General features: G+C 44.0%; 1 pseudogene; it reads right to left on the bottom strand.

Annotated features, from left to right (window-relative positions):
* Window positions 1–29,755: 29,755 nt before the first annotated feature.
* Window positions 29,756–54,251, bottom strand: LOC124646970 (annotated as a pseudogene).
* Between the last annotated feature and the right edge of the window lie 17,838 nt (window positions 54,252–72,089).

The raw sequence follows: 72,089 nt of genomic DNA, 5'->3' as shown, positions 1-72,089 counted from the left end.
CCATCGCCACCATGACGCCTGGAGATCGGGAGAGAAGAAGAGGAGCCAACGTTGAAGAAGCAGCAAGGCCATACCGAAGCCACAACAGAGAAACCGGCTAGCCATCAATCCCGAAGGGCCTGCCACGGACTCGGGGAGGCGCGCGTTGAAGATGGCGACTTCGGCGAAGCTAGAGGAGCTTATTGGGGAAGCCATCCTCAGATCCTCCCCAATCTTTGTCCATCCACCATGGATGAAGTTGGAGAAGCGGAAGATCTGGACTTCGGCTGCTGCTCCGACGACAGCCAAAGCGGATGACGAGGAGGGAAGGGAGTGGCCTTATTGCTCGGAGATGCCACGCCTCCCCTTCGCCGCCTGCCGCCGCTCCCGCCACCGAGAGAGAAGCGGCGACGAAGAAGAAGACTCGAGCGGGCCGGATCTGGCCAAGAAGATCCCGCCACCTACTCCAATACTCCACAAGGGTAGCCGACAGAAGAAGAAAACCTAGACTACTATATACATCAGGCCAGGCGCCTCTCCTTCCTCCGCTCCGCGCGGCATCGCCGGCGAAGAAGATTCGGGATCGGGCCGGCAAAGGAAAAGAGGGCCGGTGGACTCTCAACGGGTTAGGCGGAGAGAGCGAGGAAGGGGGGGGGGGGGCAAGTTGTGTGCCATATATTCTTTCTCATGTATAAACGATGTGTTCCGTGTATATATTTGTGACCATAGTAGGAAACGGGTGTACATGATTGTCTCCATCGTCCGGAATAACTGAAACCTGCTACCGAAAGCTTGATGTCCTAGCCAGAATGTGTGCCGCTTTGTTTAGATAATGTCTGACATGAGGAACTGAAACCTGCAACCGAAAGCTTGATGTCCACCACCACTGATCCAACAGGAGATCGATCTGGGCTTGCTGCCTTCAGTCGCTGGATCAGAGCTAGATAGAAAATCCGAGGCTAGCTAAGATCACCTTGTCAACCCTTTGTCACGTGTGATCGATACTGCCTTCCGAGGAGCATGCCTCTCCGCTAGTTCAGCGGGTGTAAATCCCTGAAGCGGCGGCACGCTCGCCGCATCAAATTAGTTTCCTCGTTGGTCGCAGAACACATCACCCATGGCCATGCGTCCTCGAACAGAGCCGCATCCATGTTTGCAACGACATCTTCCACCGACGGCGGAGACCACTTTTGTGGTGTACTAGTCTGACGCCTATTACCACGTTTAGGTTTGTAGGAGTGTTGCACAGTCATATACGATTCTCGAACCTGTACGGGTTGGGTCTGGGTTACCTTGATTATTTCGAGCATCATTCCTTACCTCCAAGATGTGCCAGCACCCAACTGTGAGAACCGTGGCCTCCGGCTTAGCTGAGCGAGACAAGAACTCGAATGGAGTAGGGAGCTGAATGGAATTTTTTTCCAGAAAGAGTATGATCGGCTATAGCACTTCTATTAGCTACTTGCAAAGACTGAACCTGGCCATTATTAACGTAACAAAGATCATAAGGTTCTCCAACGTGAATCAGTGGACCAGCCTGACTGAACCCACTCTCACAACAATAGCTTGAACGTAAATCCAGACTGAATAAATAAACACCAGGCAATAAGGAAATCCTTGACAACGGAAACAGAAGATCAAGCCGGTGAATGAACACTGAAGTTGTCTGCCGATATCAAAATCCGTGGGAAGCAGGCCGACATGGGTGCATAGTGCGTGTGTGATTTTACAAGGACCGAGGAGATACGTGACGAGCCAAGCGTGATTTTAGGGGCCCGCGGTAGATTTATGATGAGTCAAATGTCCCCTTCACCTCCACCCACCTTATACTTGGTTAACGTGGTGTCCTAGTGCTGGTGGAGACATTTTCATACAGCCAGCGATGATCATTTCGCAATAGTACATCACCAATAGGAGCAAAACAGATCTTAACTGCCTAGTCGATGCCACGATATGTTTCCCCATTTTTTTATACGGCATGATTCTCTTTGATTCTTTCCATTCACACATTTTGTACAGAGCTCGCCGCTCCGCTATATAAAGACCGACGTGCCAGGCAAAAATCGGTTGCTGCTATGGCCGTTTAATTAGCATCGCCCGGTCAAAAATTGGTTCAGGCTTTGGCACGTCGCTTTCAGCTCCTGCGTTAAGTCCAGGCGGCAGGTCATGTTGTTTTGGATGTTACTGCTGTCTTGCATGCTCTGCTAGCTTTGGCCAATACGTGTAGCCCCACCATGTGCTATCGATGCATGCATGTTGCTTCCCATTCTGCTGGACCCCACGGCTGTTTAGGCTCGCTGGTAGAGGTTCTCTCTTGCTCACATGATCAAATTTTTCTTGCTTTTTTTTCCTAACAAAAAATGACGCTGACGATAAAATAGTACACTTACAATTTGTCACAAATATTTTTTCCAAAAAGTTGTTATAATTGTTCAAAAAGTTCCACAACATTTTTTAAAGTAATACAACAAAAAGTTTTTTATACAACAATTTATTTTCTAAATGTTCATTTGCGATAGAATTCACAACTACTTTTGCAAAATTAATAAGCGATTACAACAAAAATATCATGTATTTACAATATTCTGAAAAGAAAGTAAACATTGAAAAATCTAAGAAACTACACAAACTTGTAATAAAAACCCATAAAACCTTACAAACATCTGACTGTGTGGCTTCACAATAAAAGTCATATGAGTTAGTTACAAATTAGAAGCACATGTGCAACATAAAAGAAGTCCTAGAAAAAAATTGCAGGGAAATTGAACATTATTTTGCTACAAATTGAATTACAACAAAATTCACATACTATTTTTATCAAAAGTCACAAACGATTACAACAAATAAAAAATCACTTAGTTATTAGCAACAACAAATCCAACAAAAATATTAAATATTTACAACAATAGTCAATAATAAATTTTACAAAATTATTAGTTGTTGACAACAATAATTGATCGGACGGGGCTTTGCGAGCTGCAGTAGCCAACTTGGCCTTGAGATGTTAACAAGGCATCACTGTTACATCGAGCTTAACTATGGGCGAGCATGCATGTGAGATTAACCTAAAATATTGTAGAACCTACCCCTTGTGAAGCCTACACTGCATGCACGCAGCATTAGCAAACAAACACAAAATGTTGCGGGTCCACCGTGCATAGAGAGCAGCTCGAATGGAAGGACATCAACACATGGTGAGCAGACTGCGCGTACGGAGAAGCGCGACCGATCTTTTGCGTGCCGATCGGTCGGCTGATTATAAGCATTTTCCTTACATGTAGGTATGTACATTGCGTCGATCAAACAGGAAGAGAGAGAGTACTTCTCCACAATCCCCGCGCTTGAAGGATGATTTCTAGCCGCTCCGTATCTCATGGACTTTCTCTTAGTTTTCTTTTCTTACCGTCCGCACGTGTACGAGGACAAGGACGTTGAGCGACGTTGTTGGCATATATAATTCTGTGCTTGGATCTATGAAATGGATGGTGATCGTGTAAAATTCTACATCTCTATGACAGTGCATCCAAGTTTACCTCTTAAACGATGGCACATCTAAATTTTCTCCTATATTTCTGGAGCAAACTGTCATTGCTCTGTACGTAGTCTTGGCATTCCATGCCTTTGTTGCTTAATCTGTAGTTCGACTAAGTATGCCATGAATGACTCTTGCTCTCCTCAGCCATATGCACATGGCTGAAACGGTATCAAAAAGCGAGTAGCAGTAGACGGTACATACGAATCGAAAGCGTGTTTTTAGCTCTCCACATCAAAGGTGCATGCTCGTCAGTTTTAGTCATCTACCGGCTGTACGTGTTCAACGGGCCATGATAGAATAACCAACTTCCGGTGCTGAGGCATGCTAAATATATAATATGCATGAGAAATAAACGACTTAAGTTAGCACATCATGGGTATTTGAAGAGATAGCTAGTTTCTAATAAAATGTTCTTCAATATACTCCCTCCATCCCAAACTATGTTGCACATAAGTTTTAGCGCCAAAGTCAAGCTTTGTAAAGTTAGATCGACTATATAGCAAAAAAAATATTATTATCTATGATATGAAATGTATATAGTATACGAATATGATAATCAAAAAGACGGTTAGGCTTGACCCGACCAGGTTCTTATTATGAAGTGGCTGTTTCATTAAAGTAATACGTGAATAAACTTGCCTGAAATACGGTACTACCCACATAAAACAGAAAACCGTAGGTTACAATACGATAACAATAGTACAATAACTTAAGGAAGCACACGCTCACACCATGGGCGCCGTCCGAACTGCCGATTCCAATCTATTAGACTACACATATATAGTTTCTCTCAGGTAGCTCGAGGGCACCCACCAGAACGGGGTAAAAGCCTCAACCACGGAAAGCGCGTTTTACACGAGGAGATCAGCACGACAAGCCTAAATGTCAAGATATAACTTGTATTCGAAGTGTTTTCCTGTTCGACGGGAGGGAAGGACCCGATGGGCGGTGTGTTGGTGAGACTGTTTATGGCTACCTAGTCAGCATCGCCGGCTGTTTCGTCAAAGTTCTCGCGCACGAAGTTAGGGCACATGCAGGTGAGCATGTGCTCGCACTAGCCTATGCCTGCGGGTGTCTCATGAATCATGTTGCGGGTTAGGCTCTCCACACTCATGCCCGGGACCATGACAAGGCCGGTGTGTTGCCGTATTAGAAGACCTCATCTAGTAATAAAAAAACAAAAACCTTGGCCTATATATCAGTTCCCTCCAATATCACACTATATTTTCTTTCCATTGGTTTCATGTCTACTTGTATTAGCATGGTGGCTAACTTTGTGCCGCTGGTAGCTTTGTGCCTTTATTGATCTTCTTAATTATGGGTATGCTAAAATGGTTAGAGAAGTCTGACTTGCCATGGCTCTAACTTATATGCCCACTCATTCATGTTTTCTCCATGCATTTGTTTCACCTCTTTCCGGTGTCAATGCACATGACGAACTAACACTCTCGGCGGTCTCATTAAATAGTGATGCACTCCATAAAAGTGTGGTGTGTTCTTCTTATCTCTATTTGGCATGGATTAAGAACGAAAGCATGACTTCACCCTTGTTGCATGCATGACTCCTCACAATATCAATCAAGCATCGCAATAGTAATGACCAAGTCTGATACAATTGTGTGATAAGCTCCAACAACATTATTAACTATAAACAAGCGGCCATGGCTACAGTACAACCCACTCCTCCGAACTTAAAACACATCAAAAGTTGAGATCACGAAGTACCCCTTTGTAATTAAGACTATGAAGGGTACTGAACCATGTTAGCCATTGATGATTTTGAAGCAAAACTCCAAAAGAGTGAAGCAAAACTAGCCTAGCTATCCCTTGCCAAAAGAAAAATAATTAGCTAAGCTATGCTAGGATACCACTGGCTTCTATGTTAGAGATGTGGGAGGAAACTGAAAACACAATATAACAAAAGAAGCTGAACCACTTAATCATGGATGTCTATAGTTTAGTGTTCGTGACTGGTTTTGAAAAGAATGCTACCCCACTTTGATACATCGCAGATTAGTATTACAAAATTTGTACATCTATGTATACGCACTCACTATTAATCCATCATATTATGTAATATTCATCTCCTTTTGCACATACCGCTGTGTCTGTTGGGATCATATAGCATCTAAGTTGACCCAAGAACTGAGCTATTTGTTTTCATAAAATTTTGTTGCAGGAGATCAGTTGGAACATCAAGAATATATTGCGTCTTGGCAGATACATGTCCCTCAAATTTTGGTTGGAGCCATTACATGTATCACAATAATGCTTCTTGCTTCATGCTTTGACTAAACTTGACCTCTATGTCATTTCCCGAATCAATCTATTCTAGCAACATGAACCTGCTACCAGTTTGCTACATAAAGGTTTTGATACACTAGGGTGCACTCGATTTTATCTCGAGCCAAGGGAGGCCAATGTAGCGACCTAGAGTACATTAGTGTTGATGTATTTCGTAATGCCTCTCAACCCTAAACCTTACGATTTTGCATATGTAGGTCACCGCTGTGTAGCAGCCATCGCCCAAGAAATTATTGGTGACCTAGAACAGATGACATCGAATGGTACATTGATATATATGCACTGGAGGAGACAGGGGGGCCAGAAGGGGCCCTGCCCCCCCCCCCCCTAAGATTTTGTATTTACGCCTAGATCCCTGCCTCTCTATGCCAAACTACAGCTAAAAGCTACAGATTTTTTCAAACCGCCCCCCTGATAGATGTTTTTTCCGCTTTGGCCCCCCTGATGTTGTTTTCCTGCCTCCGCCATTGTATATATGTGTCTATTCTTTCTGCCAAAGTGACCGAGATTTCTTCCTGTATATAACAGCGACATATGGTCTATAACTGATATGTCCAAACGCAAGAACATTCAATATGCACAGTAACGTGTGGTTGCGGCTTACCGATTTTTTTAGAAATCAGCAGGGGGCGATCGCCCACCTAAACATAGAGAGTACTTCTCCGCCATCCCCGCGCTTTCAAGGGTGATTTCTAGCCACACGATCCCTCTCTCATGGACTGTCTCTTAGTTTCTTTTCTTACCGTCCGCATGTGTACGAGACAAGGACGTTGAGCGGTGTTGTTGTCATTATTTTGTGCTTGGATGTATGGAATGGATGGTGATCGTGTAAAATTCTACTTCTGTATGACAATGCATCCAGAATTACCTCCTAAACGATGGCACATCCAAATTTGCTCCTATATTTTTTTCGATAAGGGACGCTTTATTACTCAAAATGATTTTTAAATATTACACCCAAAGATCTGCATAACTAGGATGTACACAGCCGTTTAAAAGTCTAGTATAAAGCAAAAGGAGATACAAAGAACGATATAAAAAGTTAACTAATATAAAGCTCCGTTGGCTTCAATCCGCCGACTATGCAGCCATTCATGTTGAGAAATAAACTCCGTGGCCATGTTCTCCAATCATGTAGACATCTTGGTAAAGAGATCTCGATCTTCCAAACGCTGAAGTGGCGACGATGAACGGAACAAAGCTGTACACCGGTAAATAACCTGCATGATAGAGGAACTTTTATCATCAAAAACCTTGTCATTTCTACATAGTCAAAGTAACCATGCTACCGCAATCGCTCCCACTCTGATAATAGTATTGTACCTAGAATCAATCTCATTTAGCCAATTGCCAAAGATGTTTGCAATGCTACGAAATGGATATAAGGTAGACCCTATCTGAATGTTTGACCATATAAATCTAGCAACCCGACAATTGAATAAAATGTATTTTATTGTCTCATCTTTGTGACAAAACACACATTTTGTAGATGTTTGCCATGAATGACTCCAGTACTTCCACAAAAGTTGCATTGCTCTCCTCAGCCATATGCACATGGCTGAAACGGTATCAAAAAGCAAGTGTAGCCTGTAGACAGTACATATACGTCATCTGAGACATTTCTTGAGAGGCTAGGCTAAAAATATTAGTGGAAAATATAGAAAGAAAAAAGAGCGTTTGCTATGCATTATTGATGCCCTGGATATTAAGGCTGAAACTATCCCTCTATCCTCACTTGAGAGGAATGAGCTTAAGTTGGCCACTGAAAATTTAGATAAACTTAGACGTGATGAAGAGACCAAGTGGGCTCAGAGAGCTAAGGTTAAGTATATCTAGCTAGGAAGGTGGAAATAACACAAAATATTTTCATCTTATTGCTAATGGAAAGCCTCGGAAAAAGAAAAAAATGTAGCTGGAACAGGAGGAGGGTACTATTGTAGGCGAAGAAAATCTTAGAGTATATATTACTGAATATTATAAAATTTTATTTGGTGCTCCTGTGAGGAACAATTTCTCCATGATGGAGGACCAAACCAAGGACATCCCTCAGTTATCTACGGAGGAGAATAATTTGTTGGTGGCCGATTTCTCGGTGGCGTAAGTGCATGAAGCCATTGCTCAAATGGAGCATAATAAAGCTCCAGGGCTTGATGGTTTCCCGGCTGAGTTTTATCAACATTTTTGGAAAGTCACTAAAGTTGATTTGATGACATTGTTCGCATGTTTTCAGAGTGGGACGCTCCCGTTGTATAAATTGAATTTTGGAGTTATTACTCTACTCCCTAAAAAGGAAAATGCGGTCTAAATTCAACAATATAGACCTATCTGTCTACTTGACATTAGTTTCAAGATTTTTACTAAAGTGGCAATTAATCGCATCTCTCGTGTGGCTCAGAAGGTGGTTAGACCCACTCAAACGGCTTTTATGCCGAGACGACATATTCTCAAGGGTGTATTCATACTTCATGAGAATATTCATGAGATGCATAGGAGGAAGCTTGACGGTGTGTTGTTCAAAATTGATTTTGAAAAGACATATGGTAAGGTCAAGTGGCCTTTCTTGCAGCAAGTGTTGCGTATGAAAGGTTTCAACCATTTATGGTGTGATCGTATTAAGCAATTTGTACAAGAGGGTAGTGTGGGAATTTGAGTTAATGATGACATTGGCCACAATTTCCAAACTAAAAAAGGATTAAGGCAAGGTGACCCTTTATCCCCAATCTTGTTTAATATTATAGCGGACATGTTTGCTATTATTATTAACCGTGCTAAAGAAGAAGGGGAAGTTTGCTGTCTCCTCCCTCATTTGGTTGATGGAGGCATATCAATCTTACAATACGCCGATGACACTATATTGTTTATGGAACATGATATGGCCAAGGCGGTTAATATGAAATCGATTCTCTGTATTTTTGAGCAATTATCGGAGCTAAAGATAAACTTTAACGAGAGCGAACTTTTCTGTTTTGGCAAAGCAAAAGATATGGAGCAACAATATATGCAAATCATGGGTTGCGAGTCGGATGTGTTGCCGATTAGGTACCTTGGGATACCTGTCCATTATAGGACCCTTCGAAATGCGGAATGGAATCCCATAAAGAGTAGATTTATTTCTAAACTTGGATGTTGGCGAAGTAAATTACTCTCACATGGTGATAGGCTTGTCCTTATCAATTCCTTTTTCACAAGTTTGCTGATGTTTATGCTTTCTTTTCTAGAAATTCCAAAAGGGGTTAGGAAGAAACATGATTATTTTTGCTTTAATTTTTTTGGCAATCGGATGAGAATAAAAAGAAGTATCGTTTATCAAAGTGGAATATATTATGTCGTCCAAAAGATCTGGGGGGGAGTTGGGTATTGAAGTTTTTGAGCTAAAGAATAAGTGTTTACTCAGCAAATGGTTGTTTAAACTTCTTACGGAGGATGGTGTGTGGAAACAATTATTACACAATAAGTACCTTAAGAATAAAACGCTAGCTCGGATCGAAGTTAAACACACGGATTCTCACTTTTGGAAAGGTCTTATGCGGGTAAATCAATATTTTTTTGCTAGACATTCTTTCAAAGTGGGCAACGGTTCAACGGTGCGGTTTTGGGAGGATATTTGGCTTGGCAATATGCCCCTGGCACAACAATACCCATCTCTGTACCATATTGGTCAACATAAGAATGTGTTGGTTTTGACCGTCTTTGCTCAGATTCCTCTTAATATTTGTTTTAGGAGGTGTTTGAATGATCACAAATGGAATGAATGGTTACATTTGTGCCAACGACTAATTATAGTTAATTTATCACAGGAACCAGATAGATTCATATGGAGACTAACGGATTCTGGTCTTTTTACGGTTAAATTTGTGTATCTTGATTTGATAAATGGACACACTAGATTTCTTCGTAAATATCTTTGAAAGATTAAAATTCCTTTGAAAATTAAAAAATTTATGTGGTTTCTGCATAACAAATTTTTGTTAACTAAAGATAATTTGGCAAAACGGAATTGGAATGGTTGTCAAAAATGTTGTTTTTGTGATTCCAGTGAAACCGTTGAGCATCTGTTTCTTGCTTGTCCATTTGCAAAGATTGTATGGCGCATGATTTATTTTGCATATAATATTCCGGCCCCTTCAAATATTACTAACATGTTTGGCAAATGGTTAGATGGTGTGAGCAAGCATGATAAGGCTAGGATATGCAGAGGCTGGGACGATGCTCCCATTTCAAAAAAAAGCTATCAATCAAATATGCATGTTCGTCAGTTTTAGTCATGTACCGGCTGGACGTGCTGAAAGGGACATGATACATCCAACTTCCGTTGCCGAGGCATGCTAAATAATATGCACGAGAAATTCAAGTTTTTCTTTTGTAAAGAGGCCGGGCAAACGCTTTGCCCTATTTCATTGATTAAGAAGAAGAAGAAGAATTAGTTTTACATGGAACCCGGTTACACCCTTGACACAAAGGGACCTACTCTGGCGGTATCAAATTTCTCATACATTTATCACCCGCCAAAACCCAAAGTCTAGCATCTAAACTTAATCTTATGGAAAAGCACCGAGGGTGGCACATGCTTATTTTTGAAGACCCGAGCATTTCTTTCATTCCAAATCTCCCAAGACACAAGGAAGGTTAAGGATGCCACATCCTTACGCTTCGTCATCTTGCCCCACCAAGGATGTAGAGAGGCGGCAGGCTAGAGGTTGAGGTCAAGGGATTGAATGCCAAGTCACTCCTTGAGGAGACCCCAAAGTCTAATGGTGTAGCGACAATTGACAAGAAGGTGATCAACGGACTCCAAAACTCACTTGCAAAGGGGACAATTCTAGCAATTTGGCCAACCCCTCTTCTCCAACCGGTCATTAGTCCAAAGTCTATTTTGTAGTGGGAGCCACGTGAAAAACTTGTATTTTGGCGGGACCCAAAACTTCCACACCGAGGAGACGATTGGGGATGATGTTGCTGCAAAGAATTGAGCACGGTAGGCGGAGGTAGATGAATAGAGGCCATTCTCGGTGAGGTTCCAAGTGATTTCATCTTCAATGTCATCATGAAGGGTGATTTCCGAAAGTTCAACCCAAAGAGAGATGTATTGTCGGATATGTTCTAAAGTGAACTCCGCGTCCAACTTGATTTTAGAGATCCAACCATTGTTGGTCATGGCCTTGTTGACATTCCAATTTTTCCTTGTGGAGATTTTGTCTATGAGAGGGGCAATGTTGATAGGCTTGAGGCCATGAAGTAAAGGCGCCTTCCAAAAGGGGTCTTCTCCCCATTCACTAGTGGAAAACAGGCCTAATGTCGCGGGTCATAAGACCCTTTTGTCGCGGGCGGCCAGCCGCGATAACGGAGGCGCGACAAAAGGCCCAACCTTTTGTCACGGGTCGCTTACCACCCGCGACATAAGGTCCACCACGTGATAGCCGCGGGGCGCGTAGGGGACACCCCCTTTTGTCGCGGGTGGTAACACCGCCCGCGACAAAAGGCACTCTACGTGGCACGCACAGACGCTGCTCCTTTAGGGTTTTTTCATTTTCTTTTTTTATTTTTCATTTTTCTTTTTGTTTGACTCGTTACTCTATCACATGGACCATTGTTAACACCAATTACACTTAATGATTAGTCAAATTCAAGTCTTGGTCACACTTCCCGGTCGGTCACCCATCCTCACACTACTCCACCCTCAGCACGCTTAACTTATCTGTTCTTTCCTGCTGTGTTCCCGCGAAGCTGATTGTACCTTGTTGTCAATACTGCCATATCAATCTTATTAACTCTTATACCATTGTGTCACTTTTCTGTATTTTTTGAAAACAAAACAAAAACAATTATTTAAGTAAACAACAATTTATAATATAATAATATTAAATTCTAATGAAAGTAAAATAAGTAATAAAACTATTTTATTAAATAATATATCCATTATTCATATAATATGGTATAATTAATATCTTTGAATCTGTAAATCGCAATTGGACAAATAATATGTCCATTATTATTAGAAAAACGTGAGGAATTTAAATATAAATAATTTATTTTTATTCATTTTTTATTACTATTATTAAATAATATATCTATTATTCATATAATATGGCATAATTAATATCTTTGAATCTGTAAATCGCAATTGGACAAATAATATGTCCATTATTATTAGAAAACGTGAGGAATTTAAATATAAATAATTTATTTTTTATTCATTTTTATTACTATTATTAAATAATATATCTATTATTCATACAATCTGGCATAATTAATATCTTTGAATCTGTAAATCGCAATTGGACAAATAATATGTCCATTATTATTAGAAAAACGTGAGGAATTTAAATATAAATAATTTATTTTTTATTCATTTTTATTACTATTATTAAATAATATATCTATTATTCATATAATATGGCATAATTAATATCTTTGAATCTGTAAATCGCAATTGGACAAAATAATATGTCCATTATTATTAGAAAAATGTGAGAAATTTAAATATGATTTTTTTTTTCATTTTTATTACAATTATTAAATAATATATCTATTATTTATATAATATGGCATAATTATTATCTTTAAATCTATAAATCGCATTTGGACAAATAATATGTCCATTATTATTAGAAAAATGTGAGGAATTTAAATATGAAATAATTTATTGTTTATTCATCTTTTGACGTGAATTACTAATTCGTGCATGCTCACCTCCAACTTAATAACTGAATCCTGAATTATCGGCAGTACTACTACTGTACAGTAGACACCAACTTACGTAGTAGTTGAATCCATAATTAATTAAGCGCCTCCGTATATAGTCCACTAGACTAGCTAGTACGTACTACTGCTTCCCAAATCTATAGCACCTCCATGTATACGTACGTACGTACATACGACGCGTACGTGTCGCCGGCCGGCCGGGGAAATCCAAACCTACGCGTACGTATTATAGCTACTACCTTGAAGAATTATTAATTATTACTGATGATGAATCAATCCCGATCCACTCGCTCTGATTACTCACGCGCGCGTTTCTCTTTTTCACACCACCACTAATTCTCCCTCCTACCTTTTGTCGCGGGCCCTACGGCCCGCGACAAAAGCCCCGGAGCGCTCCAAAATATTTCGGAGCGACGTGGCCAGATCATTTGTCGCGGCTCCAGACGCGCCCGCGACAAAAGGCTTGCACGAAAGCCATGTTTTCCCCTAGTGATTGCCCAACGTAATAGTTGTGGAGGCATAGAAGAGGTCCATATGCGTGTCATTTAAAGGGTTGCCAAGACCCACCCAAATCTTGGACGGCTCTTTCCATTCTTTCCAAGGCCAACGCAACCGAAGAGCTCGAGAGAAGAACTCGGCGTTGAGAACATTCATGACTTAAGTTAGGACATCATGCAAGGGTATTTGAAGAGATAACTAGTTTCTCATAAATGTTCTTAAATATACTCCCTCCGTCCCAACATATGTTTCATTTAACTTTTAGTCAAAGTTAAACTTTGTAAAGTTGGACAAACTATATGGAAAAATTTATTATTATCTATATGATATGACATATATATAATATGAAAATATATTTTACCGGGGAAATAATTTTAACCTTATACGCATGGTCCTGGGTGTTTCGGTCACCGTCTGTTTTGCTTTGAGATTCGAATAAAATGAGTCGAGAGAAAGCAATATCTTCATCTACCAAGGCGAGCTGGAAACACGAAAAATAAATTGACGGTCCAAAACACACTCACACCCACTCGTTAGAGCATGTCTATCAGACCCCTTATATTTATGCCCCTTAAAACGCGAGTAGAGGGCCATGTATTCTGTTTTACGGGGTGGGGATACGGGATCTGCTAGCTCCGACGAGTTGCCAACCCCGTAAAACAGGGTTTTAGACAACAATTTCACAACAATTTCAGATCAAACATAGCACATCCAAAATATGTGATGCATAATTCATAGTTTTTTTACATCACAACGCGATCAACGATGGTGGTAGAGATCCTCGATGCGCTGCCAATATCGCTTGCCGCCTTGGTCCACTCCGGTGCACGCATCCATCCCCACCTTACTCCAAGCATGGACCAAGATCGCGTCTTCGATCTCGCTGTAGTTCGCCGTGCGTGGCTTCGGCGTCGAGGAAGAACCGGCGGCAGCCGGATCAACCTCAACCACCTCCTCATCATCGACGGCTTCGTCACCCTCATCCTCCTCCTCATCATCAATCCCTTCGACATTGTCCTCCCCACCGTACGCATCGATGCCGACGTCCAAGTCCACCGCGGAATAATTGAGCATGTCCATGTACGATGTTGTGGACTCAACATCGAACACCTTGTCTACATCCATGGCGGGTGGCGGCGGCGCGGGCGTCGCCATGGCCGGAACGGATGGAGGAGGGGTCGTGGCCTTGGACGACGGTGGAGGCGCAAGGCCGATGTGGCTGACTGCCTTTGTCTTCACCTTGGATTGCGGGGCACCCCTCGGCCCGGCCGCCTTCATCTTCATCCTGCCCCCCTTCTTGGCAGCCGGCGGAGCTGCGGCCGCCGGAGCTGCGGCCGCCGAAGGGGCTTCGAAGAATTGCTTCGGGAACCTCTTCCTCTTCGACGGGATGGTGGCGGAGATCATGGCCGACACGTCGCCGGCGTTTGGCGGACCTTCGACGGGGACATCAACCACCGCGGCTGAAGGTACTGGACCGCCGGCGGTCGGCGGGCCTTGCAAAGGATCCATGGCAGCGAGATCCGGCCGCGTCGTTGCTGGGAAGGGCGGGGCGGAGGAGATCGGGCGGCAGCGGCGGCGGTTGGATTTCGCTGAAACCCTTCGCGCGCAGTGGAGGGGAGGATACTGGTTTGGCCCTCTATTCCCGCTCCCACCCCGCACAAGTAGGGGGCGAAGAGCCGCCCCGTAATCGAAACTGGGAAAAATCGACGCGGGGGCCATTTTTACGGGGCCTGCTAGACGGCCGGGTAGAGCCCAAACCCGTATTTCGGTGGTTATTATACGGGTTTGGCCCTTTTAAGGAATCTGTTAGACATCTCTACTACTTATAAAGGCACGAAGTGCTGTTGGAAAATCAAATCGAGGCCGTCTATTCACTTGCATCACACGGTCCACGGTCCTTCGTTCTCCCCTCCCTACGCCAGATTTCCGCGCCTCTGCTTACCGAGTACATCTCATCCCCTCGCACCCGACGCGCACAAACCGATCCGCCCATCCTTTGGCATCGCACGAGCCCCGCGCCGCCGCCGCCGCCGCCATCAGTGCTGTATCCCGCGATGCACAGCTCCGCTCTGCTCAAGATCTTGTATCTGCTCGTGTCGGTCGCCACAATCTTGAAGCTCCGCTTCGCCTGCTGCCTGCCGCCATACGACGCCGCCTCCCTCACCCCGTACGACTCCCTTGCGGCCTGAACCAGACCAACGCCTACTTCCTCTCACCGACACCCTCCTACATCGCAGCGCTCGCGGCTCGCCCTCATTCAACCCGCCGCCATCATGTATGCGATGTTCCTGGACTGGCGCGCCCTCCCGTAGCTTCGCGGGAGCCGGCGCTTTCTCTCCGGTTTAATCCACCAGTCCAGCACGTCCTACCTGACGCCACCAAGGTTAGCATACCCATGCCAAGGACTTCGATTCCGCCCGGATAATCAATCAGTAAGCGCCTTTGTGACAGTTTGTTTTGTTTTCCCCAGATGTTCGATGAATTTCCTCCAAGACAGAGGCGTGTATTTTCTCTGTATATGGATTAGACATGGGAGATGCAAAAGCAGATGGGGTTTCGTGAGTGCTCAGCACCTTATGTGGCATGCGTGATGTATGGCTGAATTGCTCAGATGGCTTTTCAGCAACAAGAAATTGGCCTTTCTGGATTGTTGGGGAAGCCTTGCAAGGTTGGTGTACTTTGTCGTCTTTGTTTCTAAAATAGGGGCGTTGTATGAATTTTGTTTCCATGGGTAATAGTAATTAATTTGTTATGGGGTTATTTCTGAAACTAGGTCATGTCTTACTAGACTTAATATCGTTTCTAGATTTAAGTATTGTGGAATCTCCTTTCGATTTGTAGGTCAGGACTCCTCATTGTTCTGGTTCGTTTGTAGTTTGCACATGAGATTTGTGCTTTGGTTATTTCCATGTTATAACTCTTTTTTTAAGAGAGTTGACGTGTTGCAATCATTCATGACCTTAACTGTTGTATATTTGCCCCCTCATAACCTTCTATCATTTTTATATTAGTGGACATTTGCAAAGTAACTGCCATCAATGAGTGTCTTCAATGGAAGCTAAACTTATTTTTGGTCATGCTTGTGATATTACAGGGCGGCCATACTGTTGACAAGGCCGGAAGGTCCTTGTTCTCGCCCTGGATCAGGTACTGAAAATCTATCATTTATTCATCTAATTACATAGTACATATTTTCGGTGAAGAAAATTACATTGACCATCTGTGTTTTGTTATTCTTATGGTAAAATCCAACTTGTCAAACTTGTCCTGCAAGCTGTACGGTGATGTTTCGACAAACGCATTTTCATTTGGATAATAGAGAAACAACGAGTCCCTCTCTGAGAAATTAAATTTTTTAATACCATCAGATTGACTTTAGCTTGCAAGTACCATTCTCTTTCCCACTCGGATTAATGGGCAATTAGGATTCATCATTTGCACATCGTTTTGGTTTAATTGTTAACAGAGTAAATAGTTCATATTGTCAGTTCAGTACTTTGATTAGTATAAAATATTTGCGCAGAAGTTTCCTCAGCCAAGCTCATACCATAGTATGGTAAATAGCATTTGCGGTTGTCGAAAAGCGTTGACGCAAATTTCTGCCGTGTTCTGTTGTGATGTCAGATTGCGATGCTAACTTTTTTGGGATCTAAGTTGCGCAATTTGTATACTCACGAAGCGGGTGGGCATTGATATCTTATTCTCTTTTGTTCTTATCAACGTGACTCGGTTTAGAATTTGGGGCTCAGAAACTCAATTCGTTTCCCGGGTGCGTATGATCCCTCTACCGTAAAAACATATTTTCAAGTGTTAAAAAATTTGGACAAAAAAATTTACATGTACATCTCCATAATATATAAGTGTTCGTCAAATTTCACGAAAAAATGATTCTTTTTGTAGACTACGTGAAAAAGAGAATATTTATCTTGTGACAAGTCTTTATTTTAGCACCGAATTTTGTCTTTTTTACACAAGCCACACGACAAGTCGATTTTTCATGAAACGACTTTGTGAGCACGTAGCACACGAACATGTACGTGCGAAATTTTCATTTCAAATTTTTTAACATTTCAAAATGTGCCTAACATACATTTCAAAATAAAGGGAGCATATGCTCCCATGTGCCAAAATATCACTCCCGGTTACCTTACATTTCCTCTTCAAACCGAGTGATTGGGGATTGACATGAATAATTGCAATATTGCAATCAGCTGATCATCTGGAGCAATTTCTTACTGCGTCATTGATAGTCTTCTCATTTATTTTCCTGTACGGATCCAGCGGAGTAGACATCACCTCTGCGTCATTGAGCATCATTTGTGTTGATTCAACAATTTTACATCTGTATCGGACGTGTTAAGATGAGGATATTATGATCCAGATAAACTTCTGTTATGTTCTAACAATAGCAACGACGAGTTGAAATATTTTAACCATGCTGTTGATATATGGATAACATGGTCTAAACAAACTTTAATTATTCTTTCTGGATTGCAAGGCACTGCTATTATGTTTAGATTATGGGATAGATTGTGCAGCACGGAGATTTCCTTTTTAATCTATTTTTCCATGCTCACTGATGGGGAAATTAATTCATGCTCACATGTCATTTGGCTTTAATATTTACTAAAATCTTGACCATCCTTGCATGTGACAGATTTTTCTTTTAGGCAGCGTGGTGGAGAAGGGAGTGGAAAGGATAATGGAGAGGATGTGCAGTTCACTTGTAGGCATGGCCTGATGGAATTAGAGGTTTTGTTTGTTTTGGGGTTGCAAAGTAATTTTAAAGCATATTTTTAATTTGTTAAGAATCTGAACAAGTAAAATACAACTTGTAGTTTGTGCCTGTGTGAATTTCACCAAACACCCTTATTTCAGCAAACATGGTTGATGAATTTATTTGGACAAGCTAACGGATGCATCACCGTCGCATAATTGCAAGTCCCAGTGACAGAGGTGTGACTTCAGCACGTACCACTGGAATATCTAAAAATGCCGGTGCGAGAGATGTGACTTCGACAACTAGGTGTGACTTCAGCAATGCCAAACAGTTGTATGATGCGAACAAGATTTTGACCATATAGTAAACGGAGATTGCATAGACGTGCATTGCACGTGCCTTTATAAGTAGTAGAGATTCAAGTTTCAGACTTATAGTACCATTCTATTTCAAGCATAAATTTGAGTCTAAGGTTTTTATATAATAGTTATGCCTTATTTCTCTATTTCAATTAGTCATTTCAACTTCAATTTTTGAGAGTATTGGATATGCAATGAACACAAAGTATCTCACCTGATTTATCTGTGCCATTGAGGTTTAAAAAGTGCTTACTGATATCATCTACTCTGCATGATTAATTGTCGTTGGTTTTTTCTCTTACCTTTTAACGTGAAGTATAGGAAGTTGTTTATTTTTCAATGCCCTGAGATTGTATATGTTCATTTACCATGAATCTTATCCCTTGCAAGCGCAGGATAGTGGTAATGATTTACCCAAGATACATCAAAGTGTTATGTGAAATGACAGTCAATATTTGATGTTTTTATGCCACTTATGACCTCCTGTTTAGCTTAATGGATATGACAACGAATGGTGGAGTATACTGGCCTCTGTTCTCAAAAGTCTACTCAAATCAGTCCAAAATTATTTTACTCAGAAGCATTACAGAAGCAAGTGTTCAAATCAGCGCAAGACCAATCATGTCTTGTGTGACCAATTTGAATAAGAATTGTCCATATAGGCTTATCATGTGTTTCCCGGTAGCATTACAAACACGTGATCAATTACTGTAAACAAATTTGATAAGTCAGTCCAAAAACTGTATGTGAATGATATGCGAGTAAATATATGAGATATATATTTGCAGATTGTAGATAGTACCGTTTGTTTTGAGATAAAATATTTCGTTTGTTCATTGTGTACATACATATTTGAGTTCTTAGAAAGTAATTAACTGTCATAAAATGGATATGTGCATCATGCATGTTGTGGTAATTCAGAAAAGGATGCATTTCTATATGATCCAGTTGGTCATATATCATCTATCAAAGACTTTATTTTCTGCGATGTAAGAAACTAAAATGATGCCATTTACTGGAAATCACAAATCAAACCTATATCGGCGTATATCATGATTTGAATACGAACCGCCTTTTTCTAGCTATTTATAAAGATTGTTGCATGTTACAATAGAGTGGCATATATGTAACCTTCATATTTAGAGCATCATTGAGCAACAGCATGTTAATTTCTTTATCAAGAATCTACAAACAAGAATCTCTTTTTCTGGACTTGATAGCTGCTTAAAAAGCACACTGAAAAATCAAAGAAATGAACAAGCACAAGCCATTGCTTCATGTCGAGATTGTCATGTGTGATGAACACAGATTGTGTAGACGTGCGTTGCACGTGCAAACTTACTAGTGCTCTTATAACACTTCAAAGGTCAGAACTTCAAATGTCTAACACTTGAGATTTTCTGACTCTTCTTTCGATTTTATTGGATTTGCTGATGCCGAAGCCTCCAACAGGTATATATGGAAGCTACGAGTTCAGATAATATTTCTCGTAACGAATTGCAAGTGTTGAGCACCTACTCACGCGCGCCGGGTCTGGGTCTTGTGCAGCGCATGAGAAAACCAGGTGCTGAAAGAAATCTTTCAGTAGCTACTCTCGAATTCGTGTTGTGAACTTGAGGCGGGACTTGCCCACGCCCTAGTCGCCGATCAGTACGCGCTCTGCTAGCTCTTGAAGGTGTAGTCGCCGATCTTATCTTGAACTGAAAGATTGTGTGATCCACTCACGCGGATAGACTAACATTACGACGGTTACAACCACACCAGCGCATGGTGCGTGTGCGTGATTTCACAGGGACCATGGGGCGACCCCAGCTGGCGGTCTAACATCTGAGCGGTCACTTTCCGTCAGGTCGCTTTCAGACAGTGCATGTCTCCCGTATAATTAATATTTATAATCAATGCATGTAAATTAGCATGGCAATAAGTAGAAGGCATGCATGGGATGGACCACATTTTCTTCTCTCTCCTCGCGTCACGTCAAGAAAGATTACTCATCCATTCTTTTTTCCTGGCTCCGTTGCATGCATTCCTAATTAGCGGGGCTTGCAAATTTAGGGTCACCCATCGAATGCATGTAGCAGAAACCATTGTTTAAAATGATTTATCTTTCAAATGAATGCTTCGATTTAAGATTCACTTTCACCAATAAATCCGTCTCGATGAGATCTTCAAAACTAGCACATATGTTAATATGTTTTGATAAACTTTTTTTTGGCTAAAAGTTATCAACCCTCTCTATTTGAATAATCAACCCTCCGTACTTGAGTGATCAACGGTAAATGTATAAAATTATCAATCCCCAAAGTTAATTTTTTGACGGATTTTTTTAGCTCACATGTTATTTGCCAGTATTTTCTTTTTTTAGTAGTTGTTTGACGAAATGTGCTATTTATGGAAAATGTTGCATGCATTTGCTACAAGGCAAAAAAGAATGATGTCAACGAAAATCTTTCTTAATTCTAAAATGCAAAATGTTTTATCTTCCAAATGACAACTTCAATTTAAGATACGTTTTCACAAATGAACTCGTCTCGACGAGATCTTCAAAACTAGCACCCATGTTAATATGTTTCGGTAACTTTTTTTCAGGCTAAAAGTTATCAACCCTCTCTATTTGAATAATCAACCCTCCGTACTTGAGTGATCAACGGTAAATGTATAAAATTATCAACCTCTAAAGCTAATTTTATTTGAAACATTTTGACGGATTTTTTTTGCTCACATTTTATTAGCCGATGTTTCTTTTTCTTGTAGTTGTTTGACGTAATTTGCTATTTATGGAAAATGTTGCGTGCATTTGCTATGAGACAAAAAGAATGATGTCAGCGAGAATCTTTCTTAATTCTAAAATTTAAAATATTTTATCTCTCAAATGACAATTTCAATTTAAGATACGTTTTCACTAATGAACTCGTCTCGACGGGATCTTCAAAACTAGCACCCATGTTAATATATTTCGACAACTTTTTTTTTGGGCTAAAAGTTATCAACCATAAAATACATCATTTATCAACCGTAAATTTAAAAACTTACCTACCCAAAAAGTTAATTTCATTTTCAATATTTTAGCGACCATTTTTTAGTTTACAAGCTATCAAGTTGGTGCATCGTTATTTATGAACGGTAAAAATAAATAACTACCAACCCTAAAAAACTAATTTCATTTAGAATATTTTAGCGAATCTTTTTTAGTTTACAAGCTATCAACCCGGTGTCCCGTTATTTATCAACGGCAAAAATAAATAACTACCAACCCTAAAATCTAATTTTATTTAGAATATTTTAGCGACTCTTTTTATTTTAAAAGCTATCAACCCGCTGCCTCGTTATTTATCAACGTTAAATATAAAAAGTTATCGACATGAAAAGCTAATTTATATTTAGTATATTTTTGGGATATTTTTAGCTCCCAAATTTATCAACACCAGTTATTTATCAACGGTAAATGTGAAATGTTATCGACCGAAAAACTAATTTCAATTAGAATATTTTGGGAATATTTTTAGCTCGCAATTTATTAACCTATCTGTTCGTTATTTAGCAATGGTAAATGTGAAGAGTTATCAACCCGAAAAGTTAATTTCATTTAGAATATTTTAGAAAACACTTTAGCTCGCAAATTTATGAACCCATCCACCCGTTATTTATCAATGGAAAATGTGAAAAGTTATCGATCCTAAAAGTGAGAATATTTTTGGAACATTTTTAGCTAAAAAATTATCAAACCCTTTGTCAGTTATTTATCAACTGTAAATATGAAAAATTATCACCCTGAAAAGCTAATTATATTTATAATATTTTAGGACATTTTTAGCTCTCAAATTTATCAACTCCTATACCCGTTATTTGTCAACGGTTAATGCAAAAAATTATTCATCCATAAAGTATTTATTAGAGTGAAAATTAGTATTTTATTTAAGTTGCAAGTGGTAGTTTATTTAAGTTGCAAGTGGTTTCCCCACCCGTTATTTCCCCCATAAAACCCACTTGCCCGAAAAAGGGAATTAAAAAAGATAATATGGTGTAAATAATAGGAATTTTGATACTAATAACAAAAACAAGTAAAATATAGAATTATTTAAAAAGGGAATTGTAGAAAGGGAATTGTAAAAAATTTAGTCCAAATAAACATAAAAATAGTATACCCTAAAAGGAAATTGTAAAAAGGAAACTACCAAAAAAATAACGGAAACAAGAAAAAAATAAATGATAAAAGTGGATTGTCGCGCAGCAAGCATGCGTGTTGAAAACAAATAGCGGCATGCAGATCCGACTCTGACCGTGTGTTGTGATGCATGCATGTATGTTTAATTAGTATTTGTTTAATCACATGCATGTTCGGGTGTTCTTGCATGCGAGAAAATGATGAATGATGTCACCATATGTTGTGCGGTTCCCATCCACTTGTCTTGTCTACATGCACATGTGAAACAGCCCCTAATTAATGCGTGCATGTGCCTGAAAAGGGAATTGAGATCACGTCTCCGCGCAAGCGTTGACGCGCTAACAGAAACTGACCGTGCGAGCGGTTGAGTGCCAGGGAGGGGATTCAGGGACCATGGGGAGATACGTGATGACCCAACTCGATCCACCCCACCCACCATGGTTCAGGTTGTGTCCTATTGGAAAGATTTTTTCTACAGCGATGATTATTTCGCACCCATCGGAGCAAACAGATCTCAACTGCCTTGTTTATACGTTGATTTCTTTCCCGTTTTGTCATCCGGCATGATTCACTTTGATTCTTTTGCAACATGTTGTAGTAAAGAACTCACCGCTCCAGCCCCTATAAATAAACCACCCACGCTCGTTTGTTCGTAAAATAAGGAGCCCATTCACACTCAGGTTTGTGAAGAAGGCATGCACTCTGGCGGTCTTGTCTAAGGAAGAAGAAGACTCGGACGAGCACGCTCTGCGTGTGTTAGTTTCCACTGTGTGTGCTCGGGCGAATCTTCTTCTTCCTCGGCCAAGGCGGTCACACTCGTCTGTATTTCCGCCACCCACACGAGCTGGGCACTGAGCAGCACCCGCAAGAAGGAGGTAGACTGCTTATCTCGTGTTGCACACTTTGGAAAGGCGGGGGAAGTCTGAAAATCTAGAAAGCACTTGTCGGCCGGGGAAGTGTTTCTTTTGTGCAGGCAGGGATGCCGACTGGCCGAGTAGCACGCGGCTTCGATGGGAGAGGGAGGGCTCGAATCTGCCCGTGCAAGCTACTTCACCGTCCCCACGCTTCAAGTGTGATTTCTAGCCGATCCCTCTCTCTTGGACTTGCTCTGGTTTTCTTCCTAGTTCTTACATCAAGTCATCATTTTGCTGGTGGAGCGGCGTTGTTGGCATCATTTTGTGCTTGGATGTATAAAATGGCTGGTGATCGTGTAAAATTCTACATATCACAACCATGCATCGAAGTTACCTCTTAAACGATGGCACATCTAGACTTTCTCCTGTATTTGTGGAGCAAACTGTAATTGCTCTCTACTGCTGGCATATCATGCCTTTGTTGCTTAATCTATAGGGCGACTAATGTATGCCATGAATGATAAATCAAGCAGGCATGTTGGTCGTTACTTTATTTACAAAACCGGGCAAAAGGCTATTTCGAGTAAAAAAAATGGATTATGCTTCTAAACAGGGCCTTGACTTTTTCGATAAAAAAACAGGACCTTGCCGATCCCTCGAAAGCTTTAGAGAAGTGAAATTTTACTCATCACGGTCTCCCACTCCCAAATATACTCAGCCGCGGCTCGTCTAAAAAATATGGCATCCACCCCAGGCCGACAGGCTCCTCCGCAGGAACCACACCGACAGCCACCATTGGGTCCCACAGCCCCCGCAGTCCTGCTGCCCCATTCCTACGCCTAAAACTCCAACTGCAAGCTTTGTCCTCCAAGACCCTCCATCAACTTCTAGCCATCTCTCAGCCACGCCATCCCTCGACCGTTGTTATCTTCGCTGCAGTCAGCTCATAGCTCCACCATGGCCACATCGATTTGGTCGCCAGAAAATGCATACGACAACTGACAAGATTCATCTTCCGAGTCACTCTTTTGACTTTTGGCACTCTCACTGCCACACCACCGTTCTCACAACTTTGGCATCGGCTCAAGGCCGCCGGTAGGCATTCTCAACTTCTGTGTCCTCCAAGTGTTCGAGGAATTGACTAGGTGAACATAAGAGACCGATTAGGGTTTTGGCTAGGAACCGCTTTTATTTAGTGGAGAAAATATAAGGTGTTAAAAGATAAGAAGCCCTTCGAGATGATAAATTGTAAGGGATCAGTTAGAAATGCCCTTATATACTAAAAGGAACATATGGGGTTCTTTTCCATCCACTACATTGATCCACATCCTTGAATTATTGTGATTGTTGGAACTATAATTTACGGTTTAGATTTAAAGGTTTGTGCCTGATAGTGCAATGGAGTGCACGAACAATACATTTAGCGACGACTAGGGGTGTAAACAGATAGGAATATTTTGTGAAATCTATATCTGACTTTAAAGAATCCGATTGATAAGAATATCTCATTTCAAAATAGCTAAGCAAGTAGCATGTGGACATGGATTATCCGAAAATTAGTTAGGATAATCCGTGTTTCAAAAACTAGTTAGGACATGAATCTATATCGGAGGGATAATCAGAATCACATGATTAGGTATGAGTCCGTGGTGCGTGATAATGTTGAGCATGCGCGGGAGTGGATCACATAATTTGCCGTTGCGTCAGCATCTACACAATGGGTGGGAGAGAGAGAGAGAGAGAGAGAGAGAGAGCAAGCCAGAAATCTACCATGTGTGCAGTATAGTCGGTGAGGGTAAAGAGAAAGGCATGCTCTCGTCTCGGTCACATGAACTAACCACCGTGTTTGGAGTGTGGTGTGGGTGTGCTGTTAAATTTATGGGTACCAGACTTGAGTATGTTGTAATCATGGATGTTTCCATGAGGGCTTTATATATAAAGCCGGGCCATGGACCTTATGTTTAAAAAACCACCGCGTGGAACACTTAGTTCCAGTACAAGCTACTTCCCATTCACAATGACAAGCAGCGTACTCAGTCCAAGCAAGGGAAGAAGGAGAGGGTGGAAGAAGCTGGGAGGAGCGGAACGTATGAAGTGGCAGCTTCATGTATAAATGTAATACCTAAAAAAAATACTCATTAAATATGGTATCACACACAGAAAATATTAACCGTAGTAACAAGACGATCAATTACGACTCTAATATGGGGTAGCTTCTGAGCACCCGCAAGGATGGGGTAAACTCCTCAACCACGGCGAGCACATTTTGCATGCAGATTGGCGTGAAAGGCCTAAATGTCAATACATAACTTGTAGTTGAAGAGTTTTACCACAGAGACTACCATGCCACAATTGGATTCATCAACAAGATGGACGGGTCGGAGGCGGTGCGACCAGCTCTCAGTCTTAGTGATGTTAGTCGCAGTGATATTCCATACGAGGAAGACAAAGCAAATAGCACCTTGAAGAGCACGTATGGGCCTTCCTTTTAGTTTGCTGCGAACACGATACTGGTCTTGGTTGGACGGTACGTGCGTGGCACTTAGGGCTTCAGTATCAGCATCATGAACCATGACACTTTACCCGAATGATCGTAGATGCCATCCGCAAGAACCTCCGAGCCGTAAAGTTCAACGGCCATGGAGGAGGCAATGTAGGCTATCGTTTGCTGGTGGCTCATGGTGCGGGTTTGGCTCTCTACACGCATCCTTGGGAGCATGACAAGGTGGGTGCGGGTGTGTTGTCCATTTAGAAGACACCGTCTATTGGCCCGACTATGAGCTGATAAAGATCAGAGAACACAAAGATGTCTACTAATCAAAAAGAAAAACATTCGCCTCTATATCAGTTCCCTCCAACATCTTAGTGTATTTTTCTTCCATTAATTTCATCTCTACTTGTATTAGCATGATAGCTAACTTTCTACCGCTGATAGCTTTGTGCCTTTGTTGATCTTTTTATGTATGCTAAATTGTTAGACTAGATCGAGTTGCCATGGCTCACTTATATACCGACTCATTCATGTATTCTCCATGCACTTGTTTCACCTATTTTCGCTTGTTGATACATATGACCAACTAACACTCACCATAGTCATTAAATTCGGATGCCCCCAATACAAATAGTTTTGTTCTTCTTCTCTTTGTTTTTCGACAAAGAGTATATATTAATATCAGAGATACCAATTACACCCGGCCTCTGCAACAACGCACTGCCCTAGCGACATTACGGATGCACACAGCCAAAAAAAGAAAGAAGAATTACCAAAAAAGAAAAGCCCCGCTACAGTGACCTAATTCTTTAAACAACAGCACTAACACAACCATGACAGCACCAGAAGTTCAGCTTCTCCAAAAGCGACGCCTCCAAGAAGGTAACAGTGCACCAGCGCTGTCGTCGCCCGATCATAGATCTTAGGTTTTCACCCTGAAGAAAATCCTCACTCTCAAAACAATGACTTCAACAAGGACATTGCCAGTCACAACCAATTAAGGGCAGACCTTGGATTTTCACCCTGAAAGGTAATATTTTGAACTTCTCTTGTGTAGTCGCCCCCACTCGCATGCCGCTGCTTCAAAGACACCGATCACGAAGCCAATTCCTCTTCTCCACCCAGACTCGAGTCACCATTGCAAGACCACAGATCTCGGCTTCCATGTCATTCTCCGCCAGCACCACGGAACGAAAACGTGCTCCATGATAAAAACCGCCAGCAGAGCTTCGAAATGCTACCTCTGAAACCAAACAGCCAGAGTAAAAACATGGGTGCGCTCGACCGAATTCCACCCAATCCGGCAACCTCCAGGCTTGAATCGCCCAATGGAGCGCCGGCGGAGCCTTCCGGAACACGTTCATGGATTAAAAAATAAAAGCATGACTTCACTCTTGCTGCGTGCATGACTCCTCAGTCCTCATAATATTAATGTGCTCTGCAACGGCAATGGCCAACTCCGACACAATTGTGTGATAAGCTGCTACTACATTCTTGACTATAAATAAGCAACTCCAAATAAGAGTGAAGCAAAACTAGCCAATCTCTCCCTACAAAAAGTTAGAAACGGTGGTACCTCCGGACTCTGTGTTCTCATCCTGTGTGAGATGTGGGAGGAAACTGAAAACATCTTATCAAAAACGAAGCTGACTCGCCTAATCAAGGTTGCCTATATTGTTAATGTTGGTGAACTGTGATGAAAACAAACCTACCTCACATAGCCACCCCTCCATTAGTCTTGCACATCTTCTACTTCCATAAACGAAGTCTTAAACCTAGCTTATGGGGCAGATCAAAGATAGTGTGTTCTTAGTAGATTTTGTATCGGACAGAAGTCCTCTTTTCGAGGCTATCTTGCGGAGGTTGGGGATCCGCGAGAAGAAGACCAGGATGACCCCAAACACAAGTGGAAGCATTTGATTTGTATATTGTTCCTCGATTGGACAGTGTGTTCCTGTAAATTAGTTCGAACTTCACCCGAAGATTCTTACTTGTTGATGTTACTAAAAACTTAATTACATAAAATTCATAAGGGACCCTATAAAAGAACCGGTGCGTTTTTTACTTTCCTTATTTGGCTAGCTAGCTCTTTGAATCGGGAAATAAAAGTTCCTTTGTCACCATTAAAACACATTTGATTATCATTGACTTTAGCAAAGAATATATGTTGTTTTAGAAAACATATATAGTACTCCCTCCGTTCACTTTTATAAGTCCTGGAACGTTTTTTCGATAGCTATCAAAACAATGCACCTTGAGTCTCCTCGTGGAATCATATCTCGTTGTCTAGGGGCGAGCGATCTCTCCTGGAATTCACCTCGCCGCCCCACCCAGAAGATCGCTGGACGTGGACCCCAAGCAGCAACAACATGCCAGCCCCCGCCCAGAGGAATAGAGCGCTGGACATAGAATATATCTTTGGTTGTATACCACCTGAACTGAGTTTCTTTCCATTTCTTTACAGGTCTCCTGGCGAGCGCTGCCCCGATGCTCCGCCCTCCGCCCTCTGTCCCCTAGCGCCGCCCCGCTGCCCCGCCGTCCTACATGTGGGTGCGGGTGCAGGCGGGCGCGGCAGCCTCGGCAAGCCCGGGTGGGCGGGAACGGAGGATGATTGAGCACTATAAACATAGGCAAGTATTATGCGGGATTTAATATCAACTGTGTACCTGGAATAAACTCTCATTGATTGACAAAAATCACAATTTCTTTTATCAAAGTTTCATCCAATATCATCTCACAAAACTATGTGTTCGGTTGGTATTCTGGTTGTAAATGTTCAAAAAACATTTGGTGAATTTCCACTTTACCTAGTATGGTGAAAGTGTAATAAATAATTGTTAAAATATATAGCCTAGCCCTTTCCAACAGTTCGGACTTTTGGAAAACTTGGCTAGTGCATCAATTCAATATGGTATCAGAGCCAGGAGGTCTCAAGTTCAAACCCCGGCTTACGCACTATTTAATCTAAAAATAGTTGCAGCCTCCCATTTATCCCACGTCTAGTGTCTTCCCGTTTGTCCAGCCTAGACGTGAGGGGGAGTGTTAAAATATATAGCCTAGCCCTTTCCAACAGTTCGGACTTTTGGAAAACTTGGCTAGTGCATCAATTCAATAATAATAAGTACTAATTCTAAGGTCAAAGCAAGTATATTTTAGACTATAATGAACTCTTGTTTAGACTAACGAAGTATATGCCAAGGTAGCAGCCATGTATGTCGTCCCCTAGCAGGGAAGTTGACGTAGATGCCATATCAATACCATCACACTAGCTCAACACCACCAGCAACATTCCTACATCACCACCAAACCTGGAGGACAAGATAGTGAAGTCGAGCACAAAGTGTAGCAGATGTTTGTGAGCACCATGATGCCAGAGGTGGCTGAGGCCGTCAAGGAGGTGTACAATAGTCCTGGATAATGTGTGCCTCTTTGTGCAGCTGCAAATCATTTAGAACTAGATGATAACGGTGACATGGTCAAGAAGAAACCGATGATTTTTGCGATTAAAATGGTAAAAGGCGACCATGAACACTTGAGCTTATATGGGTTATGAAACATAAATAAACTGAAAGATCAAGGCAATACAATGAACGCATGATTAGTGGCACAAATTCACTAGAGCATATAAGTGGCTTAACCATGCTCTCACTACACGAATTGTGCAGAGTGGACCCTCCTCTTTTTTCCGGGCTTGGGACCGGCTATGCAACATAAGTATAAATTCAAAATTGCATAGGCAGAGTTCCCCACCCCCACTCTCCATAAAACCACCAACCAACCAAAGCAAAATACACACACATGCCTAATTAAAGCAACAAATGAAACAAAGAACCAAAGACCTACTTTTTTTTTGTTATATCTAGGCCAAACAATGAAGCAAAATGCAACTAGAATAGACCCACAAAAGCAAATGAAATATATGATATTTTCCAAGAACTAAAATGCACCAACGTTAATTAATTAATTAGGAATGTTTTCAGAAAATAATTAAGAAACAAACGAGCAAAAGAACGGAGTGACTTTTTTTTTTGTTTTTCTCGATATATATAGGAACTAGAAAAAACACATAAAATTCTCTGAAAGTAAGGAAACAGAAACTTTCCCTGATTTTATCATGTTTCTTTTTGTCTTGAGCCAATGATTTTTCGTTATGAAGGACGAGCTGGTCTCGCATTTGGTGACAAGGTTGTTGCAGTGCCAGTCTTCACTGAGTCACGGCACCAGCCTATAAAATAACGTCAAAAGATATATGGGATGTCATTTGATTATGAGGAAAATGAAATAATTAGTTTGGAATCCAAGTAAGCAAGAGCCGTAAAAACTAACAGAAGACTGTGCACCTTCTAAGTTTGGTGAGCTAGCACTAACATAAAAAAACAAACGAAAAAACATGAGGTAGGTGAATGAGAAAGCAGGCGCACCTGCAGATTCATTCATCCTGATCACTTTCATCTGAATCGTATTTGAGAAATTATTCAGAAGCTGCATGGAGGAAGAAAGGAAAAGGTTACTAACATGAGAAACGAGCAGGACGATTAAGCATGTGAACAAATAAAAAGATTCACATAAAAAATAAGACATTAAGAGGTGGTGGATGAGTTTTCGTACCATCTACACGAAAGATCAATGCGGGGAGCGCTAGGATGATTGTGGAGTGATTGGAACAGCACAGACTCCGTTTTCTCTTTGTCGGCCTTTGAACAGATGGCTACAACGCGGGCTATCTTAAGGGTGGGAAGGTACCGCAGGCCGAAGTCAAAATCGGCATTGCGGTCAGCTTCGCCCACCGGCACAGCCGATCCGAATTCAACGCGTTTAGCTCTCGGCAATGCTCCTGGCTGAAACATCATTTGTCCTGGTGCAGAAATATGCAGCTTAAAGAGCAGCACGAGGGGGAAACCATCGATAGTGATGAGTGGGTCTGTGTTGTCGCTGTTCAAATGGAAAACACGAAGAGCCGGCAACCTTCCAAGCATTTTCATGTCCTCCTGGTGCAGTTCCTTGACACTTATGCTGAGTTCAGAGAGATCCGAGTAAAGCATCGGGTTTCTTTTTATCCATGCTGGCACTGCAGATAAGTTTCTGGGGCCCAACTGTAATTTGCGGAGATGGTGAGGGGGCTCCCAGCGTTCCCCCAAGAGATCCATACCTTCCATATAACCATAAATTTCCAAAGTATGGATATTTTCCACGTTGCCTAGATACTCCACAAAAGCTTCCATCAACTCCGACCCCAAATGAGGCACGTCGATTTTGAGCTCCCTCAATTTTGTCAGGCCGAACAACTCTTTTATATCGTTGTCAGTACGTGCTTGCATGCCCTTCAACACTTGCATGGATGTCATATCTCCAAGCCCTTCTGGAAGATTCAGACGGGACCCATATATGCACATCAATCTTCTCAGCTTACAAACAACAGTGGGCAATCTATCTATATCGTTCGCACCACTTATGTCCAGCACATGCAAAAATTTCAGCTTTCCTATATCTTCCGGAAGTCTCTTAATAAACGTACCTTTTATACAAAGGTACCTAAGTTGCGACAGCTGTCCCACACCCCTAAGGTCATCTAAACTATGGCATCCACTCAGATCCAATACACGTAAACCATCAAAGATTGAAAAGGGGGGCATTAGATTACTAGCAGATGGAAAGACAGTGATTGACCTCACTTGTGATACACTCATGGGTGTTGCTGCTTCATCATTTTCCTTCTTATCCATTTGGAGCGATAACCTGTGAGCAATCCTTGGAGAAGACATGCTATCCTTAGTTCCATCCCATATAGTAACAAAATTTTGGTTCCTTGACAAGGAACATATCAGGTCAAGAACCATATCATGTACACGACCACCTGATACCTTTCCTGATTCGACATCAAATATTGGCTGGATAAGGCTTCTATTTACTAGCTCCTCGAAATAGCTTTCTCCAAGCTCAAATACACCTATTTCTCTTTGCTCACATATTAAACTTTCGGCAATCCATTTCCATATTAATCCATCTCTCTCAATCATATGATCTTCCGGGTATATACATAGATACAACAAACAACTCTTCAGATAAGAAGGGAGATCATAGTAGCTTAAGGATAATATCTTACGCATCTCCTCCACCCCAGAACCTTTATTAGTAAGTCCATGACCCATAGATCTCAGAAACTGGTCCCATGCTTTCACTGATTTTATTTTCCCATCACTAGCTAAAGTACTAGCTATAGTAATTATAGCTAATGGTACCCCGCCACATTTCTTCAAGATATCGTGAGATACTTTTTTAAATTCATGTGGACATTCACTCCCAGCAGGCAAAATTCTCTTATGGAACAGCCTCTCCGAGTCACGGTTAGTAAGAGGTTTCATATCAAAAATCAAGCCATCCCTTTGTGAGCAACATGCTTTTGCCACATTAACTATACGGGTTGTCGTGATTACCCGACTTGCATGTTGGTTGGTTTTAGGAAAAACACACTCGATAAACTTCCACAATCTTTCATCCCATATGTCGTCAATTACAATAAGGTACCTATACCAATAATGTGTGCGTCTACTAGTGAGACTCGTATTCATGAACTAGGAATGAGACTAAGTAATAAACTTAACAAGCATTTTGAGCCGATAATGACATATTGGACCAAACAACTAATTTGTAAATAGTAAAATGCAAGATAAAATCAAATGATAAATATAAACATGTTGAAACACATTGTAGAGTGAGATAGTAATAATTGTTATCTTCTCTTTGGGTTAGACAAACATATTGTAAACAATGAACATGCAACCTGACCAAGATAAAGGACAAACATATGGGATAAATACGAAGTATATAACCTTGTTGAATTGTACAAATTATTGGCTGGAAGATGACACACCATTTTTTTAGAGCCTTGTTCATTGGAACAGAGGCGTACATTAGATTATTTTAATTTTTGCGGTAGGTTTAACTAGGCATTTGTCCAGATGCCCATGGCATAGCCCTGGCTGTTGTCCTAGGCTCAGTGTCCATCCCCAACTAACTCATTAAATCAATATAAAATGGCATGTTGCTTCCATTGTGTGATTGTTTTGACTAGTCTGAAGCATCTAAGAATATATCTAAAAAATATAAGGGGCACGCACACCAGGGTCAACTTGAAAAATACATGCAGATAAATGAAAGGGTTGGTTTTTTATTTATCTCGTGAGTCAAAATAATTATTTACTCTATCGACGTCTGGATTATCATGAAATATTCACGCCCGTCGATCTAAATTTACTGTTGGTAGATGTATACTACTCGGCAAGTGGATTGAAAGAACATCTCTCGGTTTATGTTTTGAATGTTTGATGACAATATATGTGATACTCTAATGTTTGATGAGATGGTGCAGATAATATATATGTTTGTGGTTGTGGTTGTTTTGTGTGGAAAAACAAGTCAAAAGACAGCAGAATCAAATTCTCCAGGCCGGATTTTCCGGGCCGGATATTTGCAAAATATCCGGCCCCTGAAAATGGCTAAGGACTTTCTGGCGATGATACCCTGGACAGGAGCCGGATTTTTGGCCGGATTTTTGGCCGGATTTTCCCATAAGCCGGATTTTTCAGGGGGGCGGATTATCCGGCCCTCACTTACACCGGATAATCCGGCCCTCGAAATGCCCCAACGGCCGGATTTTGATGGGGGGTATAAATACCCCCCTTCTTCCTCCTCCCCAAGCTGCTCAATCATTGCAAGAGTTCATCACCATTAGAGCCACCTCAAGAATCACAAGAATCACAAGATCTCCTCCTCCACTCAACCAAAGCTCTTGATCTTTGGAGATTCGAAGGAGAAGACCCCGATCTACATCTTCACCGAAGCGATTTGCATTTCCCCCTCACATGCTTGAGGGCCCCTTTGCTAGTGTTCCTATTTTGGAATCCCTAGTTGTTTGTTGTTGATGTGTTCTTGTTAATTGTTGTGTTGTTACAGATTTGGGAGTCTCCAATTTGGTTGTGAATGTGTGCCCCAAGAACCTTGTAAAGGCCCGGTTTCCGCCTCGAGGAAATCCCTTAGTGGAAGTGGGCTAGGCCTTCGTGGCGGTGCTCACAGGAGACCTGAGTGAAGCCTTCGTGGCGTTGGTCTGGCTTTCGTAGCGACCACACTCCTCCAAACGTAGTCGTACCTTCTTGAAAAGTTTATGTTAAGCAACCCCCGGGGTTTGAGGATCCTGACTTTCCTAACCATGTCTATAAGCTTGATAAAGCACTTTATGGTCTCAAACAAGCTCCTAGAGCTTGGTATGAGCACCTTAAATAATTGTTGATAGACCGTGGGTTTGATGTTGGGCTAATCGATCCCACTCTTTTTACTAAGAGTGTCAATGGGGAGCTTTTCGTTTGCCAATTATATGTTGATGATATTATCTTTGGCTCTACTAACAAAGCTTTTAATGATGAATTTTCAAAGCTTATGACCGATAGGTTTGAGATGTCTATGATGGGAGAGATGAGGTTCTTTCTTGGTTTTGAGATCAAGCAATTGAGAGAAGGAACTTTCATCAATCAAGCAAAATATCTCCAAGACATGCTCAAGAGGTTCAAGATGACAGAGATGAAGGGAGTAGCCACTCCTATGATTACTAAATGTCATCTTGCACTTGATCCCAATGGTAAAGAGGTGGATCAAAAGGTATATCGCTCCATGATTGGATCCTTGCTTTACCTTTGTGCATCTAGACCGGACATAGTGTTGAGTGTTGGTGTGTGTGCAAGGTATCAAGCTTCTCCTAAAGAGAGCCACATGATGGCTCTCAAAAGAATCTTTCGATATTTGGTTGATACCCCAAGATATGGTCTTTGGTATCCTAAAGGCTCAAGTTTCTTTCTCAATGGATACACTGATGCGGATTGGGCGGGAGACAAGGATGATAGGAAATCAACCTCCGGGGCTTGCCAATTCCTTGGTAGGTCCTTGCTGTGTTGGTCTTCTAAGAAGCAAAATTGTATATCTCTCTCCACCGCCGAAGCCGAATATGTTGCCGCCGCAAGTGGATGCACTCAATTGTTATGGATGAGGCAAACTTTAAAGGAATACGGTGTCACTTGTGACAAAGTGCCTCTTTTATGTGACAATGAAAGTGCCATCAAGATTGCTTATAATCCGTTGCAACATTCAAGAACGAAGCATATTGAGATCCAGAATCATTTTATTAGGGATCATGTTGCCCGTGGTGATATTGAGCTATGCTATGTTCCTACCAAAGACCAACTTGCCGATATATTCACGAAGCCTCTTGATGAAGCAAGGTTTTGCTATTTGAGGAATGAGCTAAATATCATTGATTCAAGGAGTATAGCTTGACCATCTTGCAAACACACCTTTATCTCAAAACTTTATTTGGTTTTGATGTGGGCATGGAATTAGGGGGAGTGCGGTTTAAACTATTGAGCTATCCCTCCCCCCATAATGCCGATATTAAGAAATCATTCTCTTTATATCATATGTTGATATGTGAGCTTCAATGACGAGTAGTGGTTTTGGGCCCAAGATATATTTTCGCGGTGCCATGCCATAACACTCATATATGGTGGCCTAGGCCACCACACTCTTCTTTGTGAAGAGTTGAGGTTATTTGGATCTTAAATGAATTTTATTCGACACCTACATGTTCTTATGGGAAATCACTCTAGTTTGGCCTTATTTGCTCGTATCTTGCAAACTTGAGTGATCATGTACCATTATCGGTTTGACCTTTCTAAACCCAAGCCTACACTCATCTATAAGCCATTTCCATCTCGCTCATATGTCATGTTTTGGTAAAAACTTGGAGTTCGAGTTGTTTCGGTCGGATGATCTTGGTTGTCTCATCTTATTGGTCAATTTGCATCGTATATGTGACGTGATATCTTATTGCATCACATATGGGCATAGGCAAATAACCAACAAAAGATAGGCAGGATTTCCGGTGTTCTGGAATTTTCCAGAAAACCGGATAATCCGGCCCTTGGACACCCCGGAAAATCCGGCCCGGCCGGATTATCCGCCCTAACTTAGGGCCGGAATATCCGGCCTGGGCAGGGTGCGAAGGGTCTTGAGGGGAGGCCGCGGGGTGAACGGTTCCAGAACCAGTTCCCCCATGCGCCTCCCTCTCTCTCTTCCCTCAAACTCGCCGGAGCTCCTCCTCCTCGCCGGAGCCGCCCCGTTCGCTCCCTCTCGGAGTTTGTGGGTGGATCGGGTGCTCCACCTCCCTAGCTTTCATCCCCTCCAAGCGGCTCCTCCAATGGAAGAGGGTACCGGTTCTCGGAGACGCACTCGGACTCAAAGGTCAAGTGATGAGCTTGCTCAGAACGCTCCAAGGAAGTCCGCAACTCTGAGGCAGAAAGGCAAGGCACCAAGGGAGAACTACAAGACCATGGATAGTGTCTCATATGCCGCAATCAGATAGAAGAACTGGTATGAGGATGTTGAGAGGGATTTTGACATTGAGGATCCTCATTTCTGGTGCATGGAGCAGCTCTATGTCTACAAGGATATCAATGAACCCATGAAGAAGGTGAGGCCTATGCAAGCCATTGACGTGGAGCTCCTCTCTCAGAATGATCATTTTGAGGACGCTATTTGGGTCACCGAGAGGTTGGGATTGCACAAGCTTATGAAGGTCCAGTGTGACTACAGTCCTGATTTGATCAAGCAATTCTATGATACACTGGCTTTCAAGAAGAATGATGAGCGCACAATGCAGTGGATGACTGGCTCTTCTCCCTGTGAGGCCTCCTTCCACCAGTTTGCTGAGATTCTTGGCTATCCACCTCAGGATGGTCACCATCTCCATGGCCCACAGAAGACTGACAAGAATGTGTTATATGATCTATATGACCAGTCTGGGGCAGTTGGTTCTACCACTGGACTTCTGCCTATCTACAGTCAGCTGCTCCGTTTCTTTAGAGCCACCATTGCTCCAAGTGGCGGGAATAATGATGCTCTTCGGGGTGCTCTTGTGGACCTGATGCGTCACGCCTTTGATTGTGCTCAGGATGGTGATGAGACCATTGACTTCACTCTGGATGTCATGGACTATATCTTTCATGAGATTCATGATGCCATGGTGTCCCGGACGACTATGTCTTATGCTCCCAACATACAACGTCTCATCAACAGCACTGCAGTGGCAGAAGATTTGAGTCAGTTTCCTACAGAGAGTCACACATTCAAGAAGGCATATAAGAAGAAGCCAGTTGCCCGTGCTGCACCAGTTTCTGGCTCATTCATGGGAGATGCCCGCTCTAGTGGTTATGCACCCAGCCGTCCTGTTGCTACCCCTGTGATTCAGAAGCAAGTGAAGAAGCTCAGTTGGATTCAGTGCAATGTTCTGCGCATGAACATTGAGATTCACAAGGAAAACTTTGAGGCCAGCCGTCAGCGCGCAGAAATTCAGCACACTCAGGCGGTCATTCTACATAGGCTCAGTGGTGAGCAAGGACCTCCCCCTCAGCCTCCAGTTCACCCCGCCTACAGTGGGTGACACTCTTCCCAGGTTCCGTGGTCTAACCTTGAGCACAGTTTTCAGAGGGCAAACATCGCTCGCGACTCTCCTCCAGCTGCTGACAGTGGTGACGAGTATGTCTCCGAGACGGACTCCGACTGATCTCCATGGGGCGAGTAGCATCGCGCTTTTTCCCCTTTTTGGCGTTTCGATGCCAAAGTGGGAGAAGTGTTCTATTTAGGCCTTATACGGGATTTGCATGGGGAGGGCACAAGCATATGCGTTTACCATTCCTTTATAGCTTGTGCCCTCGTTTATTTCATTCGTTTGAACTATTTGGCTTGGTTTGTTCGTTCAAAACTATGTTATATGTGTGGTTGTGAGACATTGTGTTAAGAGTTTCGAAATTCTATATGTTGAGACCAAGGCTTATGATATGGTGTGTTATTTTAAATATTCGGTATTATATATCTCCATATGGGTATGATCTCTATCACCTTATCTCAACCATATATATATGTCAATGTCTCTTGTTTTGAGCTCATGTTGGATATCTTGTGTTGAGGCACCTCGCACCTATATGTTGTGCATTTGTATTCAAATGCAAATTACTTGTATGCACACATGTAGGGGGAGTGCCTCTATGTTTTGCCAACATGATTAGTTCTCTCTAGTGGTTTTATTGCAAATCTATATATTGTCATCAAACACCAAAAATGGGGAGATTGAAAGAACATCTCTCGGTTTATGTTTTGAATGTTTGATGAGATGGTGCAGATAATATATATGTTTGTGGTTGTGGTTGTTTTGTGTGGAAAAACAAGTCAAAAGACAGCAGAATCAAATTCTCCAGGCCGGATTTTCCGGGCCGGATATTTGCAAAATATCCGGCCCCTGAAAATGGCTAAGGACTTTCTGGCGATGATACCCTGGACAGGGGCCGGATTTTTGGCCGGACTTTTGGCCGGATTTTCCCATAAGCCGGATTTTTCAGGGGGGCCGGATTATCCGGCCATAACTTACACCGGATAATCCGGCCCTCGAAATGCCCCAACGGCTGGATTTTGATGGGGGGTATAAATACCCCCCTTCTTCCTCCTCCCCAAGCTGCTCAATCATTGCAAGAGTTCATCACCATTAGAGCCACCTCAAGAATCACAAGAATCACATGATCTCCTCCTCCACCCAACCAAAGCTCTTGATCTTTGGAGATTCGAAGAAGAAGACCCCGATCTACATCTTCACCGAAGCGATTTGCATTTCCCCCTCACATGCTTGAGGGCCCCTTTGCTAGTGTTCCTATTTTGGAATCCCTAGTTGTCTGTTGTTGATGTGTTCTTGTTAATTGTTGTGTTGTTACAGATTTAGGAGCCTCCAATTTGGTTGTGGATGTATGCCCCAAGAACCTTGTAAAGGCCCGGTTTCCGCCTCGAGGAAATCCCTTAGTGGAAGTGGGCTAGACCTTCGTGGCGGTGCTCACAGGAGACCTGAGTGAAGCCTTCGTGGTGTTGGTCTGGGTTTCGTAGCGACCACACTCCTCCAAACGTAGACGTACCTTCTTGCAAAGGAAGGGAACACTAGTAAAAAAGGGGCAACCGTCTGGGGCTTTCGTACCAGTTCTATTACGAACCGGTAGTAAAGGGGGGTTTTATACCGGTTTGTGCGCCCAGTCGGGCGAGCAGCATCTGTACCGGTTCGTGAGGGGCTTTCGTACCGGTTCGTGTTACGAACCGGTACGAAAGGTCTTCCGCCCGAATGGCAGGCCCATGTGGGGCCAGGGCTGGACCTTTGGTACCGGTTCCTTACACGAACCGGTACGAAAGGGTGCCCCTATATTATTCACGTCGCGCGCACAGCACGGCCCTGCTCTTATTTTCTCCTCTCTCACATTTCTACAAAATTTGCATCTCTCACACTCCAACAAATCTCTATTTTTCTCCACCATTTTAACAAGATTAAGGGCATACATCTATCCAAGGGTTAGCAATATCATCCTTTCTTCCGGCGTTCCTAATTTAGCTCATTTCTTTGGTAGTTTTAACTCGTACTATTTTTCTAGTGCTAGCAAGGTGTTCGATGAAATGCCTAAGTTAGGGATTTTACTTTTTTATAATCAATTTGAGCTGAAATTATGGTATATTTTGTAGGTTTTAATTAGTATCATCCCCGTCCTCACCGCCGTCGATCGCCAGCGTCGTCCCCTAGCCGGCACCGTACAACCTCGGTGAGCCTCTTCTTTTTTATAAAAAAACTTAGTTTTATGTGATGAACTTGAATATTAATTAAGTTGTTCACTCATATATCCACGATGTTGTGTAATTAATGATTTTTGATATACATATAAAATGCAGATGAGTCGACAATGGATGTACGGTGACCGGTGCCATCCCGACTTCATTAATGGCATGCATTATTTTCTCAACGTGGCTGAGGCAAATAGGCAGTCGAATGGTTTCATCTATTGTCCATGTAGTTCCTGTAAGAATATGATGGATTACTCTACCTCAAAGACCATTCACGTCCACCTGCTGGAGAATGGTTTCATGCCCAGCTATAATTGTTGGACCAAGCACGGAGAAAGAGGGGTTATATTGGAAGACAACGAAGAAGAAGAGGATAGTGACAACTATCCTATGTTCACTGAAGACGGTGATAGTAGAATGGGGGAAGACGAAGCTGAAGAAGAGCCCATTTTTTCACTATATATATGTAGGCTTGGCCTCCATTTACATATCACATCTAGACTCATATCTGCAAACCTCATCATTCTCTCCCATGGCTTCCATCGTATCTCTAACCCCCGGGAGGCGGAGGCGCTTTGCGCCTCGAACTACCCCTGCCCGCCGGGCTACCGCGTCCCGACCGGCTGGTTGCTAAGCGTCGGAGGCGTACCGGTCCCTCCAGTCCCTCTAGGTGTGGTGCGCGAGATGGCCATCATGAACCACTACTACTTCGAGCTTACGCCAGAGCAGCGGAGGAATCCCCAGTGGCATCCCGACTACAGCCCGACTTGGGAAAGCTTCTTCATCAATCGGCGTGAGAGAGCGCTTGCCAGGCACGAGGAGGGCGGCCCGCCTCCTTCGAACTTCAGCGAGGCCGGCCGTCAGCTGTGGTGGCGCTGCCGGACCCTCCAGGGCGTCATGGCCTACCGTGGCCCCCGCCTGCGCTACCCTCAGTCCCAGCCCATGCGTGCTCTCCCGCCGAGGTTCGACTACCGCGACCACGATGCCAGCGACGATGATGACGGCGACTACGACGACTACAGTGGCGACTACTATAGGGCTAGGCACGAGTATGACAGAATGACTCCAACAGTCAAATCTGGCCATGTATCTTAATTTCCAGTTGAGCTATGTACTTTTAATTCGAGTTCAGTCGTAATAAAATTTTATTCCCGCCCTTTCTTTCTCGCCTTTTTTCTCCCACACGCGGCATCGTGGCGGGAAAGTTTCCCGCGCGGCGTCGTGGCGGGAAAGTTTCCCGCGCGACGTCGGGGCGGGAAAGTTTCCCGCGCGGACGGCGTCGTGGCGGGAGTAAAGAAAAGAAATAGAAAAGAAAAGGAAAGAAAAGAAATAGAAAAGAAATAGAAAAGCAATAGAAAAAATAAATAGAAAAGAAAAGAAACAGAAAAGAAAAAGAAAAGCAATAGAAAATAATAAAAAGAAAAGAAATAGAAAATAAAAGAAAAAGAAACAGGAAAAGAAAAGAAAAGAAACAGAAAAGTAAAAAGAAACAGAAAAGAAAAAAGAAATAGAAAAGAAACAGCAAAAGAAAAGATAACAGAAAAACAAAAAGAAAAACAAAAAAAAAAAACATTTGGCACCGGTTGGTTTCGTACCGGTTGGTGGCACCAACCGGTGCCAAAGGCCCCTCCCCTCGTTTTCCCTTAGGCGCGCGACGAAAAATTCCCCAAATCGACAGAATCCCCCGCGCGACGCACAGAGAAATTGCCGCGCCGCCGTCCGCACCCACGCCGCGCCGCCGTCCGAGCCACGCCGCGCCGCCGTCCGCAGCCACGCCATCCCGCGCTGCGCCGCCGTCCGCACCCACGCCGCGCCGCCATCCGAGCCACGCCGCGCCGCCGTCCGCAGCCACGCCATTGCCGTCACCGTCGCCGCGCTCCGCAGGTAAGTCCGCCGCTCCCTCCCCGGCCTTCTTCCCTCCCCCGCTCGCACGCGCGCTCGCGAGAGTGTCCGGCGCCGGCGCCCCGACGCCGCCTCGCCACGCCCCGCCGTGCCCCGACGCTCGCACGCCCCGCCACGCCCCGCCGCTGCCGTGCCCTGCCGCAGACGCCCACGCCGGCGACGCCAAGCCGCACTCTGCGGCTTCGTCGACACCACCCTTAGGGTGTTCGACGAAATGCCGCAAACGCCCACGCCCATGCCGCAGGTGCCGCTGGCCGTGCGCCGTGCCCCTGCCCGCGTGCCCCTGCCCGTGCGCCGTGCCGCTGCCGTGCGCCGTGCCCCGACCATGCCGTGCCGCTGCCATGCCGTGCCGCTGCCATGCCGTGCCGCTGCCCTGCCGTGCCGCTGCCCTGTGATGTCTACTTCCCCCTCCTTTTCCTGTAGACAGTGTTGGGCCTCCAAGAGCAGAGGTTTGTAGAACAGCAGCAAGTTTTCCCTTAAGTGGATCACCCAAGGTTTATCGAACTCAGGGAGGAAGAGGTCAAAGATATCCCTCTCATGCAACCCTGCAACCACAAAGCAAGAAGTCTCTTGTGTCCCCAACACACCTAATAGGTGCACTAGTTCGGCGAAGAGATAGTGAAATACAGGTGGTATGAATATATATGAGCAGTAGCAACGGTGCCGAAAAATAGCTTGCTGGCGTGTAGTTGATGGTGGTAGTATTGCAGCAGTAGTAACACAGTAAAACAGTAAACAAGCAGCGATAGCAGTATTTAGGAACAAGGCCTAGGGATTACACTTTCACTAGTGGACACTCTCAACATTGATCGCATAATAAATAACTCTTTCTCATATGTGCTACATACACTCTTTTGTTGGATGATGAACACATTGCGTAGGATTACACGAACCCTCAATGCCGGAGTTAACAAGCTCCACAATAATGTTCATATTTAAATAACCTTAGAGCATAATAGATCATTGCAAAATAAACCAAGAACTAACATAGTGCACACACTCGTCCACATTACACTATGAAGGAGGAATAGATCACATCAATACTATCATAATGATAGTTAACTCCACAATCTACAAGAGATCATGATCATAGCCTACGACAAGAACCACATGGTGCACACACTAGTCACCTTTACACCATGCGGGAGGAATAGACTACTTTAATAACATCACATGAGTAGCACACAACTAGTAGCGATACAAAGCTCATCATATGGATCTCAATCATGTAAAGCAGCTCATGAGATCATTGTATTGAAGTACATAGGAGAGAGATTAACCACATAGCTACCGGTACAGCCCCGAGCCTCGATGGAGAACTACTCCCCTCCTCATGGGAGCAGCAGCGGTGATGAAGATGGCGGTGGAGATGGCAGCGGTGTCGATGGAGAAGCCTTCCGGGGCACTTCCCCGTTCCGGCGGCGTGCCGGAACAGAGACTCCTGTCCCCGGATCTTGGCTTCGCGATGGCGGCGGCTCCGGAAGGTTTACGTGGGTTTCGTCAATTGGTACCTGCGTTTTTAGGTCAAAAGGGGTTTTATAGGCGAAGAGGCGGCGCAGGGGGCACACGGGGGCGCCACACCCTAGGCCGGCGCGGCCGGGGTCCGGCCCGCGCCGCCATGTGGTGTGGTGGCCCCCGGCCCCTCTCCGACTCTTCTTCGGTGTTCGGAGCCTTCCGGGAAAAATAGGAGGTTTGGCGTTGATTTCGTCCAATTCCGAGAATATTGGCCGAACAGCCTTTTTGGAACCAAAAACAGCAGAAAACAGCAACTGGCCTTTCGGCATCTTGTTAATAGGTTAGTTCCAGAAAATGCACGAATATGACATAAAGTGTGCATAAAACATGTAGATAACATCAATAATGTGGCATGGAACATAAGAAATTATCGATACGTTGGAGACGTATCAGCATCCCCAAGCTTAGTTCTGCTCTCCCGAGCAGGTAAAACGATAACAAAGATAATTTCTGGAGTGACATGCCATCATAACCTTGATCATACTATTTGTAAAGCATATGTAGTGAATGCAGCGATCAAAACAATGTATATGACATGAGTAAACAAGTGAATCATATAGCAAAGACTTTTCATGAATAGCACTTCAAGACAAGCATCAATAAGTCTTGCATAAGAGTTAACTCATAAAGCAATAATTCAAAGTAAAGGCATTGAAGCAACACAAAAGAAGATTAAGTTTCAGCGGTTGCTTTCAACTTGTAACATGTATATCTCATGGATATTGTCAACATAGAGTAATATAATAAGTGCAATATGCAAATATGTAGGAATCAATGCACGAGTTCACACAAGTGTTTGCTTCTTGAGGTGGAGAGAAATAGGTGAACTGACTCAACAATGAAAGTAAAAGAATGGTCCTCCATAGAGGAAAAGCATCGATTGCTATATTTGTGCTAGAGCTTTTATTTTGAAAACATGAAACAATTTTGTCAACGGTAGTAATAAAGCATATGTATCATGTAAATTATATCTTACAAGTTGCAAGCCTCATGCATAGTATACTAATAGTGCCCGCACCTTGTCCTAATTAGCTTGGACTACCGGATCATCACAATGCACATGTTTTAACCAAGTGTCACAAGGGGGTACCTCTATGCCGCCTGTACAAAGGTCTAAGGAGAAAGCTCGCATTGGATTTCTCGCTATTGATTATTCTCAACTTAGACATCCATACCGGGACAACATAGACAACGAGATAATGGACTCCTCTTTTATGCATAAGCATGTAACAACAATTAATAATTTTCTCATTTGAGATTGAGGATATATGTCCAAAACTGAAACTTCCACCATGGATCATGGCTTTAGTTAGCGGCCCAATGTTCTTCTCTAACAATATGCATGCTTAACCATAAGGTGGTAGATCGCTCTTACTTCAGACAAGACGAACATGCATAGCAACTCACATGAAATTCAACAAAGAGTAGTTGATGGCGTCCCCAGAAACATGGTTATCGCACAACAAGCAACTTAATAAGAGATAAAGTGCATAAGTACATATTCAATACCACAATAGTTTTTAAGCTATTTGTCCCATGAGCTATATATTGCAAAGGTGAATGGTGGAATTTTAAAGGTAGCACTCAAGCAATTTACTTTGGAATGGCGGAAAATACCATGTAGTAGGTAGGTATGGTGGACACAAATGGCATAGTGGTTGGCTCAAGTATTTTGGATGCATGAGAAGTATTCCCTCTCGATACAAGGTTTAGGCTAGCAAGGCTATTTGAAACAAACACAAGGATGAAGCGGTGCAGCAAAACTCACATAAAAGACATATTGAAATCATTATAAGACTCTACACCGTCTTCCTTGTTGTTCAAACTCAATACTAGAAATTATCTAGACTTTAGAGAGACCAAATATGCAAACCAAATTTTAGCATGCTCTATGTATTTCTTCATTAATGGGTGCAAAGTATATGATGCAAGAGCTTAAACATGAGCACAACAATTGCCAAGTATCACATTACCCAAGACATTATAGCAATTACTACATGTATCATTTTCCAATTCCAACCATATAACAATTTAACGAAGAAGAAACTTCGCCATGAATACTATGAGTAGAGCCTAAGGACATACTTGTCCATATGCTACAGAGGAGCGTGTCTCTCTCCCACAAAGTGAATTCTAGGATCCATTTTATTCAAACAAAACAAAAACAAAAACAAACCGACGCTCCAAGCAAAGCACATAAGATGTGATGGAATAAAAATATAGTTTCAGGGGAGGAACCTGATAATGTTATCGATGAAGAAGGGGATGCCTTGGGCATCCCCAAGCTTAGATGCTTGAGTCTTCTTGAAATATGCAGGGATGAACCACCGGGGCATCCCCAAGCTTAGACTCTTCACTCTTCTTGATCATAGTATATCATCCTCCTCTCTTGATCCTTGAAAACTTCCTCCACACCAAACTCGAAACAAACTAATTAGAGGGTTAGTGCATAATCAAAAACTCACATGTTCAGAGGTGACACAATCATTCTTAACACTTCTGGACATTGCACAAAGCTACTGAAAGTCAATGGAATCGAAATATCCATCGAACATAACAAAACAGGCAATGCGAAATAAAAGGCAGAATCTGTCAAAACAGAACAGTTCGTATTGACGAATTTTAAAATGGCACCAGACTTGCTCAAATGAAAATGCCCAAATTGAATGAAAGTTGCGTACATATCTGAGGATCACGCACGTAAATTGGCATATTTTTCTGAGCTACCTAAAGAGAGGCAGGTCGGAATTCGTGACAAAAAAGAAATCTGAAACTGCGCAGTAATCCAAATCTAGTATGAACTTTACCATCAAAGACTTTACTTGGCACAACAAAACACAAAACTAAGATAAGGAGAGGTTGCTACAGTAGTAAACAACTTCCAAGACACAAAATAAAAACAAAGTACTGTAGCAAAATAACACATGGGTTATCTCCCAAGAAGTTCTTTTGTTTATAGCCATTAAGATGGGCTCAGCAGTTTTAATGATGCACTCGCAAGAAATAGTATTTGAAGCAAAAGAGAGTATCAAGAGGCAAATTCAAAACACATTTAAGTCTAACATGCTTCCTATGAAAAGGAATCTTGTACACAAATAAATTCATGAAGAGCAAAATGACAAGATCAGGAAGATAAAACAAGTGTAGCTTCAAAAATTTCAGCACATAGAGAGGCATTTTAGTAACATGAAAATTTCTACAACCATATTTTCCTCTCTCATAATAACTTTCAGTAGTAACATGAGCAAACTCAACAATATAACTATCACATAAAGCATTCTTATCATGAGTCTCATGCATAAAATAATTACTCTCCGCATAAGCATAATCAATTTTATTAGTAATAGCGGGAGCAAATTCAACAAAGTAGCTATCATTATTATTCTCATCAAGTGTAGGAGGCATAGTATAATCACAACAAAATTTACTCTCCATAGTAGGTGGTACCAAAAGACCACTATCATTATAATCATCATATATGGGAGGCAAAGTATCATCAAAGAAAATTTTCTCCTCAATGCTTGGGGGACTAAAAAGATCATGAAAACCAGCTTCCCCAAGCTTAGAACTTTCTATATCATTATCAACAATGGTGTTCAAAGCATTCATACTAATATTACTACCAGCATGCAAATAAGATTCTATAGGTTTTTTAATTTTCGCATCAAACAATCCATGTTTTAAATCAGGAAATAGCATAAGAAGCTCATTCTTGTCCATTATGCCAAACTAGTGTAAACAAGAAACAAAAAGATGCAATTGCAGGATCTAAAGGAAATAGCTTCGAGTACTTACAATGGCGAAAATAGCTTAGTAGCCGAGATCCGGAGTGTGAGTACCTTTTACCTTTCCTCCCCGGCAACGGCGCCAGAAAATAGCTTGGTGTCTACTTCCCCCTCCTTTTCCCGTAGACAGTGTTGGGCCTCCAAGAGCAGAGGTTTGTAGAACAGCAGCAAGTTTTCCCTTAAGTGGATCACCCAAGGTTTATCGAACTCAGGGAGGAAGAGGTCAAAGATATCCCTCTCATGCAACCCTGCAACCACAAAGCAAGAAGTCTCTTGTGTCCCCAACACACCTAATAGGTGCACTAGTTCGGCGAAGAGATAGTGAAATACAGGTGGTATGAATATATATGAGCAGTAGCAACGGTGCCAAAAAATAGCTTGCTGGCGTGTAGTTGATGGTGGTAGTATTCCAGCAGTAGTGACACAGCAAAACAGTAAACAAGCAGCGATAGCAGTATTTAGGAACAAGGCCTAGGGATTACACTTTCACTAGTGGACACTCTCAACATTGATCGCATAATAAATAACTCTTTCTCATATGTGCTACATACACTCTTTTGTTGGATGATGAACACATTGCGTAGGATTACACGAACCCTCAATGCCGGAGTTAACAAGCTCCACAATAATGTTCATATTTAAATAACCTTAGAGCATAATAGATCATTGCAAAATAAACCAAGAACTAACATAGTGCACACACTGTCCACATTACACTATGAAGGAGGAATAGATCACATCAATACTATCATAATGATAGTTAACTCCACAATCTACAAGAGATCATGATCATAGCCTACGACAAGAACCACATGGTGCACACACTAGTCACCTTTACACCATGCAGGAGGAATAGACTACTTTAATAACATCACATGAGTAGCACACAACTAGTAGCGATACAAAGCTCATCATATGGATCTCAATCATGTAAAGCAGCTCATGAGATCATTGTATTGAAGTACATAGGAGAGAGATTAACCACATAGCTACCGGTACAGCCCCGAGCCTCGATGGAGAACTACTCCCTCCTCATGGGAGCAGCAGCGGTGATGTAGATGGCGGTGGAGATGGCAGCGGTGTCGATGGAGAAGCCTTCCGGGGGCACTTCCCCGTTCCGGCGGCGTGCCGGAACAGAGACTCCTGTCCCCCAGATCTTGGCTTCGCGATGGCGGCGGCTCTGGAAGGTTTCTGTGGGTTTCGTCAATTGGTACTGCGTTTTTAGGTCAAAAGGGGTTTTATAGGCGAAGAGGCGGCGTAGGGGGGCACCTGGGGGCGCCACACCCTAGGCCGGCGCGGCCAGGGTCTGGCCCGCGCCGCCATGTGGTGTGGTGGCCCCCTGGCCCCTCTCCGACTCTTCTTCGGCGTTCTGGAGCCTTCCGGGAAAAATAGGAGGTTTGGCGTTGATTTCGTCCAATTCCGAGAATATTGCCCGAACAGCCTTTCTCGGAACCAAAAACAGCGAGAAAACAGCAACCGGCCTTTCGGCATCTTGTTAATAGGTTAGTTCCAGAAAATGCACGAATATGACATAAAGTGTGCATAAAACATGTAGATAACATCAATAATGTGGCATGGAACATAAGAAATTATCGATACGTTGGAGACGTATCACCCTGCCGCTGCCGTGCCGCTGCCATGCCCTGCCGTGCCCTGCCGTGCCGCTGCCGTGCCGCTGCCGCTGCCCTGTCGAGCTTGGTGGCGTGCAGAGTGGCGGCAGGGCACGTGCGACGCAGTAGGTGCGGGATGGAGAAATGTAGAAGAGAGAAGAGCGAGAGGAGGAGCGCCGAGTGTTAGGGTTAGGGTCGAGAAAAAGAGAGAAGAGCGAGAGGAGGAGGGGGAACGCCGAGACCGTGGCCGTTGCCGAGTCCGTGGCGGTGCCGCCGCGACATAGAGAGAAGAGCGAGAGGAGGAGCGCCGAGTGTTAGGGTTAGGGTTTTTGTTTTCTTCATTTGAATTGTTATCCAAATGATGAATGAAATAATTGCTTTCTTAATTTTGTAGTGACATTGAGGTATGGCGGACGGCACCTTCGTCCGAGATGAGGAGGGGGAAGAAGTGGTGCAGAAATTGATCTATGAGAGTGCCCGTGGTACGGAACCCGATGGAGATGACAACGAGTTCCAAGACTTTCTGAATGATTTCGGCGAGGGACTTGAGTCTGAACAAGTTAGAAGAGACAACGAAGTGTCCATAATAAACTCGGGCGAGGTGTATATTTATGTATCAATTAGTCTATGTTCATCGATCCCTAGATGCATTCATTTATTTGTATTGCACTTATTAACGAATAATTTTTTCTTTTAGCCTTCTGCATCATCGAGCAAGTCTATTAAAACAAAACGAGGCCCGACGAGAGTGTTAAAGGGCGAGGGCAGGTTAGCCCTCACGGCATTTAAGGCTAATGGTGAACCGGAGCATCCCAAAGAGTACTGCCGCAAATTTACAAATCAAGCCGGAGTTCTTGTTAGGGACCATGTACCGATCAGCATTCAAGAGTGGAATAAGCCGAAGAAAGCGGGGACTGAAGCTAGTTATGTCAACGAGACGATGAAATTTTTCTTTGGGACAGGTCTCATCGACACGATTCAGCCTACCGGAAGACATGACGGAAGGCCGGAAGAATAAAGTCGGGGAATGGATATGGAAGAAGATGGCCATACAATTCCGGACTCGGAAGAAAAATTTATGGGACAAATATAAGAATGAAGATCCGATATTCGATGATAATCTAGTGAAGATAAAATATCACTGGCCCGCATTTAAGAGGTATAAGCAATCGTCTACTTTTGTGTCCCGATCGGTCACAAATACGAAAAATGCTTCAAAGAAGAAACTTTGGCATCATTTGGGGTCAGGTGGCTACAAGACTGCCATTCCGAAGTGGACAGCATTTGAAAATAAACTGATGGATGCAGGAATCACTCCACAGACATGGGACTGGCCTGAACGGTCCAAGTTCTGGTTGTTTGCGCATGGGGCAGGGTTGGACCCAAAGACAGGGCTGATCGTTGCGCAGGGAAAATGGAAGGAAAAAATTGAGGCAATCGTACCGAAGCTTGTGGAGGCAATTGAAAAGGTTAGAAAGGGAGAGTACACTCCCGATAGAGAGATTGACGAGCTGACACTCGCTCTGGGGAATCCTGAACACGTTGGATGGGTACGAGCTCGCCCAGGTCTCACCATGAAGGAAGCGTGGCCGGACAGCGCTGACACTTATAGAAGCCGTTCGCGAAAGAAGAAGAAGGAGACGGACATTGTAGCGGAATTGTTAAATAGGGTGGAGGCGCTTGAGAGAAATCAGAGGGCACCTGATCAGCAGCTGCTTCTACAGGATCCTCAAGCCGATGCTGCCCCATCTCAGCGAAGAAGCAGTGTGGGTTCCTCGCATCTTGACGGATGTGGAGGAAGCTACCCCGTGGATTATGTCACGGAGAAGACAGATTGCGAGCTACATATGTTATTCAGGACCGCGTCCGTTAAGGTGGCGGTCGGCTATGTTTACCCAAGTGAAGATGGAGCAACGCACCATCATATGCCCATTCCACCTGGCTGTGTTCGTGTCGGGGTGGATGAAGTTGTTTCGGGTTTTGAAGCAGTGGAGCTTGATATTCCTAGAGGTGACGATGAGAGGACACTGGCCGATGTCAAGCACGGTTTCACCCTATGGCCGAAGAAATACATCGTCCTTTTGCAAAGGCCACCGACTCCTCCACATGAGCAGCAAATGCCATCGACTCCTCCTGGTTGCAGTCCTCGTGAGCAGCCAAGTCCACACCTACCTGAGAGGGACCCCAGCATGAGTCCACCATCTCGAGATCCTCCGTGTAAGACAGCGCCCGTTAAGCGGAACGGTACGCCGCCTAGGAAGAGATCTAGAAAGGAGAAACCACAGCCGCCCATTGAGAAGTTACCTTGGGAAAAAAGTGAAGAGGAAAACAGGGAAACCGTTCAGTCCGAGCTGAAAGCCTTTTTTGCACTGAAAGTACCAGAGATACCTTTTGAGAAGACACTAGATCCGGTGAAAGTTGTGCGTACCGTTGAGAATCTATATGACCCTCTACCATCGCCGCCATCTGACTATAGGCGTTCTATTGAAAGGTCGTATGACAACATGATCGAGGCGACAAAACCCGTTCAATCGGGTGTCAAGGAGATAAAAGGGATACACCAAGTCTACCAGCTCGGACAACAACCCATTCAATCGGCCCCCCATCTCGTGGTGTTTGACGAGGAGGCCGTTCAAAGTTCTCGACAATACACCGATTACCCCTCAGCTGAAGTACAATATAAATATGTTCAAGGGAAAGATTTGGTCGAGAACCTCAGGAAGCTACCAACAAGAATGCGTAACTTGCATACGTGGTACGGTGTTGCCACAAAGGGAGGGATCGAGACTATCATGGTGCGAGTTAAGGAAGAGCACTACTTCCAAGAATACTCTGTGAGCATTTACTTCTGCGAGCTTTTCCAGTTATACAATCTTCGGGCCCTCGACAAATCTATCATCAGTTGCTATTGTCTGTAAGTGATTTATTTATATAATTTGAGAAGTCTTTAGCTCAGCTCCTTCATTATCTGCAAATTATAATCTTCTGTGCGCTATGTTATGCAGATCGAAGATGCTCGAATGCAAAAGGGATGAAATCACGGACATTGGGTTCATTGACCCGGACACAATGCATGTCAGGACCATAGAAGAACCCCTCTATAACAGGGATACACCGGAGACTTTGCTAAGGTTTTTGAAGCGACAACGTGATAAAAAGATAATACTTTGGCCTTACAACTTCCAGTGAGTGTTACTCTCTTATAACACATTCTATTTTGCTCACCATATGTTAAAATATTATCTGATGACTTATATATATGACACTACATATTTAAACGTGCGCAGGTTTCACTTTATTCTTATCGTCATTAAAATGTACGAAGGAGAAGTTGAAGTCTTTGACTCACTAACCAAAGAGCCTATACTATACAAGTCTTGTTTTCTTATGCTCAAAAGGTAATTCAAATTCTTATCGGTTTTTTTGTGTATTTCCTGATATCAACTGATTGATAACTCTTTTGTGCATTTTCTTTTGTCGGGCAGCGTATGGGAAACTTTCATCAAGGAAGATCAGTCCTTTCAATGGGCACCGAAGCTGATATGGCGTGCGAACAAAGTAAGTAGTAGTTACCTAGGTCCACACACCTTTATCATACTTGATTATTGTTTGACTGAATTATATTCTTGTACAGAAATGCGCGAAACAACCACAGGGGACTGATCTATGTGGATACTACGTTTGCGAGTACATCCACAGAATTGTCAGCGAGAGAGCGAATAATGAAAGAAATAAAGAGGTACGAAAACAATATTCACAAATTTATTTTGTTACCATAAGTTGTGCTGAGTTTCAGTAATAATTGTTTGATTTGTGATTTGATATATATATATATATATACACACACACACATAGCTCATGTATTCATTTGTATCTTATTCTTTTACAGTTGAGAAGAAAGCGGGAGAAGATCTCAATCGAGGAGCGCTTCAAAGCAATTGGCGAGGAATTGGCGGGATTTTTCCTTCGGGAAGTCATACCACCATCCGGAGAGTTTCACTATGCATAAAGATCTTCTCCCACTCCTCGATTGCTTTGTGTATATATAGTTCGACTCGGAGTGTACCACTATGGTACATGTAATAGATATTATGCCTCGGAGAGTACCACTACGCATGAAGATCGATCTTCATGCATACTACTTAGTTTGCGATCTTATGCAATTACATGTGTTATATTATATGCACCAAGTTGCTATGCATCACCTTTATCTTCATGTACTACCTAAACCCAAACGTGTAGCAGGCGCATCGACGCGATATGAAACGGTCCGATACCCCTAAACCCCTCCTAAAACCCTAAACCCTGAATTCTCTGCCGCGACAGAGATTTCTGCATTTTCTCTGCCGCGGCAGACAACCTTTGGTACCGGTTCGTATTACAAACCGGTACCAAAGCTCTCTGGCCCTCAGCTCTCCTGCGTGCCCACGTGGAGGCCATTTAGTACCGGTTCGTAAGCAACCGGTATGAAGGGGGGGGGGGGGCTTTTGTACCGGATCTTTTGTACCGGTTGCTTAACCGGTACAAAAGCCCCTTACGAACCGGTATTGATGAGCGATTTTCCACTAGTGGAACTACGGGAATCAACTCCGTGTCTCCACGTGCTTCACTCTCGGTTACCTCTATCCAATTATCTCTCCTATATATTGCGTAGCTATATCTTGCTTAGTTGTTAGCCTTGTCATATAGGTAAATTCACATAGCTGCATATCTAGAGAATTTACCTTTGTGTCAAGCCTAAATTGAAAAAGAACTAAAAATTGGTTAGCACCTATCCCCCCCCCCTCTAGGTGCGGCATATGATCCTTTCAATATACTCCCTCCATTTTTATTTAATTCACGTTTTGTATTTAGTCCAAATCAAACTTTGTAAAGTTTGACCAAAAATATAAGAAAAATAACAATATATAATACCAAATATACATAATATGAAAATATACTTTATGACAATTCTACTATAGGAGATTTTATATTATATATGTTGATGTTTTTCATAAATACTTTTATCAAAGTTTATAAACTTTGACACTGACCAAACCTAGAATGCGAAGTAATTGTGAATGGATAGAGTATATTTCAAAGAAATTGTTTCATTAGCATGATTTACAAAGAATATATTAATTAAGTCAATCTAGATGATCACAAAACTAAATATAGAACATTATAATTTATAAGCTATTGATTGTGTGTACCCAAGCAGCAAGCATAATCTCTATTTGCGTACCTCTTGTTCTCCAGGAGTTTCCCGACTTCATTGATGAGCTGCCTTACATCCATTAGCTGAAAATTATTTCCGTCAAAGAGAGTACATTAATATCAAGAATATATGAGTTAGATCCGGCCTCAACAACAACATAATGCATGTGAAGAGTTAAGAATACCTGTAAATTTTCATTGGTGCACCTTAGATCAAAGAGGATATCCCTGAGAACCTTCTTCACATCAGCATTCTGACCCACGGGAACGAAAACACTACAATCATAATCACTTTTGATCTTGTTGTATACTGCATTGACAAGGGTGGTCTTCCCCAATCCTCCAAATCCGACAACAGAGACAACCTTCAACTTGTTTTCAGACACGTCGCCGTCTTTGTCCAGCAACTTGATGAGCTCTCCATCTCTCCCCCCATCAATTCCTACGAGCTCTGTCACTTCTTTGTACAGATCCAGCAATCGATAATCGAGTTTGGTTAGGGCCATAGGCGCAGCAACCGCACCATCGATCTCATATCTGTCGATCTTGTACCTGATACGCCGATCAGCCACTTCCTTGACTTTTTCCTTGATGTCTCTGATCTTCTTGCCAATTTCATGGCGTAGCTTGCCTTTGTCGAGCAAGTTGGACATGTCGCCAATCTTCTTCTTTAGCCAGTTGACCTTCTCTGGTTTGGGAGGGTCCTCAACACGCACCAGGAAAGTGTCGAGAGCATTCTCCATAGCGTAGGAGAGATCCCGGACATCATCTGCCCAGATCCTGACCTGCTCCTCGAGCTGGTCCCACGGCACCTCCGCCACCACACGGAGGGCAGCGTGGATGCTCGTCAGCTCACTCCTCAGGAACTCGACATCATCCTTCACCCCCTTCTGCAGCTCGTACTCCTCCTTGACGAGCTCGCCCAGCTTGGAGAGGAGGGAGACCATGGCCCCCGTACCATGGTCCATGGCTCGATCGAGGAGTCACCGCCGGACGGCAGCTACTGCACCGGCCGGATCAATCGGCGACTTTTGCACCGTGGACGAAGCTGCCTGCAGGTGGCCCTCACGCTCTTGCAGTCTTGCTTTGTGTAATTGTGTGGTGTGGTTGCCAAAATATGTATGTGCAGGGGCTGCTTTTAATTGATCGCAGGCGCATGTGCTAGCTATATGAAAGCACGACTCTTTCTTGCATCTAACTTGCTAGCCTGTACATAATCGCCGGCCGGCGATTAATTATGTTCAGTGCACATGCTGTAACATGTATTTGTTTGTTCAAATAACTAGCACAGTGGCCATCGCAATAAGTACCATGAAACAAAAGAGAAATAGAAAAAAAGGCATGTCGCATCTAACGTGGCTGGCCCTCTTGAACATGGCCATCGTTATACACCTACCGCCGGCAAGCTTCTGTTGGTAGGCAGAATTGGGCGGCCACGTGATAGTCATCGATGGCGACAACAATGGTTTTGCTGACGGATACCCTTGGCTTAACGGTATGTATGTCGATGTTCTGTGCCAGAAACCCCCCTTGACCTATACCTGCATGTATGCTGAAGGCTAGGTTTTTCCTATGGCTATTTTGAATTGCTCGGCATGCCTGCCATTATGCAGGTGACCCCTACATTGTGACACATGTATGTGTTTTAAATATAACATGAATAAAAAAATTGTAGCCACATGATACGTACGTAGATAACTGGATATTGATTAAATTAATTTGTCCGGACATTCTTACAGTTCTATATGTTGAGGGCCTCTAATATGGTCATCAACATGCACCTACTGTCGTCAGTCTTTCGTTAGTTTGGCAGAACTACAAGGCCACGTGGCAGAAATCTATGCCGATGGCAATAGTTTTTCTCACAGCACCGTCTACATATATAATGACATGTAGATCAGATGGTGTGATGTGGGTACAACAATGAACCAACCAAAACATGTACCGTTGTCTAGCTCTGCGTATAAGCACAAATTCTTCCCGCTTGCTCATGCCGGATAAGAGTTTCCTCCATTCTAAAATAAGTGTTGTAGATTTGTTTAGATTTGCATATACATAGACTCTAAGAACTATAGATGCCAATTATAAGTCTACGACACTTACTTTGAAATAAAGGTAGTACATATCTAAAAACTGTGTGCTCTATGAAATTTAAGCTTACCACCACGAGTTCTAGCTATTACTGTACATATCTTTGTACAGACGGTTGTGTCCCATCCAGTTATGTCCAATAACATGGTAACAGGCCAACTCTATTGATCAGTTTGTTTTTCTCACGTCTCATGCGGATGTCTTTTTTCAGATTTAGCATGTACTGTCCTCCAATTTGGATGGTGCCATTTTTTCTCTTCAAACTGTACTGGCACTACGTGTCAAACGTAACATACACGTATGGCCATAAAATATATGCTCGTACATGTTACATAAAACCTTTAAATCGTGTCCATTAAAATTATAGATCGAACCGCTTAAAATAATTCTAATAATATGGATTAATATGGTGTCTCTATTTTAGACCTCCGTATTGTGTTTTTAGTATATAACTAAAATAAGTATTGCAGACTTGTTTAGATTTACATGTACATAGACTCTAATAACGATAAATGCAAATTTAATAAGTCTATATGACACTTATTTTTGGAACAAATGTAGTACATATCTAACAGTTTGGACTTTACTGTGTGCTCTATGAAATTACGTTCTAGCTATTACTGTACACATCTTTGTACAGAAGTTACGTCTAATAACATGGTAACAGGCCAACTCTGGCTTTTCTCACGTCTCATACCGATGTCTTTTTTCAGATTTTGCACGCGCTGTCCTCCAATTTGGATGGAGCCATTTTTTCTCTTCAAACTGTACTGGCCCTACGTGTCAAACGTGACATACACATATGCCCATAAAACATATGCTCATACGTGTTATCCATTAAAATTATAGATCTAACCGCTTAAATAATTCTGATGATGTAAATTTTAGACCCCCGTATTGTGCTTTTAGTATATAATAGAATAGATTCCGGCATGTGGCCATGACGTGCATAGATTCAGTTCACTTACTTCTTCGCTCAATGAATAAGTGTACTTCTATCTTTTGCACCAAGTCAAACTCTTTTAAATTTATCAACTATGAATCTTTAGATTTGTATCATGATTCGTGCACAGGGAGGAGAAACAGAAACCAACCCTCACCAACCCTAACCCCCGGGCGGCTGCGCCGCCCCGGGGCAACCTCTTCTCCACCCCTCGCCCCCCTCCTCGTCCTCAATCCCTCTCTCCGCCACCGCCGAAGGTGGCCGAGAAATGCCAGTGCGGCAGGGTCCTACACTGGTGGAAAAAAGGGCTTTGGTCGCGGTTGGCAACTGCCATTAGTCGCGGTGGCCCAACCGCGACCAAAGCAGCGCGACTAAAGGCCCCCCCCTTTAGTCGCGGTTCCTTACGAACCGCGACTAAAGGCCCGTCCACGTGGGCCGCGAGGCGGCGCCAGGGCGGAGGACCTTTAGTCGCGGTTCTTCCGGCCAACCGCGACTAAAGGCCTCCGCAGGGTTTAGGGTTTTAGCCCCCTCCCCCTAAATCTGGTTTCTTTTTAATTTGTATTGTTTTATTTCTTTTGGGTTTTAATTTTGAAGGAGTTTCACATATTCTACGGTACTGTATACATACATGCATATGAATGTACAATTTCAAACAAATTTGAAATTAGAACCAAAAGAATTCAAGAGGAATATACAATATATATTCAATATCGGATCACCATATACAATATATATTCAATATCGGATGACCATATACAATTTTGAACAAGTTAGTTACAAATTCTGGTGCATATAAAGTTCTACGTCATCGTAATAGTGTTCTCCTCTAGGATCGATGACTTCCCTCGCTCAACCATCCAGCTAGTTCCTCTTGAAGTGGTCGGAAGCGAGCTTCGGACTAAGCGTCTTCCGGAGGTTATTCCTCGGGATGTTGTTCTCACACGTCCGGTCCCGCTCATTGCGGTATCTCCGGATCCTCTCACAAACATAGTATCCACATAGATTGGTCCCCGGTGGCTGAGTATCCCCGGTCGTCCGCACTTGCCATTTTAAAAGATAGCTCTTTTTTGAATTCACCGACCTTGGTATCTACGAACCGTCTCCAAACCCTACGAGGCAAAGAAAATTAAATAAGCAAGAGAGTTATTAATTAGTTACTTGATATTAGGAAATGATGAACGAAATAGGCCGATCGATATAGAGCGCAAATGAATGAAAATAATTACTTTTGCAACATTTTTCTCATGTCGCCCCAAAGCGCCGGATCCATATTCGAGAGAGTCGTGGACGAGAAGCGAGGAGGTCTGAACTTTAATTACCATAAGAATCCGAGTGGAACCTGCGGACACGATACATGCACGAGTCATGCATAACTCATCGATTAGCCACATACCATGCATGGAGTAAACAAAAGAGAATGTGCTCAAGACAGAAACACTCACCCAAAATGGTAAGGAAATAGAATATCACTTTTACATTGCTTTGTTTTCTAATAAACCGCCACAGGTCATCCTCCACGTCGGCGGGGTGGTGTTCTAACACATGTGAATTAACGATGTGTGGGTCAATGAACCCAACATCATGGATGTTCCTTATTCGCATTTCCCGCTTCTTCATTACGCATAATAGCGTACACAACAAGATAGTTAGGACGGTGCGAGCAATGAACGAGATGGGGTAGAAATTAATAAATCACTTACGAACGTAGCAAGCGATGATAGATTTGTCGAGGTCGCGCAGATTGAACAGTTGGAACAATTCACTCGGAGAATTTGTACCCGGTAATGTTTGAAGTGATGCTCATATCTAACTTCCGCATAGATATAGTCTTTGGCGTTTTTATGTTTTATGTAACCCTTGTACCAATTTAGCAGACCTAGCATTTGTCGAGGTAGATCCCCTTCTGCGCGAGGCTCGACGAGAGGGCCATTCTTCACATATGTAAATACTACGTCCTTCATTGGCGCCTCATCAAGGCCTAGCGAGTGCACGAAGAGTGATACCTAACTCGGCCGCTTGTTCTACGGCACTCGTTACAGTCAATCCATGTGCTTGCCGCAGCTGCTATGATATCGGGGGCATCCGGATCGGCGGCTTGCACTATGAGCGGGGCGATCGATTGTTTACTTTGTTCCCCGAGCTGGGCAACTTCTTTCCCCCTTTCTAATTTTGACTCGGCCTCGTCCTTCACGGCTTTCTTCTCCGCCAACTCTTTCCTGTTCTTGAACGCGAGTGCTTGCCTACGAAGTTCACGTAAATAGTCGTCAGGCAGATTCTTCGCGGCTTGGGACGGTGTGTTCAAAAATGACTTAGCCCACTGCTTTTCCTTGTCGGAATATACTGGCTTGGGCTCGCCCTCTATTTTCCTCTTGACGCTCGCCTTCCATTTCTCTAAATCAGCAGCCGCGCCCGCCTCGACTTCCTCGGCACTACTTTCCCAAGGCCTCGTGGGGAGAGGCTTCAGTGATACCTCCACCACCGTCACCGCCACCGCCACCGCCACCGCCACCGCCACCGTCACCGCCACCGCCACCGCCACCGTCACCGCCACCGCCACCACCACCACCGTACGGGGGTGGACTTGTTGGCGCCTCGCCTGGAAACTTGATAAATTTCTTACTGCCATAGAATGAGCTGGCGCTTGACATCTCCAAGTCTTTTCACCCCTTCGGGTGTAGCAATGTCAATGTCCAGGTTCTCAAACCCTTGGACTATCTCCTCCACCGTCACACGAGCATAGCCATCTTGAATGGGGTTGTTGTGGTGGAGTGCTCCAGGTGGTAAAGCAGCTGCCGATGGCTACCTTCATGGACATGTTCCCGATAGGATAATACGGATGACATGCTTTCATCTCCTTTATATCGTCCACGGGGTAGCGAGGAGGCTCCGGTGCGGTAATTTCGACCACCGGAGGCTCCGGTGCGGTAATTTCTATCGTCGGTGCACCAGCCGGTGAGGCCTCCGTGGAAGCCACGCTGCTTCTTCTCTGCTGGCTTCCGAGATCCATTGGATGATCTTCGAGCATCTTGCGCTCGAGCTGCATCTCTTTCGGCGACTAGTACACTCACGGTTTTCTTCATCACATCCATTTCGGTTACCAACTTCGCCACAACATCTGCATCCCGATCCATCTTTCTCTTACGGCTTACGTAACCGTACGGGTCATCGTTCCGGGGAACCCTATTTTCCACGGAATGGGCCCCATGCCTCGTATACGTCCTCCGTGTTCGGGATTCCCGAGGGCTTTTGTCGGGCGTCGTTCTCTCGGTGAACCTGATCCTCCCTCTTGAGCCTCCCTCATTGCCTCAATAAGCTTTTGGGTGGGTGTAATTATTTTGCCACTGATAAACACACTCCCCTGTCTCCAGGTTCGGCGATCCCCCATGCCCGTACCACCAGCTTTTGGCCCTTGGGTCCCATCCCTCCGTACCTGGACGGATTCCTCGCGCCCTCAGCTCGTTCTCCATCTTCTCCCACTTAGGCTGCCAAAAGCGATACCCTCCTGGCCCCATTTTATGATTGTACTCCTTCTTGGCCGCATTTTCCTTATTTTTTCTCGATAGTTCAAGGAACTGCTCCGATTTCTTTTGCTTCACAAATTCTGGCCAATCATGTTGCGGTTTCTCATATTGTCCTATGAAATCCGGAGTCTTGCCCTGGTTGACAAAGTCATGGGCTAGATTTTGCTTGTATTTCCGGAATGCGTTGGCCATCCTAGAAAGAGCGAACTGTTTGACTAGCTTGCGCCTCTCCTTGTTTTCCGCAATCTTGTTACCCTCCTCATCGTATTTGCGGTATTCGGAGGTAGAACGAAATGTTCCATAAGCTTGTTGAAGCAATCTTTTTTTCTCTCTTATCGACAAAAGTGAAACCAACACGTGCCTTCTTTGGCTCATTCCACTCCTGGCGGGTGATCGAGACGTTGTCTCTAACAACGGCTCCGCATTGGCCGACAAACTTGGTGGCGTTCTTGCTGGGCTCCGGCGGCTGCCGGTTGCTTCATCGACAACATCGATGGTGCATGTTTCTCCTGCTTTCATCGTCTTGGTTGCGCCACGCTTTGACGACGTACTCGATTTTTCGACGATCCGGCCGAGGGCTAAAATAAGAAAGAGAGTCGCGCGCGTTAGTACACACACATTTATTCAAATCAGACGCTCAATATGTACATATATATATATACCTCGGCGCCGGAGGTGGTTGCTACTTCCAACTGAAGATCGTCGTTTATCGACGTTTCTTCGGCACCATCTTGCTCGACCATGCCCTTCATCTTCACCCTCAAGGTTCGGATAAGAAGAGATATCATCTTCTTCTTCTCCGGTCGGCACATATGGAATATCGCCTTTTATGATGCCGAACATATGGTCTTCGAGCGTCCGGATCATAGTTGTCCGAGAATCGGGTCAGCTCTATCGTCCGCCATATGTCGAGTCCTGAAAACATGTAGTCAAAACAAATTAATTAAGTGCGAGAAGGGGCGGTGGCGGTGGCGAAAGGGCGGTGCCAAAGGAGGGGGCCGGCGGGCTGGAAGGGGTGGGAGAGGGTGTCGCGGAAGAGCGCGTGTGTGCGTCGGGAGAGATTGGAGGGGCCGGGGCGCCGGCGGGCGCCGCCCTAGCTATTGCATGTGTGCGTGTGTGGCGCGCGCCCCCGCCCTAGCTATTTTAAGTCTCAAATTTTAAGTCTGAAATTTATAAGTCTGAAATTTTAAGTCTTCTTTTAGTTTTTTAAGGCTCAAACTTTTAAGTCTCAATTATTTAGTTAATTTTAAGTCTTAAATTTTAACTCTAAAATTTTAAGTCTGAAATTTTAAGTCTCAAATTTTAAGTCTTCTTTTAAGTCTCAAAATTTTAAGTCATATTAAGTCAAAATTTTAAGTCATATTAAGTCAAAATTTTAGTTAAGTCATAATATGTTAAGTTTTAATTTTATTAAGTCAAAATTTTAGTTAAGTTAATTTTTTGTTAAGTAAAAAAAGAGAGAGATTTTTTATTAAGTCAATTTTTCAGTTAACATTCCAAAGTATTATATTTTTATTTTTACTTAATAACATTCCAAAGTTTTGGTTAATTAATTAAGTAGTTAAAATTAAAAAGACAAAAAACTCAAAAAAAAAACTGGCGGCGTCCTTTTTCCTTCTCTCTCCCTCTCTCTGTGCGCTCGATCCCGTGTACTGTGTGCGCCCGCGCGTCGGCGAAAGGTGTGCGCGGCCGGCGGCGGCGGCGCGTGTGGTGTGCGCGCCTCGGCGGCCGCCGCCAGCGCGCGGCGTTGTGGAGTGTAGCGCGCGGCGGCAGAGGAGGGCGGCGCGCGGCGTGGAGACGACGTGTACGTACGCGGGCCGGGGCTGGCGGTTGACGTACACGGAGGAGGGGCCGACGCGCGCAGACGCAGGCGACGAGAGGAGCGGCGGCGGTAGGAGGGCGCAGACGTTCGGCGGCGCGTGGAGTCGACGGCGCGCGGCGGCAGCGGAGGAGTCGATCGGCGCAGCCTGTCGGCGTTCGAGAGGAAGAAGATGAAGTGAACCGGCGCGCGGGCGCGCTCGTTTTATAGGCATTGAGCTTTAGTCGCGGTTGGGGTCACCAACCGCGACTAAAGGGTAGCCTTTAGTCGCGGTTGGTGAGCCCAACCGCGACTAAAGCTCATTTTTCGGCGGTTTCGAGATTTCCCGCGGAAATACCCTTTAGTCGCGGTTGGCGAGGCCAACCGCGACTAAAGGTCTTTTTCATAATACTTATCATTTTCAAAATTCTTAAAAATACAAAAAATATATCAAAAAATTCAGGAAAATAAAACTAATTTATTCCAAAATATTAATAATACAAATAATATATCAAAAAATTCAGAAAAATAAAACTAATTTATTTCTAAATGTTAAAAATACAAATAATATATCAAAAAATTCAGAAAAATAGAACTAATTCAATTCAAAATGTTGAAAATACAAATAATATACCAAAAAAATCAGAAAAATAAAACTAATTCAATTCAAAATGTTAATAATACAAATAATATATCAAAAAATTCAGAAAAATAAAACTAATTCATTTCAAAATGTTAAAAATACATATAATATATCAAAAAATCAGAAAAATAAAACTAATTCAATTCAAAATTTTAAAAATACAAATAATATATCAAAAAAATCAGAAAAAAAAACTAATGCAATTCAAAATCTTAAAAATACAAATAATATATCAAAAAATTCAGAAAAATAAAACTAATTCAATTCAAAAATCTTAAAAATACAAATTATCAAAAATTCAAAAAAATAAAACTAATTCAATTCAAAAGTTCGTTGGCCCCCTCTTCCCGCCTCTTTCCGCCGACCCCCTCTTCCCTCCTCGTCTTCCCGCCATTTCTTCCCTGTCTTCCCGCCTCTTTCTTCCCACCAATTGTTTCCCGCCAATTTCTTCCGGCCTCTTTCTTCCCGCCAATTTTTTCCCGCCAATTTCTTCCCGCCACTTTCTCCCCGCCTCTTTCTTCCCGCCTCCTCGTCTTCCCGCTCCCATTTTTCCCGCCATTTGTCACTACATATAGGTAGCCCGGCTTGGCCGGCATCACATCTCTACAATCTCTCATCACTCTCTCATGGCTTCCACCGCACCCACTCTAACCTACCGGCAGGTGGAGGAGCTTTGCGCCTCGAACTACCCTTGCCCTCCGGGCTACCGCGTCCCTGCAGGCTGGAGCCTAGCGCCGGCGGCGTGCCGGTCCCTCCCGTCCCTCGAGGTGCTGCGCGCCGGGCGGCCATCACGAACCACTACTACCTCGACCTCACGCCGGAGCAGCGGATGAATCCCCGCGGCATCCCGATAACCGAGCATACTTGGGACGCCTTCTTCATCAATCGGCGTGAGAGGGCGCTCGCCGGGTATGAGGAGGACGGTCCGCCTCCCGGAAACTTCCACGAGGCCGGCCGTCGGCTATGGTGGTACGGCCGGACTGCGCAGAGCGTCATGGACTACATCACGGCCGGCGATATCCCCGCCTGCGCTACCCTCGGTTCGAGCCACGAGCGCCGCCCGGCGGCAGCGACGGCAGGCGGCGGCGACGACGCCGGCAACTTAGAAGGCGACGACTACCGGTACAATGGCGGCGGCTATGAAGACTACGAGTATGCATATTATACGCCTAGGCGGGAGTATGACTAAATCACTCCAAATTTCAAGTATGTAGGAGTATGACTTAGTCACTCCAAATTTCTGTATGCGGAGTATGACTTAGTCACTCCAAATTTCATGTATGCGGGAGTATGACTTAGTCACTCCAAATTTCATGTATCATCGAGTGCTATCTCGAGTCAATTGAATCATTCGAAAATGGACACCAAACACATCACGGGTAATATAATTCACATGATTCATTCAACAAAGTTTGGTACAATAAATTATTACACATCATTTCTTCCCTTGTGTCCCTGCTTGCTTACGATTGTGCCGTATCCATGGAGCATCCTCATCATTTAACTTAATGCTTGGGTCGGTGTTCACTTTGAAGGGCGGAATTTCAGCAAACATATTATAATCTTCTGACATGTCTGTCTTGTCCTCCACTCCCACGATGTTTCTTTTCCCTGAAAGAACAATGTGGCGCTTTGGATCATCGAACGATGTACTGATCATTTTCTTATCTTTCCGTTTCCTCGGTTTGCTACTCATGTCCTTCACATAGAAAACCTGAGCGACATCTTTCGCTAGGACGAATGGTTCGTCAAGATAACCAAGATTGTTGAAATCCACCATTGTCATTCCGTATTGCTGGTCCACCTTTACCCCACCTCCTGTTAGCTTGAACCATTTGCACCGGAACAAAGGGACCCTAAAGGAGGGTCCATAGTCAAGTTCCCATATCTCCTCTATGTAACCATAATATGTGACCTTTTGCCCATTCTCGGTTGCTTTGCATCAAAGCGGACACCATTGTTTTGGTTGGTGCTCTTTTTATCTTGGGCGATCGTGTAAAATGTATTCCCATTTATCTCGTACCCTTGGAAAGTCGTTATAGTCGAAGATGGTGTCTTGGCCAACATGTACAGCTGATCTACAACCTTATTGTCACTCATTAAATGTTTTCTCAACCAAGCTGCCGAAAGTCTCCATGTGGGCCTTCCTAATCCGGGATTCGGGCTTCCCGGGGGTTGTCCGAGCGTAAAATATTCTTGTGTTTCTCAAAGTACGGAGCAACCAAGCTGGAATTGGTCAGAAGCTGTGTGGTGTGCTTCGGTCGAGAGAATGGCCGTCCATACATATCATTGATTTCCTTCCGATCGTGCCTTTTCCACTTAGTCTCCCCTCGTGCCGCGATTGAGGAAGACCAATCGGCTTAAGGTCGGGAACAAAGTCAACACAAAACTCAATTACCTCCTCATTTCCATAGCCCTTGGCGATGCTTCCTTCCGGCCTAGCACGGTTACGAACATATTTCTTTAATACTCCCATGAACCTCTCGAAGGGGAACATATTGTGTAGAAATACGGGACCGAGAATGGAAATCTCATCGACTAGGTGAACCAGGAGGTGCGTCATAATATTGAAGAAGGATGGCGGGAACACCAACTCGAAGCCGACAAGACATTGGATCACATCGTTCGTAACCGTGGTAGAACTTCACGGATTGATTACCTTCGAGAGATTGCATTGAGGAATGCACATAGCTTCACAATGGCTACTCGAACATTTTCCGGCAGGAGCCCCTCAAAGCAATCGGAAGCAATTGCGTCATAATCACGTGGCGGTCGTGAGACTTCAGGTTTTGGAACTTTTTCTCCGCCATGTTTATTATTCCCTTTATATTGGACGAGAATCCTGACGGGACCTTCATACTTGCTCGGGCATTCAAAAAAGATGACCTTCTCTTCTTTGGTCGGAGCGTAGGCGGCACGACCTTGAAACCGTTCCGGATGCTTGGTCATCGGGGTCTTTCAAACTTTGCTTGGTCTGCCGTGCTTCCTTTGTATCATTTGACTTCCCATACACGCCCAAGAAGCTTAGGATGTTCACGCAAATATTCTTCGTAACGTGCATCACGTCGATTGCAGAGCGGACTTCTAGGACTTTCCAATATTCTAGCTCCCGGAATATAGATTTCTTCTTCCACATGGCTACGTGCCCGTCGGCTCCCTTCGGAACTGATTGTCGCTTGGACCCTTTCCAAAGATGACTTTCAAACCCTTGACCATATCAAATACCTCGGTACCGGTGTGTTCCGCGAGGCTTCGGCCGGTGATCTGCCTTGCCGTTGTAATGCTTGCCTTTCTTTCTTCTTGGATGACCTTTCGGAAGAAATCGACGATGCCCAAGGTACACGTTCTTCTTACAATTTGGCAAATGTACACTTTCGAGTCTCATGTAAGCGGTGCGTGCATGCATTGTATCCCTTATTTGACGGTCCCGAAAGGTTACTAAGAGCAGGCCAATCGTTGATGGTTACGAAAAGCAACGCTCGTAGGTCAAATTCCTCTTCTTTGTGCTCATCCCACACACGGACACCGGGTCTGCCCCACAGCTGTAAAAGTTCATCAACTAATGGCCTTAGGTACACATCGATGTCGTTGCCGGGTTGCTTCGGACCTTGGATGAGCACGGCATCATAATGAACTTCCGCTTCATGCACAACCAAGGAGGAAGGTTGTAGATGCATAGAGTCACGGGCCGGGTACTATGGCTGGAGCTCTGCTCGCCAAAAGGATTCATGCCATCCGTACTTAGACCAAATCTTATGTTCCTTGCGTCGGCTGCAAAATCTTTGAACTCTCTCGTCGATCTTTCTCCATTGCGTTCCATCTGCGGGGTGTCTCAACTCCCCGTCCGACTTACGGTCCTCTTTGTGCCATCGCAACAACTTGGCATGCTCTTTGTTCCTGAACAGACGTTTCAACCGTGGTATTATAGGAGCATACCACATCACCTTGGCGGGAACCCTCTTCCTGGGTTTACGGCCCTCAACATCGTCACCGGGGTCATCGCCTCCGATCTTATAACGCAATGCGGTGCATACTTGGGCATTCATTCAAATTCTCGTATTCACCGCGGTAGAGGATGCGGTCGTTGATGCATGCATGTATCTTCGGAACCTCTAAACCTAGAGGGCGGACAACCTTCTTTGCTTCGTACGTAGTGGCGGGCAACTCGTTATTCTTTGGAAACATATTCTTCAACATTTTCAGCAAGTTTTCAAATGCCGAGTCAGCTACACCTGCACTGTGCCTTCCATCTCGGCAAATCCGGTGTGCAGCCCGGCTTTTTCGGACCATCATCGCATCAGGGTACAGCGCCTTCCTGTGATCCTCTAACATGCGATCCAAATTCTCCCTCTCTTTTTCGGTTTCGCGGCGTCTCCGTGCATCGGCAATGGTCCGACCAAGATCATCAACGGGATCATCACGTGCCTCTTCTTCACCTTCCCCTTCATCGTCCCCTTCACCTTCAGCATCCTCCATGAAAGTATCACCGAAATGAGCAAGATAGCTTTCATCGATGAAATCATCCCCTTCTTCATCTTCTTCCATTATAACCCCTCTTTCTCCATGCTTGGTCCAACAATTATAGCTTGGCATGAATCCGTGCCGAAGCAGGTGCATGTGAACATCTCTTGAGGAAGAGTAACCCTTCTGATTCTTACATTTAACACATGGACGAGATAACAAAACCCTCCTGCTTGTTCGCATTAGCCACTACGAGGAAATCTTTCAAACCCGCACTGAACTCGCCGGAGAGTCGGTTACTAGTACATCCATTGTCGATTCATCTGCATTATTATAATATAAAATATATAATTAACCATCATGCATTTGTTAAACTAACTAGCTACAAACAATATAAATTAAACAATGAACTAATGCACATTTTATCAACGACACATCAAAGGTTCAAGTTGCTAACCGCGATCGAGGAGGAAAAAATAAATGAGAAAGCTCAAGTGTGGCTCCAACACTTCATATCATGTTTGTTTCATGCTCTTGGGGCATTTCATCAAACACCTTATGTGCATAAGAGGAACCAAAATCAAACCTAACACCCACTTGTGAAGCTTGTGAAGAGAATGGCACCAAATGGCTAAGTGTTGGCTGCTGGATGGGTATATATAGGGGAGGGGCTTTAGTCCCGGTTGGCTGACCAGCCGCGACTAAAAGCCTTCGAGCACCTTTAGTCGCGGTTGGCACGGCCAACCGCGACTACAGACCCCACGTGCACCGGCTGGCCACCGAGCGCCCTGGGCCCAGGCCTTTGGTCGCGGTTCTCCTCCCGAACCGCGACTAAAGGTACCATTTGTCGCGGATCCTGCAGCATCGCGACTTATGGGGCTCACCCGAAGCCTGTTTTTCCACCAGTGCTAGCCAGGCGCGGTCTTGGGGTTGGAGGGCGGCGCCCATTCTTCTCTGTCGGCGGTGGTGGTTAGTGGCAGCGGTGGCTGATCTGCTACAGCGGCGGTGGGTGGGCAGCGGCGGCACGATGCTGGGCCTGCTCTGGTCTCGTCGGGGCCCAGAGGGACACGGTGGCACGCCGGTGTGCCTGCCAGCCTACGTGGCCTAATTATTAATGGTAACATTATTAAAGATGAAGCCGTGTGCTGTTTATCTTTGGAATTTATGGACTGCAAATTGTTGCAGAAAATGCTCTAGAGAATAAACAAGCATCGATGACTTTGATATGAGTTGTTTTAGGGTATATCAAACCAATACGTGCCTTTCATGCCACGCGATCGGATGGTCCACATCCGATATACTACCCCATATTGTTCTGTAGTATATTTCAACATGCAGGGCATCTTCGGTATTACACTGTCAAAAGTTGCAACCCGTTCTCCTAAAACATATGGAGGGACGAGGTGTTAATTTCAAAATTATCATTTCAGTTATCCACCCCCCCCCCCGCAATTCCAGCGGTTGTCGTGACCCTCTTGATGGCATCATTTTTGGCTACCCTCTCCGCTTTAGGGCTCCGGGTGAAAACCCTAGATCCTTGTGGTCTTGGAGATGGTGGCGCTTTGCGTCGTGACATTCTTGGGGGCGTTGTCATGGAGCCCTGGCCTCCTTAGTCTCTCAGCGTCTTCGGGGCAAGCTCGATGATTCTTTGTTTTGACTAGGTCACCTTCACGGAATGCAAGGGGACAAATTCTCCGGCTGTGATAGCGACAGCTGTTGGTATACTGCGGATCTGGACAAGGCCAGCAGCCGGGCTTCTTCGAGCATGTTGACGCCATCTTCGCGAGCTTCCTTGGCGTCCTCCAATGTGTATAAGGCGATCTTGGGTTGTCGAGGGTGCTCCTCGGCAATGCCCACCTTGAGGGGCTTAGAGTTGACGGAATCCTGTAGGCTAACACGAGACATCGGATACCAAACAAACGGGGAGAGAGATTTACCCAGGTCCGGGGCCCTCGATGAGGTAAAACTCTTACTTCCTGCTTGTCTGATCTTGATTATTGTGAATATCGGGTTACAATGGGGTAGCCGAAGGCTATGACTAAGAACTCGATGAGAAGCTAGATTTGTGTATGATCTAACTCTCGACTTGCGGTGTCTATGGCTAGATTGATTGTGTGTCCCTCGGCAGCCCCTCTCCTGGCCCTTATATTGTGAGCCAGGTCTCGAGAGGTCTGCTCGAGTACGACTAGGTTACAAATAGCGCTATATTTAAACCTCCCGTGTTCCTTCGTCTCCTTGCCTTGTTCTTCAAGAATCCTTTACGGGAACCGACATAGCGGCCCACCTTGGTTAGTAGATGATCTTCATGGGCCCCTGGCTGGGCCGTAGGAGGTAGCCCAATATTAGTTACCCGAAGGGTAATGCCCACATCAGTAGCCCCCGAGTGACTGGCCAAAGCATAGCTTCGGGCAGGGACTAAAAGTTGTCTTCTGTTGAATCGTCTATTGATCTTGAAAACTTCATTTTTATCGGGTGCGCGACAAGCGCTCCCGATGGGAGTAGCCCCCGAGTCTAGGCACGGGTGCTTGCAACCGCGCGTAGACTCATGTGGTCATCCGATAACTTCCGTATATCGGGTCTTCAATATCTTCGAGTCAGACCATGCTTATTGATGGAGTGCTAGGGATGTGGAACAACGTGCCCAGCTTCAATCGATGATGGTTAACTGCGGATTAGCAGAACAACGCTGCTCTACTCAGGATCAAGTCCCCAGGCATGATCCTAGTTCTCGTAATTCCTTCGAGTCCATCATTTCTATCGAGCGGGCGACAAGCGCTCCCGATGGGAGTAGCCCCCGAGTCTAGGCACGGGTGCTTGCAACCGCGCGTAGACTCAAGTTGCACCACTCGAATATTGTAGATTTCTTCGGATGCTTCTTGAGGAGTTCGATACCTTTGTTGACATCATCGATGATGTAACCACTGCGGTAACTTGATTGACGTGACATGACCTGACGGGCCCACCCTACTTCTGCGCGGTCGGTTAGGAATTGACTAGTGCTTGTGCATTGATCGAGGTGCCTCCTCGATTTCCGCACGTAGTGGGATAAAGTCCCCTTGGTAAAATAAACGCAACGGCACGTGGTGACCTAATTCCAGATCCCCCCTTTGATTAACTTTTACTCTATAACCGTGAAAGGCGAAGTTTATCCTTTCCATTCTCTCTTCTTACGGCCCTTCTTCCTCGCTTCCCCTTTCTCCTCAAAATTGCTGCGCCGCCGCCGCCGTTCTTAGACCTTCCTCCAATTCTCCCGACGATGGTGAAAAAGAGGAACCTCACGCTTGCTGCCAGCGCCGCGACCAGCGGTGCCGCCGCTAAAGCCACATCCAGCGCGCCGAGAAAGAGCGCATCGGAGGTTTCTGCACCAGCTCCTGCGTCGCCCGTGCCGGAGGCTTCCGCCACGGGACCTGTGCCCGGCGATTGGCCTGCTTCCACGACGACCAAGCGCGATGAGAAAAAGGCTCGAAGTCTTGGCATAATTTCGGCCGACGAAGGGAACGTCATTCTCCCAGGTTCGGCTTCACGCCCTAACCCTCCTGCCGGTTTTACTGTGATGTTCATGTCTTTTCTGTATCGTGGGCTTTCTCTCCCTGCCCATGAATTCCTCCGGTGTCTTCTTCACATCTACGAGATCCAATTATGGCAATTGACCCCCAACTCGATTCTTCATCTTGCTATTTTCATCACCCTATGTGAGGCTTTCCTGGGTATTGAACCTCACTTCGGTTTATGGAAAAAGATCTTCTTCGTGAAATGCTACAACTGTAGTAGTGGCTCCTTTGTCACCGGCGGAGTTGGATTTGTCGTTCGCAAGGAAGTGAACTATTTTAACTTTCCAATGAGAGAGTATGTTCAAGGATGGAGGTTGAAGTTGTTGGAGATATGCCCAAGAGGCAATAATAAAGTGGTTATTATAATATATCTTTATGTTTATGATAAATGTTTGCATACCATGCTATAATTGTATTAACCGAAACATTAATACATGTGTGTTATGTAAACAACAAGGAGTCCCTAGTAAGCCTCTTGTATAACTAGCTTGTTGATTAATAGATGATCATGGTTTCGTGATCATGAACATTGGATGTTATTAATAACAAGGTTATGTCATTGGTTGAATGATATAATGGACACACACCCAAATGAGCGTAGCATAAGATCAAGTCATTAAGTTCAACTTGCTATAAGCTTTGGATACATAGTTACCTAAATCCTTCGACCATGAGATCATGTAAATCACTTACACCGGAAGGATGCTTTGATTACATCAAACGCCATTGCGTAAATGGGTGGTTATAAAGATGGGATTAAGTATTCGGAAAGTGTGAGTTGAGGCATATGGATCAAGAGTGGGATTTGTCCATCCCGATGACGGATAGATATACTCTGGGCCCTCTCGGTGGAATGTCGTCTGATTAGCTTGCAAGCATGTGACTAGTTCACAAGAGATGACATACCACGGTATGAGTAAAGAGTACTTGTCGGTAACGAGGTTGAACTAGGTATGGAGATACCGATGATCGAACCTCGGACAAGTAAAGTATCGGGTGACAAAGGGAATCGGTATCATATGTAAATGGTTCAATCGATCACTGACTTATCATTGAATGTGTGGGAGCCATTATGGATCTCCAGATCCCGCTATTGGTTATTGATCGGAGAGGAGTCTCGACCATGTCTGCATAGTTCACGAACCGTAGGGTGACACACTTAAGGTTTGGTGTCGTTTTAAGTAGATATGGAATATGGAATGGAGTTCGAATGTTGTTCGCTGTCTCGAATGGGATCCAGGACATCACGAGGAGGTCCGAAATGGTCCGGAGAATAAGATTCATATATAGGAAGTCACTTTCCAAGTTTGGAAATGATCCGGTGCATTTATGGAAGGCGCTAGAATGTTCTAGAACCTTCCGAAAGAAATCACCATGGAAGGTGGAGTCCCGAAAGGACTTTACCAACCCTAACCAGCCAACCAAGAGGGAAGGTGGAGTCCATGGTGGACTCCACCTCCTTGGCCGGCCACAAGAGGGAAGGAAAGGGAGGAGTCCCTATGCCCCTAGGTTTCGTCCATAAGGAAGGTTTTGAATTGGGGTCTTATTCGAATCTTTGGGCAAACCCCAGGGGTTCCACCTATATAATGAGGAGGAGAGGGAGGGGGCCGGCCACCACACCAGCCGCACCACCCAGGGCACCCAAGGCCGGCGCCCCCCAAGTTCCCCCTCTCCCCAAACCCTAGCCGCCCCCTCCTCCCAATACTCCCGCGGTGCTTAGGCGAAGCCCTGGCGGAGATCTCTGTAACATCCCAAAAATTTAAAAAAAAAACAAAGA

This window comes from Lolium rigidum, chromosome 4 (genome assembly GCF_022539505.1).
Source record: "Lolium rigidum isolate FL_2022 chromosome 4, APGP_CSIRO_Lrig_0.1, whole genome shotgun sequence".
NCBI classification, from domain to species: domain Eukaryota; kingdom Viridiplantae; phylum Streptophyta; class Magnoliopsida; order Poales; family Poaceae; genus Lolium; species Lolium rigidum.
Note: the sequence above shows the minus strand (reverse complement) of the source record. Positions and strands in the feature narration are given on the sequence as shown.